This window comes from Taudactylus pleione, unplaced genomic scaffold, assembly GCF_031769625.1.
Source record: "Taudactylus pleione unplaced genomic scaffold, aTauple2 ptg000117l, whole genome shotgun sequence".
Classification (NCBI taxonomy): Eukaryota; Metazoa; Chordata; class Amphibia; order Anura; family Myobatrachidae; genus Taudactylus; species Taudactylus pleione.
Genome location: NW_028284519.1, coordinates 12,638,508 through 12,710,596, shown reverse-complemented (window position 1 = coordinate 12,710,596; position 72,089 = coordinate 12,638,508). Strand labels below are relative to the sequence as shown.

The 72,089-nt window shown below is 46.2% G+C and overlaps 1 protein-coding gene across 3 annotated transcripts; it reads right to left on the bottom strand.

Annotated features, from left to right (window-relative positions):
- Window positions 1-22,909: 22,909 nt before the first annotated feature.
- Window positions 22,910-51,570, bottom strand: SNX20 (sorting nexin 20). 3 transcript variants are annotated; one of them, XM_088471953.1, is made up of 5 exons: window positions 51,474-51,563; window positions 41,343-41,434; window positions 39,812-39,963; window positions 36,522-36,661; window positions 22,910-24,118 (listed from the first exon to the last, which is right to left on the bottom strand). In XM_088471953.1, the coding sequence occupies exons 3-5, from the start codon at window positions 39,954-39,956 to the stop codon at window positions 23,432-23,434; spliced, it is 972 nt and encodes a 323-aa protein (XP_088328079.1). In that variant the 5' UTR covers window positions 39,957-39,963; window positions 41,343-41,434; window positions 51,474-51,563; the 3' UTR covers window positions 22,910-23,431. The 3 variants fall into 3 exon arrangements, with proteins under 3 accessions (XP_088328079.1, XP_088328078.1, XP_088328080.1); XM_088471952.1 differs by lacking the exon at window positions 41,343-41,434 and having other exon boundaries at window positions 51,490-51,570; XM_088471954.1 differs by lacking the exon at window positions 41,343-41,434.
- Between the last annotated feature and the right edge of the window lie 20,519 nt (window positions 51,571-72,089).

Sequence of the window (72,089 nt, the reverse complement as noted above, 5' to 3'; positions counted from 1 at the left end):
TGGATTTTTTTGTCTTTTATCCCGGCATGACAACAATGGGCTTTGGCTTTTTCAATCCATGGGCAACAGCTGTTGCCTTACTTACACAAAGGACATCCTCGGCATCAGCATCCTCATCACCAACATCTTCATCATCAACATCCTCATCATCCTTAGCGCCTTCAGCTACCAAAATATCCTCCTCCTCCATGAGCAATTCTACAGAAGCATCCTCAATGACTACATCTGCAAGATGTTTACTGTCCTTCCACACATTTACAGAGGGCATACAAATGTTGGAACTTGGGGGATCCTCCAGTACACTAGTATTTAGGTTTCGCTCACACATGGCAATCGCGGACATACTTGCACTCTCCTCGGGATTTGGGATTTTGATTTCTCAGGGCACACAGTTGTTTTTTCCGAAGGGCTATCAGAATCAGCAGTCTTCCTAAAGAAAGTACAAGGCCTTATCCTTTCCTTGCCACTTCGTGTAGTGAAGAGCATATTGGCAATGTTTTGTTTATCGAAAGGCAACTTGCCTTTTGATTTTTTTTTCTTTACTTCTGTAAAAGTAGCTTTACCATATCGATGGCGTGACTTAAGCCCCGGAGCATGGGCCTTCATAGAGGATGAGGAAGTTGACGGCCTTGCACTGCTGGCAGCAGCTACAACATGTGGTTCTTTGCCTTGCTCTCCTGTCATGTGACAGCCCTCCATATTTTCTGCAGTCTTGAAGCAGTTGTGTTGCGTTGCCGACTTGATAGATCTTGTGCTGCTAAGCCTAACAAGCACAGACAATTATTAGAAAAAAAAGGCAAGTTATTTTTATTTTTAATTGTTTTGCTCCAGAACTTGCGGCCCAGAGCACAGTTGACCACTGGAGTCGGGCAGCACTAGCTTGCGTTGCCGATTTGATTGATCTTGTGCGGCTAAGACTAACACGCACACAGACCAATATATACATTTATTATTACACAAAAAAGACACTTTATTTGGGTCCAGAACTTGTGCCCAGATAGACGCAGCAGACACCAGCCCAGATGGATCAGCAACATCCCAGATGGACACAGCACAGCAGACAACACAGCACCATCCCTGAAGGATCAGCACTGCAGCAACTGCCCAGATGGACACAGCAGACAGCACAACACAAGTTACACAACAACACCAGCAATGGATCAGCTGCACCAGAACCTCTCATCAGCCCTACACTACCCACCCTCCCTGCTCCCTGTCCACAGCCAGAGTGAAAAATGGCGCCCGCCGCGTCCCTAATATATAAGAGACGAAAGCTCGCGATCTGTGAGATTTCATCTCATGCGTTTTGCCTCGATTTGGAGAGCCGAGTCGGCGGGAACATCGAGCCCGCTTGGATCCGACTCGGATTCCTTTAGTTCGTTTGGGTTCGGATCTGACAGATCCGAACTCGCTCATCTGTAAAAATAACCATACTGTACAATATCACTGCAAACATACAGTGCAGATTTCTTGAAGGTGAAAGCAGAAACTAGGCAGCGCTCATTTCCAATAGCATCAGGAGTAAGGTTAGGCTGTCTCCTCCACACTGCTATGAAACCTCTCACTTTATTCTCTGAAAATATGTTTATAATAAATGAACAACTCTAATATATGGATAATTTATAATGTACTATTATATATGTTAAATCAATGGGCAGCAAGAGTTTCCATTTGCAGATGGGCAAGCACTCGCATTACCTCTATGGAATGCCCCTTATTCAATGCCCCCAGTAGTAGTGCCCCTTATACAATGCACCTATAGTTGTGCCCATTAGGCAGTTCCCCCTGTAGTAGTGCCCCTTTATGCAATGCCCCCCTGTAGATGTGCCCAATATGCAATGCCACTGTATTAGAGCCCATTATGCAATGCCTCCTTTATTAGAGCCCCATATGCTGTACCCCAGTAGTGCCCCTTACACAGTTCCCCCAGTAGCGCCCCTTATACTTTACCACCAGTAGCGCTCCTTATGCAGTGCCCCAATAGTGCCCCTTATTCAGTGCGCCCAGCAATGCCCATTATGCAGTGCCCCAGTAATGCCCCTTATGTTGTGCCCCCAGTAGTGCCCATTATACAGTATCCCCAGTAGTGCATCTTATACAGTGCCCCTTATACAGTACCCCCAGAACTGCGCCTTATACAGTGCCCCCAGTAGCGCCTCTTATACAGTGCCCCCAGCAATGCCCCTTATGCTGTGCCCCAGTAGCGCCTCTTATGCAATGCCTCAGCAATGCCCCTTAAGCTATGCCCCCAGTAGTGCCCTTATACAGTGCCCCCAGTATTACATCTCTTATGCAGTGCCCCTAGCAATGCCCCTTAAGCTATGCTCCCAGTAGCGCCTCTTATGCAGTGCCCCTTAAACTGTGCCCCCAGTAGCGCCCCTTATGCAGTGGCCCCAGTATTGCCTCTCTTATGCAGTGCCTCCAGCAATGCCCCTTAAGCTGTGCCCCCAGCAGTGCCCCTTATGCAGTGGCCCAGCAATGCCCCTTAAGCTGTGCCCTTATACAGTGCCCCCAGTATTACCTCTCTTATGCAGTGCCCTCAGCAATGCCCCTTAACCTGTACCCCCAATAACACCTCTTATGCAGTGCCCCTTAATCTGTGCCTGGTGTGTCCCCAGTAGTGCCCTTATTATAATACAGTGCCCCCAGCAATTCCCCTTAAGCTGTGCTTCCAGCACCCCTTATGCAGTGGCCCAGGCCCCCTGCAATCCCCCTTAATCCCCCTGTGCAGTGAGTCAGTCAGTACTTACCGCTCCTCTCTCTTCACGACCTGCAGGCCAGCACTGGGTGTGTCTGGGTGGGGTATGCACTTAACTTGAGTCCTTCTTCTTGGCACGCAGCGCACTCACAGGCCCGTAGTCCCTCCTCTTTCTCCATCAGGCTGAGCGGCTCCCAGAAGTACAAGCAGAGCTGGCATGTGTGGTGACGTCATCGCGGCCGGCGTCCAGAACCACACACAGGCACAGAGAGTCTCTGTGCCTGTGTGTGGCTCTGGACGCTGGCCGAGGTGAGAGAATGCACAGCTGACCCCGGCGGTGGTGGGCAGAGCAGAGGAGGACCAGCGCGTGGCAGGACGGACCTGCAGATATACAGTAAAAGTGTCTCCAGACTCCGGCTCCAGCAGCTCATGGTTGGCGGTGGTGCTGTGGGTGTACGGCCCGCCGGTGTGATGTGCTGCTCTTCTTGGTGTCACCCCCTTGAAGGGTGACAACAGATGCGGGCCGCACTCCCCTAGTGATGCCACTGGTTCCAAGCCAGCTCTTCTTGCTTGGCGGCAGCTTGCTCCGTCCTGCAGTGGCGTGCAGCCTGACGTGACTGCTGAGACTAAGAGTAGCTTAGGGAGGCGGAGCTACCAGCTGCTCCGATTGTGAGGCTGCAGAGTGGTCAGGCCGGGGACCATCCCCTGCCTGCCAGTGCCACCCACAGCCATCCACAGTGCAGCCACAGGTGGCCCTGAATCGCTAAAGTTCTACCGGCCCGGGGGGACAGATGGCACCCTTCCCCCCAGCCCTGTCCGCCCTTGGGCGGGTGAAACCCAGGTACGGCCCGCACCCCCCTTGTGACACCACTGACAAAAGGCATTTAGAACTGCAACAATTGGAACCAAATTTGCTTCGGCCTACTATAGTATCCTCTATATTCTCCAAGATTTTGTGGAATTCTATAGATATGGCATATAACTGAATTTTTTTTCATTTTTATAGAGAAAATAGATTTCACTATTCTAGTTTGCACAAATACCTTTGTGCAAGTGGCCAAGATAGGGGCTGATATACATTTACATATTTAATAATAAAAAATAAATGTAAAACAAAACCTAAAAATGAGGCGTGTCTCTTAAACACACTGTATATCACTCCGGTTTCCTGTAAGAAGAGATACTATTAGGTTCATTTATCATTTGTGCTTCCAGCTATTACTTATTATTCACAGTTGTCTGTGCCACAAAATTGTTATGATAACCAAAATCACATGACACATGATCTAATGACCAGAGAGGTTTTGGAACGTCCATCTTCTCAATAGGCGCATTTCCCCTTCCCCATTCTTCTGCCATCATGTGACCGCCAGGCAGCTTTGTGATTGCTTCGCTCAGGAGGATCAGGTTACACTCTCCTGGGGTCATTTCGGTACCATACATCAGCGTAGAAATTTGTACAGATTTGTCCAAGTTTAGATTTTTGCATATCGTTAACTTGCTTCACCTTATACCTGGAGAGGAGGAACGAGGACAGACAATAGTAAGTTTAGGTGCATGCTCAGATATGACTTTTGAAGGCATATACTGTACCTCAGCTATACCTTTTGGTGGTACTAGAGGGCTGTAAGAGCAATACACAATAACACAATGATGATGGCGCTGACCATCATTAGTGTGGATTCTGTATTATATCAAATAAGCCCGTAGGTCAGGCATATAGGTGTCAGTGTGCTTCTTATCTTACCCGGCAAATGCATCCAACACTAGCTGAGTCCCTCCTGTGATAAACCAAAAAGCAAAGCCTTCTACCTTAGAGGTTTTTGGAGTGCCCACCATATTAGATCCATTTTACAAACAGAAAAATGATCAACAAACGTTTCATGTTTAAACAGTAAAAATAAAAAGTCTTTGTGGGATTGTTGATTGAATCTATTTCTGGAATCCTACTTAGTTTAATAAATGTAAAATAAACATGAGAATAGGCATAGTCAGACTTTATATTTCATAACAACAGACAGTAATAATAACATTACACAAATGCCATTTTGTATTGAATCAATGGAGAAAAGTGGAGAGGAGAAATCAAGGGTGCAGAGAGGATTGTGGGTACACCGGTGTTGCTCAGAGGAGTCATAGAGCTAAGTTCCGAAACAAATGAGAGAAGTGGCTCCATAGAGTAAGATTGGGGTCAATGCCTTGCTGAGAGTCAGCTACTAAAGTAGCAAGGGAGAGCTGAAGTGATCATGCCAAGACTTCTAGGTAATAGAGAAGTATTTTATTATCTTTTATGTATTAAGTCAGTGGTTCCCGAACTGGGAGCCATGGCCCCCATGGATTGCCTTGGGGTACTTGCAATGGATCATCGGATTGGTGGTCCAGAACCAAATCCAAATATTTATGGTCAATGTGATAGGAAAACACAGTGCTGGTGGCTGGCAATCATAAAATTTGTGGACAATCAGAGCACAACCCTGTCCACCACCATATAACGGAGCCTAAGAGTAACAGGTAAATACAGTTTATTTAACTGAATACTTTATCTAAATAAGGGCTCTATTTATTAACATTATTTTTACTAAAATAAAGTGAAAAGGGTGTTTTCACACCCTTTTCACATTATTTTAGTTTCACCTAAAGTTACTACAGGGCAATTGGAGTAGAATTCGTAAAATTCTACTCCAACCCCTAAGTATCACTTATTTTAAGTAAGCAGATCGCATTTCCCATAATTGTAATGGGAAATGTGATCTGGCCAAAGTTACTAAAAATAAATTGTGAAAGAATACCGGGGGAAGCCCTGTGATAATAATGCCACCTGGAGGTGGCGTTATCCAGGGTCTCCCCCAGTTACCGGACTCCTGCTCCGCTCTGATGGTGAGAGCAGAGCCCAGAGCCGGCCCCAGTGATAAGCTGTGTGGTCTAAACATACCATACGTTGATTCACTGTAAAAAAAAGTAAACAAAAAAAGTAAAAAAAAAACAAACTTACCTGACTCCAGGGACCGGAGTTCGGGGCTCCGGTGATGTCCTCTCTCCGGTCAGCTGGTCTCCCTTGCTGCACTGCGGCCCGGTCGTCACCTGACAGGGTCACAGTGCACTATGGGATGTCAGCTGACTGGAGGACATCACTGGAGCCCGGATCATGCAGGTAAGTGTAATTAAGGGAGAGGGGGGGTTGCTGGAGGGGGAGGTGGGGTCGCGGGGGTCCGCGTTCGCGGGGGCAAGGCTTGGCAATGGGGGCAGGGCTTAGCGCCAGGAGGGTAGCAGCGGCGGCATGTCTGCGCATGCGTGGGGCACTTGTCATGGTATTTTTTGCAAAAATACTGTGACTAGTGTGCGGAGGATTCGCAGGAAGAGCTTTTTCGCAAGCTCTGTCCCTGCAAGGGATTTGTAGTAAATCCCTGTGATATTGCCTGAATTTGCAATGCGAATTCAATCTGTAATATTACATTACAATTTGCATTAGCAATGCTGATTGTAGTAAATAGAGCCCTTAGAAACTTTGGCCTAGGAGTGCCGTGGAAAAAATACTGATACTCTGGGGCACCGTGATTCAAGAAAGTTTAGGAACCACTTTATTAAGCACTAAATTTTACACAGTGCTTTACAAATAAATAACCTGAATGACATGAAACTGAAGGTAAATGTGTCCTTGTTGGAATGATCTAAGTAGTGTAGAGAATATTTGATACATGAGGTAGTGAAATAGTTGTAGCTGCTGGTGGGGGAAGTGAATGTGGCTAACGTAAGGCAACAGCATTATCAGTCACCAATACCAGTTATTGTTGGCTGGCATGTTTGTGCAGCTACTGGTGGTGGGTATCAGTTTCAGGGTTACAGTTATGCAGAATGGACACACTTGCACAACTAATCGGAGGCATTAAGTGAATTCCCTAAAGTGGCTGCAACTGTAGACATGTTCAAAGCTGCAACTATCGCAAGATGCAAGCAAGTCTGCACCAGTAGTATATGAGCAAAGTTTGCACCAGGCAGGGCCATAACTAGGGTAGTGCGACCAGTGCCATGGCACAGGGCACCGAAGGGCAGGGGGCGCTGTTTGGGCCTGTCAATTTTCCCGTTTATCATTCTCACTTGTAGCTTCCTCTTCTTCAATAAAATGTAAACAAAAATATTTCTAATACATCCTATCTCATGTACAAAAGAAGTGTTAAAACACTGCTAGGACACACCAAAACATCATGTATGCACAGGCAACAAAGAAAGCAGAACCTATCAGTATCAACGGTAAATTCACAATTAGCCAATCACAAGCAATTTGCTAATGCTAGTGACTGTTTTTGTCATTATCATTATGTATTTGTACCTACCCAAAACCCCTTGCAGATATTATGGCTTTTACAGGCATATACAATGATGCTGAAAGGAGGGGGAAGTGGGTACAGAATACCCAAACTTGGACCTTAGTAAAGTCCCTGGATTGCAGGGAAGATGTAACCCATGCTTGCCTACTTTATTCTCTTCTCTCTGGGAGAAGCCCGAAGGAAAGATGCAAATGACCACACTGGAGGCGGGACCGTTCTCTTCACATAAGTAGCACAGTTAACTGCTGTGAATGGCTGGTCAGTAGGGAAGGAAGAAGCTAAAATTATGCAAATCATGTTATATTGGTCTTGCCCCCTCCCTGTGCACCCACAATTCCCAGTAGTGCCTCCCTATCCGGACCACTTTATTAGGAAGCAGACGTGATGTGGGAAATTCACCCACTCTTCTGTAGTTTTTGGGGACTACCCAAAAAATGCTTAGTCTCCTGCACCTTCCAGGAAAGTCGATAACTGTGATGTAATCATGCCACTTGTGATGCTGTGATCATGCCCTTGTTGTGGTAGCACACACCATTTTTATGGATGCAACTTGGGAGCAAAGCTATACCTCTCCAGTGGCCACACACACCAGCCCTTGTACTGCCCAATGTGTTGGTGTCGCTGACCCCAGGAAAGGTAATATCAAACATTATCCTTTAAGAAGGTGAGTGTCACAATCCTGGCTAGTTTTTCACCTTTTTCCCTTGAGATTTACCCCTGCCAACTGTCCCGTGGATCTGTGTGTGTGATTTGCCTGGGAGATCTGCTGTAAACATGCTGACTGCAACACTTCAGTGTATGCATTTGGACTGTGCTCTCCTTTCCACATTGATTATTCACCTGGGTCCTTTCCTGTCTGTGAATACTGCTAGTCTTGATTGGAATCGCAGGTGTACTTCTGAAGCTGCATACACACGTAAAGATTTTCTGTCCAACCATCCAACTACTGTAGTTAATTGGTTGGAATGAAAATCTGGTAATGTATGGGAGTAAACTGATGATCAGCAATTTGCTCCTAAATGCCAGAAAACAGATGAAAATGGTCATCAGACAAATTTATTAAATGTTTGATCTAAACAATTTGTTCAAACAACAGTTTTTGTCCATTTTCCTGCATTTGGGAGCAAATTGCTGATTGTCATTTGGTTTCATACCTTACCAGATTTTCATTCCAACCAATCAACTAGTTGGATGGTTGGACAGAAAATCTTTACGTGTGTATGCAGCTTTACTCTCAGTACTGCAGATATTGCTCTGGGAACTGTTGGACTAGGTCCACAATCTGTGGCAGCACCCAACAAAGAGGGTTCCACCTCTCTTAGACAATGGATTAATAGTATATATTGATATCAGGTGGTAAATACATGTGCGGGACACCTCCTAAAGTACGTAACACCCACCTATTCCCTTAACTCCCTGCCTTCACTGACATAGTAGTACCCTTGGGGGACGTATGATAAAAGCCCCTAAGCAGATATCATACGGTGAGAGCTATCCCTGAAGAAGAAGCTGACACCCCACAGTGAAACAAGGAGGGAGGTAAATGCTTTTCACTGATGACTGCATAGCAGTTCTCCTGGGGGACATATGATAAAAACCTCAAAGCATAGATCATATGGACAGCTATCCCTGAAGGAGGTGCTGACACCCCACAGTGAAACAAGGAGAGAAGTACCTAATATATACTGAATATTAGATTGTTTAATTAGTACTCACTGAAGACGGCTTAATAACCTTTTGGGGAATGTATGAGAGTTGCTTATAGCACAGATCATACGGAAAGTTGATCCCTGTAAGAGAAACTGACCCCCTGCAGTGAGCAAGGGAATAATAGGACACAGGTGTCAAACACACGTATCCTGTTTTTTATATATAGATTTAGATATTGTGCAAATTAATAAATCGTTTTTTGTTTTTACACTACAGTCTAAGGCTAGTTTTCTTTAACACAGATTCTAATCAGTTGAGCGCACCTGATATCTATATATACTATTAGTACTGCAGATATGTGTGCTCCTTCTGCATGCTGTGCCCTCCACCACTCAGAATGCTACTGCCAGACCACCTGACTGTATCCATCAATTCCTGCGAGACCCAGGGTATAAACATCCTCCTCTGATAGCATTCAGGGCCTGAACATCTCGTTACTTCCCGTGGTTTAGAGATTGTGCTATATTTGTCTCTGTGTGTACAAGTGTATCCCAGGCTCCTGCTGGCAGCAACCCCTGGTGCATCCGGAAATCATGCTGGTTCCCAGACCAGTTTATCCAGTAATCCTGCTGGCAGCAATACCTGGCATATCTAGAAATCCTGCTGGTTCCCAGACCAGTTCATCTATTAATCCTTCTAATAGCAATACCTGGCATATCCAGAAATCCTGCTGGTTCCCAGACCAGTTTATCTAGTAATCCTGCTAACAGCTATACCTGGTGTATCCAGAAATCCTGCTGGTTGTCAGACCAGTTCATTCAGCAATCCTGCTAATAGCTATACCTGGCGCATCTGGAAATACAGCTGGTTCACAGACCAGTTCAATCAGCAATCCTGCTAATAGCTATACCTGGCGCATCTGGAAATCCTACTGGTTCTCAGTCCAATTCTGCAAGCCCACCTACTGGTACCCCGTCCAGCTCAGCAAGCCTTCCTGCCGGTCCCAGTCCGGTTCCTCCAAGTTTTCTACTGGTTCGTTACAAGTTTCCTGTTCCTTTCATTTATCATCAAAGGCAATTCTCATTGCCATACAATTCATATGCAAATAGAGCTATTTACATCACCCATGGTTCCTGTCAAGCCGGTCTCCGCTGAATACAGGTCAACACCTGAGTCAGATAACTCTTAAGCACCACCCGTGACAGTGAGCATACCATTCTGTGCATTTCAAATCTACTGATCTGCCACTCTATCCTACCAAATATATAATAAAAACAGGCAGCAGATAAACAAAGAAAACAGGGGGTGGGTGGGGATGTCCAGTAGAAAAGAGGTCTCAGTCAGGGTCTATTTAGTTGATGAAAGCTCCTAAGGCCTACAACCTCCCTCCTGTCTCAACAAAGTCATGCCTCCGAGTTTAATTCCCTTAAGGCTTAGTGAGCTTTTGTCAACCTTTTGCAGCAACATTTGAATTGCACAAATATTGCTGCACCTTTACTCACCTTTAGTTGTGATGTATGAGGAATTTGTGAGTAAGAAGCAAAGTGCAGTGTACAATTCAACTGGGCAGGGGGATGCTATATTCAAGTGTTCCTTGTGCAATTCAAGGCTGATATCAAGATGAAACAGCAAAGTATTCCTGTTTAAGTTAAATGCTTATCAATTGCATAGTTCACCTAATACTTTAGTGGTTAACAAGGGAAAACATAATGGATCAAAGTAATACTTCTCATTATGGATGTTTGTGGAGAACTCTATAAATTTGTAACTTCTGGAACTAACTAGATAATGACCTATACAGCCCCCATAAGGAACCTATGGGGATGGTGTATCCCCCAAAGGAATCAATATACCACAATAATGTTCCCTATGTATACATGTCAAAATGTATACCATATATAATACATATAATGCCGTATCTCTTGTATGTTCCAGAAGAGTATGTTTAACCATTTCTAGAACTGTTCTGTACATATCAGAATACAAGCACACCTCTAGAAAAATGTGGGAAATGTGGGAACCTTTAGGAGCCAATCTGCTACAGAGGAATATACAGACCTTCCTTCCAGCATTAACCCAATCATCAGAATGTGTGTTTCATTTCTGTTTTAGAAATTGTTTTGAATTTACATGTCTTACTGTCAACTGATACTAGGTTCATCAGCCATCTTACTAAGGCAATGAAGCCTCCCCAGAGGATTCAATATGGAGTCTGTGCAGTAGCACTCGCCATCTTTAACAAATATGACAAAATGTCAAAATGCTTAGGAATTTGTATTCCTAAGAAGCATTTTGACATTTTGTCATATTTGTTAAAGATGGAGAGCGCTACTGCACAGACTCCATATTGAATCCTCTGGGGAGGCTTCATTGCCTTAGTAAGATGGCCGATGAACCTAGTACTGCGCATGAGCAGCACCATCTTAATCACTGCTATAGAGCTCCACAGTGGGAGATGTAAGTCTTCCATTTAGCTCAGAGAGACCTGTGATTACTGCCTAATGCAAAGTACCCTCCATTAGTTTGGTTCTGGTTTCACCGCTACTCGCATTCACAGGATGCATTCGGGAAGCCGTCGGACGGAATCCTGACCACCGGCTTCCCGACTGTCTAATCCCAGGAAGGGTTAACTGACAGGCGTCGAAATCTCGACACCTGACATTTTATCTAAGCCCGGAGCCCGACACCCAGCTTACCGATCGAAGGTAAGCCGAGTGCTGGGCACGGACAGCTGCGGGGAAGGATGGTTAGGTTTAGGGTACCCGGGGGGGACTTAGAGTTAGGCACCCCCCGGGAGGTTAGGGTTAGGCTAGGGGAAGGGAGGGTTAGGCATCCTCGGGGAGAGATTAGGGTTAGGCACCCCCCTCTGGGGGACTTAGGTTTAGGCTGCAGGGAAGGGGGGGTTGGGTTTAGGCACTTAGAGGGGGGATTAGGGTTAGGCACTTGGGGAGGAGGTAAGGGTTAGGCACCCCTAAGGGAGGGTTAGGGTTAGGGGGTAGAATAGGCTTAGGAAATACTTACCTTGGACGATCGTGATTTTCACCCCTGCTGGGCAGCCGCTAACCCTAACCTCCCCCCCAAGTGCCTAACTCCAATCCTCCCTCTAAGTGCCTAAACCTAACCCCCCCTTCCCCGCAGCCTTAACCTATGTCCCCTGGGGGGGCCTAACCCTAACCTCCCCCGGTTGCTGCCTAACCCTAACCCTCCCGTCTCCTAGTCCCCCCCCCGACATTTCAATGCCTGTCACTTAAACCTTGCTGGGATTAGACAGTCTGGAAGCTGTCTGCCGGCTTCCTGACTACATCCCATTTAAAGCACATCTATGAAACATTGCCACACAGTAGTGGCAGAAATGTTACGATCCTCTAGCTGGTGCTAGGACCGAGGTGCTGTGACAAAGGTACGAGGAACTAATGGAAGAAATTAAAGATAGGCTTAGTTCCACAGTAGAACAAATGTATACAGTTCAAAGAGTCTGGAAGCCAGGAAGGAGTGGCCAACAGAAGATGCAGCTAGAGCCCATACAGTCAAATGGGTTAGTAGGCAGGTGATGCAGCAGTAATGTTGTAAATGCAGCTAGTGAGCCTACTAGTTGAACGACCTTGAGGTGCAGCGGTTAAGCAATAGGTGCAGCAAGTGTGCCGGTAAATCGAACGGCCTTAAAGGCCAGAGATGCGGCATTAAAGCCGTAGGTGTGGCTAGTGAGCCATTTAATTCAATGACCTTGAGGGCCAAAGGTGTGGCGGTTAAGCCGTAGGTGTTGTAAATGAGTAGCCTTGCAGGCCAGCGGTACGGCGGTTTTCCATAGGTGCGGCTAGTGAGCTGGTAATTGAGAGTCAGTCCCAGAGGATAGGAGATCAGCTGGCTACAAGTTTAGAGTCTGTAGCTGAGGTCTAATTATAAGAAGTAGAAGCAGCGCTGATTAGAGGAGATCCGGAAAGGAAACACAGTGCATGTGGTAATTGATCAGCTGGCAGAATGAGGAGAGCCAGCCGCCGGACTACAGTACTGTACAGCGGAAGCTGAACTGAATAAACTGGAGCTGACAGCAGGTCCCGGCATCTCAGGCTGGTGGTCAGCAGATGAATTGAGGGGAGCCAGTAGCCGGACGTCTTTTCCTGTGCAGCTGCAGCTGGGCTGAGTGCACAGAGAGCAGACAATGGTCCCGGCGTCTGCAGTAACTGGGACAGCTGACAGAGTGAGAGAAGCCAGCCACCACACTCTTCTTTCCAGAGCAGCTCAGGCAGCACTGAGGCCCTCATTCAGAGGCGGTCAGAGGATTCAAGCGGTCGCTCAGAAACTGGGCGGCCGCTTGCATCCTGACCAGCCACCTCTGTTTCACTCGTTAGGCTGTGGGTTTGCCACTGCGCCCCTGTCCTTTCTGCACTAATCTTCAGAGGTTTTTTTTTGTATTTACCCCTGTGAAATCTAGATATTTTGATTTTAGATACCCTAATTTTTTAAAGCCTCTACGCCAGGGGTTCCCAACCACGGTCCTCAAGGCACACTAACAGTCCAGGTTTTGAGGATAGCCATACTGGAGCACAGGTGACTTAATTAGTACCTCAGTTATTTTGATTTAACCATCTGTGCTCAAGCCTGGATATCACCAAAACCAGGACTGTTAGTGTGCCTTGAGGACCGAGGTTGGGAACCACTGCTCTACGCCCTTGAGCATCAGCTTTGGATGATAGTGATGGACTTCCAGCAGCTGCAGTTCTAGCATTTGCTTGCTGCTTCTGCTCGCCTCTCAGTTTGTTGTCATGATCCATATTAACGAAATCACTAAATTGTACAAAAACTACTTAGTAATAGTATTATGTATTTATTTATAATATTTATTTATTACCACTCACTGTGAACTGGAGTCACGGACTTTGTATACACAGTGGGCTTCTGCCCGGTAAAGTCACAGACTTTGGATATACAGTGGGCTTATGCCCAGGAAAGTCACAGACTTTGTATACACAGTGGGCTTTTGCCCAGTAAAGTCACGGAGTTTGTATACACAGTGGGCTTATGCCCAGTCACAGAGCTTGTATACACAGTGGGCTGATGCCCAAGCAGTCACGGAGTTTGTATACACTATACACAGTGGGCTTATGCCCAAGCAGTCACTGAGTTTGTATAAACAGATGGCTTAGGCTTATGCCCAAGCAGTCACAGAGGTTGTATACACAGAGGGCTAATGCCCAAGAAAATAATGTCAAGAGGCACAAAATAAAAAGCCTCTGTAATCTAATACTACAGCAGAGCAGACTAAGCGGCGAGTGCACACATGCTGTGTGTGTCCGATCAACCCCGGTACTACTCCAGTCCGACCCCTAATTTCTAAATCCCTGTCTCTCCTAGTTCTCCTTCCTAACCCAACATGCAGAGCGTCCCGGGCACCGCGTCTTTTTGTAGAGGCCAAACGTCACCCGAATCTTGCGAGAATCCGACGTCGGCCGGGTCCAGCCTCGAGGTGGAATCCGAGTCAGGCGGGAACATCTGAAATTGTGTTAGGGTGGACTCGGATTTCACCTGTTCGGAGCAGTTCGGATTCCTCAGAATCCGAATTGCTTATCTCTACCACATATAACAGCATTCTGTCATTGTGTTATTAAAGGTTTCACATTTCAGACAGCTTTGGTGTCTATAACTTTATATCATGAATTGATTTGTTCACAGTTAAATTAGGTTGTGAGTGCATTTTGGGATACGTCAGAAAGTAACTGAAGCCTTCCTGAGTGTCACCTCTTGAAGTAAATGTTGGTGGTAGCAGGACTTTGTGCATATTATACATAGTATTGAGGAGATGTAGTAATTTTTAATCAGATCAGATGTTTTTTTGACAAGCAGAAAGGAGGGGGCCCAAGTGCAGTCTCTGTGTGAGCCACTCCTTTCTCACGGCGCATGTGCCGGTCCTTGGGAAAAGCACCATTTCCCCTGTGATTATTGCAGTGTTAAAACGGGAATCCAGAGAGGTGAGTATAATATATGGGTGCAGGGTTTGCAGTGTGGGCTCATACGACCCACACACCCTGCACCCATTATAGATCCACCACTGATAATAAACCTTTTCACACCCACATACAGTATCATGCATGCCCAGTTGATTCTACTGATTGAAGATGAAGATTACCTACAGTGTATTGTGCCCAAATGTAATAAAGAAAAAACTTTTCAGAAGGCTATAAGTACTTTGTCTCATCAGTGTAAGCTAGATGCCCAGAATCCTCTACTAGTTTCAATGTGCCTATATTGCAGTATTGTTATAAATGCAAATTGTACGCAGGGCCGGTGCAAGGTTTCATGGCACCCTAGGCATTTCGTCAGCCTTACCATCTCGCTCCCACCCTTGATAGCTACACAAGCCCTTATACAGTGCCCCAGTAGTGCCGGCAGTAGTGGTCCCCCCTTTGCAGTGCCCCCAATATAGTACCCCTTACGCAGTGCCCCCAGTAGTACTATGAAGTGCCCTTTATATAGTGCCCCCAGTAGTAACCCTTCCTTTGCAGTGTCCCCAGTAGTGGTCCCCCCGATGCAGTGCTCCTAGTAGTCTCCCCCCCAGCAGTGTCTCCATTAGTAATCCCCCAGTAGCATCCCTCCCCCAGCAGTGCCTCTAGTAGTAGTCCCCCCCAGCAGTGTCTCCAGCAGTATTCCCCCCTATGTAGTGCCCCCAGTAGTAGTCCCCCCAGAATCAGTCCCCCCCCAGCAGTACCTCTAGTAGTAATTCCCCTCTATGCAGTGTCCCCCAGTAGAGGTACCACCAGTGTGCAGTGCCCCTAGTAGTAACCCCAGCAGTGCCCCAAGTAGTAATCCCCCTCTATGCAGTGTCTCCCAGTAGTGGTACCACCAGCAGTGCCCCCTGTAGTACCCCCAGCAGTGCCCTTAGTAGTAGTCCACCCCCCCAGATGTGCCCTTAGTAGTACTCTCCCCCAGCAGTCCCCCCAAGCAGTGCCATTAGTAGTAGTAGTCCCCCCCAAGCAGTGCCCTTAGTAGTAGTAGTCCTCCCAGCAGTGCCCTTAGTAGTAGTAGTCCCCCCAAGCAGTTCCCTTAGTAGTAGTGGTCCATCCCCTTCTCCAGCAGTGCCCTTCGTAGTAGTCCCCCAGCTCCATCCCCTTCCCCAGCAGTGCCCTTAGTAGTAGTAGTCCCCCACCAGCATTGCCTTAGTAGTAGTCCCCCCCAGCAGTACCCTTAGTAGTAGTAGTCCCCACCAGCAGTGCCCTTAGTAGTAGTAATCCCCCCAGCAGTGCCCTTAGTAGTAGTAGTACATCCCACCCAGCAGTGCCCTTAGTAGTAGTAGTCCCCCATCAGTGCCCTTAGTAGTAGCCCCCCCAGCAGTGCCCTTAGTAGTAGTAGTCCATCCCCTTACCCAGCAGTGCCCATAGTAGTAGTAGTCACCCCCATCAGTGCCCGTAGTAATATTAGTCCATCCCCCCAGCAGTGTCCTTAGTAGTAGTAGTCCGTCCAGTCCCTCCAGCAGTGCCCTTAGTAGTAGTAGGCTGTCCCGTAGTAATAGTAGTCCATCCCCCCAGCAGTGCCCTTAGTAGTAGTAGTCTGTCCAGTCCCTCCAGCAGTGCCCTTAGTAGTAGTAGTCCATCCCGTCCCCCCCAGCAGTGCCCTTAGTAGTAGTAGTCATCCAGTACCCCCAGCAGTGCCCTTAGTAGTAGTAGTAGTCAGTCCCCTTACCCAGCAGTGCCCTTAGTAGTAGTAGTCACCCCCCCAGAAGTGCTCTTAGTAATAGTAGTCCACCCCCCAGCACTGGCCTTAGTAGTAGTAGTCCATCCAGCCCTCCCAGCAGTGCCCTTAGTAGTAGTAGTAGTCCGGTCAGTCATCCTAGCAGTGCCCTTAGTAGTAGTAGTCTGTCCCGTCCCCCCAGCAGTGCTCTTGGTAGTAGTAGTCCGTCCCGTCCCCCCAGCAGTGCCCTTAGTAGTAGTAGTCCATCCTGTCCCCCCAGCAGTGCCCTTAGTAGTAGTAGTCCATCCCCTTACCCAGCAGTGCCCTTAGTAGTAGTAGTCATCCCCCAGTAGTGCCATTAGTAATAGTAGTCCATCCCTCCCAGCAGTGCCCTTAGTAGTAGCAGCCCGTCTGTCTTCCCAGCAGTTCCCTTAGTAGCAGTAGTGCGTCCAGTCCCCCCAGCAGTGCCCTTAGTAGTAGTAGTCCATCCAATCCCTCCAGCAGTGCCCTTAGTAGTAGTAGTCCATCCCGTCCCCCCAGCAGTGCCCTTAGTAGTAGCAGTCCATCCAGTCCACCAAGCAGTGCCCTTAGCAGTAGTAGTCAGTCCAGTCCCCCCAGCAGTGCCCTCAGTAGTAGTAGTCCATCCCGTCCCTCCAGCAGTGCCATAGTAGTAGTAGTCCATCCCATCCCCCCAGCAGTGCCCTTAGTAGTAGTAGTCCATCCCGTCCCCCCAGCAGTGCCCTTAGTAGTAGTAGTCCCCACCAGCACCACCCTTAGTAGTAGTAGTCCCCCCGAGCAGTGCCCTTAGTAGTAGTAGTCCCCCACGAGCAGTGCCCTTAGTAGTAGTAGTCCCCCCCAAGCAGTGCCCTTAGTAGTAGCCCCCCCAGCAGTGCCCTTAGTAGTAGTAGTCCGTCCCCCCAGCAGTGCCCTTAGTAGTAGTCAACCCCCAGCAGTGCCCTTAGTAATTGCAGTCCGCCCATCCCAGCAGTGCCCTTAGTAGTGGCCCCCCCATCAGTGCCCTTAGTAGTAGTCCATCCCCCCAGCAGTGCCCTTAGTAGTAGTAGTCCGTCCCGTCCACCCAGCAGTGCCCTTAGCAGTAGTAGTCCGTCCAGTCCCCCCACCAGGGTCTTAAGTAGTAGTAGTCCGTCCCGTCCCTCCAGCAGTGCCCTTAGTAGTAGTAGTCCATCCTGTCCCCCCCAGCAGTGCCTTTAGTAATAGTAGTCCATTCCGTCCCCCCAGCAGTGCCCTTAGTAGTAGTAGTCCCCACCAGCACCACCCTTAGTAGTAGTAGTCCCCCCGAGCAGTGCCCTTAGTAGTAGTAGTCCCCCACCAGCAGTGCCCTTAGTAGTAGCCCCCCACCAGTGCCCTTAGTAGTAGCTTCCCCAGCAGTGCCCTTAGTAGTAGTCCGTCCCCCCCAGCAGTGCCCTTAGTAGTAGCACCCCCACCAGTGCCCTTAGTAGTAGTAGTCCATCCCCCCCAGCAGTGCCTTTAGTAGTAGTCACCCACCAGCAGTGCCCTTAGTAATTGTAGTCCGCCCGTCCCAGCAGTGCCCTTAGTAGTGGCCCCCCCATCAGTGCCCTTATTAGTAGTCCATCCCCCCAGCAGTGCCCCTAGTAGTAGTAGTCTGTCCCCTTCCCCAGCAGTGCCCTTAGTAGTAGTCACCCCCCAGCAGTGTCCTTAGTAATAGTATTTCGTCCATCCCAGCAGTTCTCTTAGTAGTAGTAGTCCATCCATCCCCCAAGCAGTGCCCTTAGTAGTAGTAGTCCATCCAGTCCCCCAAGCAGAGCCCTTAGTAGTAGTAGTCCGTCCCGCCCCCCCAGCAGTGCCCTTAGTAGTAGTAGTCCAACCCGTCCCCCCAGCAGTACCCTTAATAGTAGTAGTAGTCAGTCCCCTTACCCAGCAGTGCCCTCAGTAGTAGTAGTCACCACCCAGAAGTGCTCTAAGTAATAGTAGTCCCCCCCCCAGCAGTGGCCTTAGTAGTAGTAGTCCGTCCAGTCCTCCCAGCAGTGCCCTTAGTAGTAGTAGTAGTCCGTTCAGTCCCCCTAGCAGTGCCCTTAGTAGTAGTAGTCTGTCTCGTCCCCCCAGCCGTGCACTTGGTAGTAGTAGTCCGTTCCGTCGCCCCAGCAGTGCCCTTAGCAGTAGTAGTCACCCCCCAGCAGTGCGATTAGTAACAGTAGTCCATCCCTCCCAGCAGTGCCCTTAGTAGTAGCAGCCCGTCCGTCTTCCCAGCAGTGCCCTTAGTAGTAGCAGTCTGTCCTGTCCCCCCAGCAGTGCCCTTAGTAGTAGTCCATCCTGTCCCTCCAGCAGTGCCCATAGTAGTAGTCCATCCCGTCCCCCCAGCAGTGCCCTTAGTAGTAGTAGTCTGTCCCGTCCACACAGCAGGGTCCTTAGCAGTAGTAGTCCGTCCAGTCCCCCCCACCAGGGTCCTCAGTAGTAGTAGTCCGTCCCGTCCCTCCAGCAGTGCCCTTAGTAGTAGTAGTAGTCCCCACCAGCACCACCCTTAGTAGTAGTAGTCCCCCCGAGCAGTGCCCTTACTAGTAGTAGTCAACCCATCAGCAGTGCCCTTAGCAGTAGTAGTCCCCCCCAGCAGTGCCCTTAGTAGTATCCCCCCACCAGTACCCTTAGTAGTAGCTTCCCCAGCAGTGCACTTAGTAGTAGTCCGTCCCCCCCAGCAGTGCCCTTAGTAGTAGTCACCCCCCACCAGTGCCCTTAGTAATTGTAGTCCACCCATCCCAGCAGTGCCCTTAGTAGTAGTAGTCCATCTGTCCCCCCAGCAGTGCCCTTAGTAGTAGTAGTACGTACCATCCCCTCAGCAGTGCCCTTAGTAGTAGTAGTAGTCCGTCCATCCCTCCCGGCCAGACACACACGCACAAAGAATAAAAAAAACTCCACTTACCTTAATCCACGCTCTGGCATTTCTGCTCCTCCATCCCCCCCAGCAGTGCCCTTAGTAGTAGTAGCCCGTCCATATTCCCAGTTGTGCCCTTAGCAGTAGTTGTCCATCCAGTCCCCCCAGCAGTGCCTTAGTAGTAGTCCATCCCGTCCCTCCAGCAGTGCCCTTAGTAGTAGTAGTCCATCCCGTCCCCCCAGCAGTGCCCTTAGTAGTAGTAGTCCCGTCCACCCAGCAGTGCCCTTAGCAGTAGTAGTCCGTCCAGTCCCCCCACCAGTGTCCTCAGTAGTAGTCCGTCCCATCCCTTCAGCAGTGCCCTTAGTAGTAGTAGTCCATCCTGTCCCCCCAGCAGTGCCCTTAGTAATAGTAGTCCATCCCGTCCCCCCAGCAGTGCCCTTAGTAGTAGTAGTAGTCCCCACCAGCACCACCCTTAGTAGTAGTAGTCCCCCCGAGCAGTGCCCTTAGTAGTAGTAGTCCCCCACCAGCAGTGCCCTTAGTAGTAGTAGTCCCGCCCAGCAGTGCCCTTAGTAGTAGTCCGTCCCATCCACCCAGCAGTGCCATTAGCAGAAGTAGTCCATCCAGTCCCCCCACCAGTGTCCTCAGCAGTAGTAGTCCATCCAGTCCCCCAAGCAGTGCCCTTAGTAGTAGTAGTCCATCCCATCCCTCCAGCAGTGCCCTTAGAAGTAGAAGTCCATCCTGTCCCCCCCAGCAGTGCCCTTAGTAGTAGTAGTAGTCATCCAGTCCTCCCAGCAGTGCCCTTAGTAGTAGTAGTAGTCCGTTCAGTCCCCCTAGCAGTGCCCTTAGTAGTAGTAGTCTGTCCCGTCCCCCGAGCAGTGCCCTTGGTAGTAGTAGTCCGTTCCGTCCCCCCAGCAGTGCCCTTGGTAGTATTAGCCCATCCTGTCCCCCCAGCAATGCCCTTAGTAGTAGTAGTATTACGTCCCCTTACCCAGCAGTGCCCTTAGTAGTAGTAGTCACCCCCCCACAGTGCCATTAGTAATAGTAGTCCATCCCTCAAATCAGTGCCCTTAGTAGTAGCAGCCCATCCGTCTTCCCAGCAGTGCCCTTAGTAGTAGCAGTCTGTCCAGTCCCCCCAGCAGTGCCCTTAGAAGTAGTCCATCCCGTCCCTCCAGCTGTGCCCTTAGTAGTAGTAGTCCATCCCATCCCCCCAGCAGCGCCCTTAGTAGTAGTAGTCCATCCCGTCCACCCTGCAGTGCCCTTAGCAGTAGTAGTCTGTCCAGTCCCCCCACCAGTGTCCTCAGTAGTAGTAGTAGTCTGTCCCTCCAGCAGTGCCCTTAGTAGTAGTAGTCCATCCTGTCCCCCCAGCAGTGCCCTTAGTAATAGTAGTCCATCCCGTCCCCCCAGCAGTGCCCTTAGTAGTAGTAGTAGTCCCCACCAGCACCACCCTTAGTAGTAGTAGTCCCCCCGAGCAGTGCCCTTAGTAGTATTAGTCACCCACCAGCAGTGCCCTTAGTAGTAGTAGTCCCCCCCAGCAGTGCCCTTAGTAGTAGTATCCCCCCACCAGTGCCCTTAGTAGTAGCTTCCCCAGCAGTGCCCTTAGTAGTAGTCCGTTCCCCCCAGCAGTGCCCTTAGTAGTAGTCACCGCCCAGCAGTGCCCTTAGTAATTGTAGTCCGCCCATCCCAGCAGTGCCCTTAGTAGTATTAGTCCATCCCCCCAGCATTGCCCTTAGTAGTAGTAGTCCATACCATCCCCCCAGCAGTGCCCTTAGTAGTAGTAGTAGTCCGTCCATCCCTCCCAGCCAGACACACACGCACAAAGAATAAAAAAAACTCCACTTACCTTAATCCACGCTCTGGCATCTGCTCCTCCATCCCCCCCAGCAGTGCCCTTAGTAGTAGTAGCCCGTCCATCTTTCCAGCAATGCCCTTAGTAGTAGTTCATCCAGTCCCCCCAGCAGTGCCCTTAGTAGTAGTAGTCCATCCCATCCCTCCAGCAGTGCCCTTAGTAGTAGTAGTAGTCCCCACCAGCACCACCCTTAGTAGTAGTAGTCCCCCCGAGCAGTGCCCTTAGTAGTAGTAGTCACCCACCAGCAGTGCCCTTAGTAGTAGTCCCCCCCTAGCAGTGCCCTTAGTAGTAGCCCCACACCAGTGCCCTTAGTAGTAGCTTCCCCAGCAGTGCCCTTAGTAGTAGTCCATCCCCCCCAGCAGTGCCCTTAGTAGTAGTCACTCCCCAGCAGTGCCCTTAGTAATTGTAGTCCGCCCATCCCAGCAGTGCCCTTAGTAGTAGTAGTCCATCCCCCCAGCAGTGCCCTTAGTAGTAGTAGTCCATACCATCCCCCCAGCAGTGCCCTTAGTAGTAGTTGTAGTCCGTCCATCCCTCCCGGCCAGACACACACGCACAAAGAATAAAAAAAACTCCACTTACCTTAATCCACGCTCTGGCATCTGCTCCTCCTTCTCCCCCAGCAGTGCCCTTAGTACTAGTAGCCCGTCCATCTTCCCAGCAGTGCCCTTAGTAGTAGTAGTCCATCCAGTCCCCCCAGCAGTGCCCTTAGTAGTAGTAGTCCATCCCATCCCTCCAGCAGTGTCCTTAGTAGTAGTAGTCCGTCCAGTCCCCCCCAGCAGTGCCCTTAGTTGTAGTAGTCCATCCCGTCCCACCAGCAGTGCTCTTAGTAGTAATAGCCCGTCCACCCAGCAGTGACCTTAGTAGTAGTAGTAGTTACTCCCCAGCAGTGCCATTAGTAATAGCAGTCCATCCCCCCCAAGCAGTGCCCTTAGTAGTAGCAGCCCGTCCGTCTTCCCAGCAGTGCCCTTAGTAGTAGTAGTCTGTCCAGTCCCCCCAGCAGTGCCCTTAGTAGTGCTGTGTGTTTGTTATACTAATAGTGTAGTGAGGACTGCACTTATGACACCAGACAGCTGTGATTATATCAAGGTTTTTATACAGGTTGCATGAATCCAAAGAGACTTGCGATATCCATAATAAATTACAGTTGGGAATTAATTATTCCTTATAATACACCTACAACATTTCCTATTGAATTCTAAAGTGATGACAATTTTTGGTAAGAATATATTAAAAGCTAAACAGGTTGGGTACGGGATCCCGATGGTCACAATGCCAATGATCAGAATACTGACATTCCCAATGCATTTTGGTAAGTATTATATCCCCAAACCCTAACCCACCCATCCCACAGCCTAACCCTAACCGTCCCCTCCCCTCCCACAGCCTAACACTAACCGTCCCCTCCCACAGCCTAACGCTAACTGTCCCCTTCCACAGCCTAACCCTAACCAATCCCTCCAATAGCCTGACCCTAACCGTGCCCTCCTGCAGCTTAACCCTAACCGTTCCCTCCTATAGCCTAACCCTATCCATCCCCTCCCACAGCCTAACCCTAACCATCCTTCAGACAGCTTAACCCTAACCATCCCCTCAGACAGCATAACCCTAACCGTCCACTCCCACAGCCTAACCCTAGCCATCACCTCCCACATCCTAACCCTAACCATCCCCTCCCACAGCCTAACCCTAACCGTCCCCTCCCACAGCCTAACCCTAACCGTCCCCTCCCACAGCCTAACCCTAACCGTCCCCTCAGACAGCCTAACCTTAACCGTCCCCTCCGACAGCCTAACCATAACCATCCCCTCCGACAGCCTAACCCTAACAGTCCCCTCCCACAGCCTAACCCTAACCGTCCCCTTCCACAGCCTAACCCTAACCATCCTCTCCCATAGCCTAACCCTAACCGTGCCCTCCCGCAGTGTAACCCTAACTGTCCCCTCCTACAGCCTAACCCTAACTGTCCCCTTCCACAGCCTAACCCTAACCGTCCCCTCCCATAGCCTAACCCTAACCATACCGTCCCGCAGCCTAACCCTAACCGTCCCCTCCTACAGCCTAACCCTAACCATCCCATCTCATAGCCTAACCATACCATCCCACAGCCTAACACTAACCACCCCCTCCCACAGCCTAACCCTAACCCTCCCTTTAGTGCTTAACCCTAACCATAAACCTAGCCCTAATACTCAGCATCGGAATCTGATGGGATTGTGCCCGTTGGGATCCAGCTGTCGATATTGTGACCATAGGCATTCTGACCCTTGGGATCCTGACTACATCCCTTCTAAACATAACAATCAAATATTTCAGCAACCAAAAATGTATTTTAAAGTATTTTTTAAACTATATTAAATTCAAAACAGCACAACAGTTTCAGCAAACAAAAATGCAGTTTAAAGTCATTTTGCTCTGTGAACATATTCCTGTACTACAAGTTCTTTTAGAGTAAGCATATTATGCTCAAAACCTTTATTCAACTTTCTTTCAGCTTTCTGTAACTTTTCCTGTAAAGTAACAAAATCTTTGCCCTGTTTATAAGCCAAAGAAATCAATGTGTCTAGTAATGGGATATAATATTTGTGGCCGGTATGTTTCTCTAGAAGTTCCAGTGATCTTAGTCCAACTTCATAGGCCTTTTCTATTTGGTCCATATCTCTATGACACACAACCAGGGCACATAGAGATGGTACCATAATGCTGGGATAGTGTGCTGCCAGTTTTTCTTGTAGGTAGACAACCTTCTGAAATGTCTCTATGGCTTTGGAATACTGTCCTCCTCGGACACAGCTGTATCCATCTTCTAGCTCTGGCTGGATAAAAAAGTCAATAAATTTCCTTGATTTTCGTACACATCGTATAGCATACAACTCTTCAAGGTAATTTTTAAGGGCCAACATCCTCCTATTAATCATCTCCTGGATGAGGTTTCCCATTAGAACCTTCTTTGGAAACAACAAATCTTCCATTTCTTCTTGAAAGTCTTCTAATAAGTTCCTGTGAAACCTCTCAAAGTCAGAGTACCTTCGCTCAATGAGGACTTTAGTTCCATCAAAACTTCCAGTCTTTATGATTATGACCTGGTACACCTGTGAAATATAATTGTTACAGTTTACAGTAGCTATTAATAAATGGGTTTCCTCCAAGTGCTCTGGTTTCATCCCACACTCCAAGAATATACTGGTAGGCTAATTGACTTCTGACAAAAAAAATGAACCCTAGTGTGTTTGTGCGTACATATGGTAAGGAATATAGGGCCTGATTCAGACCCACTCGCGAGCGGCTGTCCGCTCGCAAGTGGGTCGATGGTCTGCACTGCGCATGCGCACGACGGAGGGAGCTCCGTCGTGCGCGAGACACGACGAGCGAAGGACTTTCCTTCGCTCGTAGCGTCTGATCAAAGGGGGCGTGCTGTCGATGTTGATTGACAGCACGCCCCCTTTGGTGGGCGTGCCGGGGGCATGCCTCCCGGACGGAGGTGTTCCCAAGGGAACGCCTACCGTCAGAAGCCGGCCCCACTGACACCACTAGTGATGTCAGTGGGAGTGATTTTGGCTCTGATAGAGCCAAAATCACTCCGGGCCTTGCGGTTGAAAAACTCCATCGCGACCATCATCCTGCACGCTCGTATATGCTGTGGGTGGTGACCCACAGCTATACGAGAGTCCAGGAGGACGCTCCATATTTATGGAGGTGGGCCCTGATTCAGAGCGAGCGCTCTGGTCAGAGCGTCCGGCTCTGAATCAGGCCCATAGATTGCTAGCTCCACTTGGCAGGGACTGGTGTGAATGACTAAATATTATCTGCCCAGCACTGCAGAATGTGTGTATAAATTACTGATACTACTAGTACCACCACTAATACTACTACTACTGCTAATAATAATAATAATAATAATAATAATACACATTAGTACAGGGAAAAACAAAGCAGGAATATTCTTTATTACTCTAAAAGGATAATTGATTGATTGATTTTAGTTTTGTGCTATAGTCTTTTTTTTTTTTTTTTACAATATGTTTAGTTTACAGGAATTGGATATAATACTGAAAAAAAAAACCAGCAGAACAGATTTCAAAATGTTACATATTACCATTTTCTTTTTTAACCATAAGTCATGTAATGATAAAATAGGCTTTATATTTTCAAGATGTTTGTTGTTGTATTTGTTTTTTCTTGAATTAAATTATTTGTTTTTCAAAACATCAAGGGCTGGATAATAGCCTTTACTTTCAATGAATGTAAAAATTGCAGTTAAATGTTTAACACCTTTAATAAATTAAATAAGCATTAGTGGTTATCTATGAAGACAAGGGAAAAAATAATTTTACGACAGTATGAGAAAACCATTTATCGTCTTTTTCTGTTCCAATTTTGAAAATAAAAACCATAAAAAATTAATTGCGATGGGGGCAACAATTGTTATTGTATGACTCTATAAATGGTGCCCACAATATAAAATAAGAATTGTTTTCATGTCATAGATACATTTTTATAGCCCCCAATTAATGATGAATTAATATTGCCCTTTTAAAATAATAAATATTACTCTCTTAAAGAAATAAAAAAATAGTTTTGCCTTCTAAAATATTAATAAAATAAAATTGATCAAATAAGAGATTTATTAATGTTATTTGCTTCCTTAATTAATTAACACATACTGTAATGATTGAACTCATTTTGGGAGATTTATCAAATCTTGGAGAAATAAGGTGGAGAAATATAAGTACCAACCAATCAGCTCCTGTCACTTTACAGGCTGTGTTTGAAAAATGACAGCTAGGATCTGATTGGTCAGTACTTTGGGTACATTTTGCATGCGATGTATCCCACCACTCATGCATGAAGAAAATCGCAAGGACAGCTCTGCCGATAAGAGATGTCCTTTACAAGAGAGAGACTTCATCCAGGTTTATGACCCAGAAGTTCCTCTGCGCATGCGCAGAACACTGCTCGCACCACCGTGGGTGCTGGGAGGGAACCAATTGGATCCCTCTCACAGCACTTTGTGGAAAAAAGCCCACACAGCTAAAGATGGCATTACCCATTGGGTCCAAGCTGTGGAAAGCTTTACTTACCAAAGCTTGGTGCATATCAGAAATGCGGTCACACACCCGCACTGCATTTTTGGTGGTTTGACAGCATTTTTGACGAGAGTGCATCCCACCCTTTATCTCTCTCCACTATATCTCTCTCCAAAGCTAATTAGTACTATAGTACTATACATCTACTCCAAAGTACCAACCAATCAGCTTCTAACTGTCATATTACTGGCTGTGCTAGAAAAACAACAATTGAATACTGTGCAAGACCGCCTTTTAGTAAATTTTCCCTAAGGTATCAACCATTGATATACAGTAATTGTTATCTTGCCACAAATTACCCTAAAAAGCTTAGCAAGTGGATGTGGCATTTGGGTTTTTACTCACTAAGATGGGACTTATGGTGATATGTTCAGTTCTCCTATAGCTGCCCATTGGGCTGTAATGGGCACAATTCAGTAGCAATCAAAACTGGACAAGCAGCATGCAGAAAAACCAGTAGTTTTCACTGCACTGCACCCTGCCCTGGAGCAGACATAACAGTGTGCCCCCTGGATGAAGTTCACTGTGCAGTGTACCTATCATAAGGGAGGTTTATTAGGATGTCATTTTATGGAATAATTAGGCTGATTCTTTTATTTTTTATTTTATCGCAGTGAAAATAATCAATGATCACTACAATTTAACAATAAAATATCTACAGGGCACCTGAGTGATACTCGGCCTGGGATTTCAGTTCCACTAATATGGAAAAACATACAACATAAAAAAGTACAAAAATGGATAACATTTATTGGAAAAACTATAAATATTCAAAAAATGTTATTCATTAAAAGAATTCAAAGAATACATTTTTTTAAATGATTTTAATGTTATTGCCGCCCTGAGAGGTATTGGAACATACGGCCTTCGATGATGAATAGGCCCCCATGTCCCTACTATGCACCTTGGACTATGGAGGAACAATTATCATGCCTCAAGTTGGACTATTGGAGAGGACCGTCCATTCCCTAATATAAATCGTAGCCTGTTGGTGAGGTCTGTTCACGCTCCTTATATACCTTTTGGACTATGAGTGAGGGCAGACCAAACCCCTTGTGTAGCACCTGAACTTTGGACAATGGCTCCCCAATACCTAATCTACATTTTACATCTTAATGGGCCTGGAATATACACAATAGTGTTATGAATGCAAAACTCTGATTTATTAATAATATAATATTGTTTCCTTTTTTTTACAAATTGGATATTGTTTTCATATCAGCTTATGTACTGATAAATGTTGACAAAACTGAATAAAAACCATTCAAATTAGTTTTCTGCACTAGGACATAATCCTGTCCCCGTGCCTTGATAAGTATAAAATCTATTGATTTTTTGCAACAGAAATTTCAGTGTTCTATTTTTTATTTATTTAGGGTAAGAATTAAAATGCATTACAACTGATGTCAAGTGAACTTGTTGGGGTATAAAATAAATGTTTAGGCATTTAGGTACCTGTCAAACAAAAAAAAAGATACAACTGCCAATGGGTTTTTCATACATTCACTTTAATTTTGAGAAAAGTATAACAAATTTCTATAGCACTTCTTCACTTACTAGATCTCTCACTTAATAGACCTCTCACATATTAGGTCATTGAAAGAACCAATATTTTTAATTAGAGATGAGTGCTTCGGTTCTGCTCGGTTCTTTTCGCCAAATTAGCGCAAGTTCAGATCTATCTTATTGGTTATCTGAAACATGTGAGAGCCAGATAGCCAATAAGATACCTTTTTTCAGATCCGAACCTAACCGAGTAGAACCCAACCGCTCATTTCTATTTTCAATGTAAATGTTCCAGGGCAGATCTTTTATATGACATAAGGCAAGTTACAGTAGGTTCTACTGCAGGGTCCATAGGGCTCCACAGGAGACCTTTGGGGTATAGGTTGATGATGCAGTCGTCGGGCACCTCAATAGTTAAATCTGTGCTCCCAGGATGCACCGGGCCCCTCTCCTATACCCCGCCCCAAAGCCAAGGCACCTCAGTTTCGTAGGTGTCCGGCCGGAGATCGGGTCACTTCAAGAGGGGCTGTGTATCAGCCCCAGAAAATTGTTTTTCTGCAGAGTGGTCAGCAGGGGCTGTCCAGCGGAAGCCCATGCTGCCACTCCGACACCCTGCCAGTGCTGAGACGCTGGCATCGATCTAGGGATCGCAGCGGGTGTCTGGGGGTTTTGGCTAGCAAAGACCCCAAGATGCCCAGGTCTGTGGCCAGACTACACGGGGGACATTCAGGTAAGCATCGGGCGTCCACGGTGGGCGCCCGCTGACCTCACAGTCCATTTTTACTTCCCAGGGATAGGGACCCCCTGGGAATCGGCTGCGTGTGGCACCAGGCATGGCGCATGCACTGCCACTAGACCACCAGGGATAGGGGGGCACAACGTGCGGATGTTGTGGCATCCCAGAGGTTCCCTGTAAGGCACAGCCGGCCCCTCCCCCACTGCACTGTGTGCCTTTCCACAGCAGTCTGGCGGTTGCAGGCAGCTCTCCTCCCTCAGGCACGCCCCCTATGAGTCCTCTGGTGGCCATTTTATGAGCATAAGACGCTGGTCTCGGCGGGAGCTGCGGAGCCTGGGTCCCTCTACATACCTCTCCTCCAGTATGTCGGTGTATGTAGCACTGTTCCTACTAGACTAGGTCTAGTAGTTGATTAAGGTGCAAAATAGTGCAGGTGTTATTCTTGCATTGTATGTGTCTGATTCTAGCGCTGTCTGACTGATTTTCACTCTGTCTGTCAGCCATTTTATTATCCCTGTACTCTCTATTCTCACTAGCCCCAGCAGTGACAAATACAGTTTATTGATCTGCGTAGTGTGACACAAACTTTCATTATGTCTGGAAGTGATTCTGGACAGGCCGATATCCACCTCACACAGTCCTGCACTAGGTGTTTTGCATGACCAAAGGAAGGGGAGATTATTGTGGGAGGATTGGGTACCCTGTGTGCCAGGAATGCAGGATTACCTGCTGGGCTCAGCTTTTCTCAAGAGCCGCCCTGGGCTTGTTTGGCACAAGCATTAACTACCCTGATGGGTCGGCTTGCTGCACCTCCAGTGTCCCCACAATTGGGGTATGCTCCGCAGGTGGCTATGCCATCTGCTTCACAGGGGACTCTTCGGCAGCTGGTTGAGTCTCATAATATGCCTTTACAACCTACCCCCTACCAGGCGTCACCTGAACCTGTTTGGGTTAATACTCTCTCCAACACGGTGCAGAACCTAACAGAGATTTTACAGTGTCTTTCCGGCGTCCAGCTAGGAAGGAAGTGCTGTCTTCTCAGTCCACTTGCTATCAAGGTGATATGTCGACTGAAGATGGGGAAATTCAGGACTTATCTGATTCAGAGCTCCCTCAAAAAGAGGCTGAGCCTAAGTCCAAAATTTATGTGCATGGCCTCATTTGTGCGGTCCGTATGGCCATGGATATTGGGGATGAGGATACCCCGGCAGCCAGCGATGGCTTTTCCTCTGTCGGATCAGCTGGTTGAACAATTGGAAGAAGCATGGAAAACTCCAAGCAGGAGTTTTCAACCGCAGAAATGGTTGGAGGCCACTTATCCATTTGAGGAGAATTATTTCTCTAAATGGGAAACTCCTCCTCAGGTGGATTCTCATATTACGCGCCTTGTCAAAAGTGCGACCCTTCCTATGCTGTCCATGTCATCATTAAAGGATGTTACCGACAGAAAAGTGGAGGTGTGCCTAAAGTCTATTTATTCCCTCTCTGGAGTGATCGTTAGGCCAGCTATGGCTATATGCTGAGTGGCCAGGACCATGGAACATTGGGCAAATGCCTTGGAAGCGTCCTTGCCTTTGGAAGCTACCAGTGAACAAATTGAACTGGTAGGTTACCTCAGAGACTCGGCTACATATGTGAATGAGGCTGCTTTGGATGTTAGGTTCTTAACATCTCGCATTTCATTGGCTGTGGTGTCAGCCAGGTGCTCTCTTTGATGCAATCTTGGAGAGCTGATGCAGAGTCGAAGAAAGAGTTAGATTACCCTTTAATGGCCAGATCTTGTTTGGGCCAGATTTTGACAAAATTGTAAACACTTTGGCGGCTGCCAAGTCTGCCTGTTTACCCTCGGCCCCAGTGCCGTCGAGATCTGGAACGTCCTTTTGGACTTTCCATCCTCAGTGTAAGTCTTAGTTCCAGTCTTATCCAAAACCATCAGGAACTAAGAAGGTCACAAACCCCAAGAAGCAGGCTTGGAGTACCAGACGTCCAGCTGCCAAGCCCGACGCTAAACCCTCAGCCTGACGGGGTGGGCCTCTCCTTGGGGGACCCAAGGGGGGAGGCCGACTTCTTCAGTTTGCCCAGTGCTGGTGTCACACCACCACAGACACTTGGGTAAGGGAGGTGGTATCTCAAGGGTACGCCCTCTACTTCCGCAGCAGACCTCCTCATAAATTCTTCCCTATGGGACTTCAGATGGATCAGGAATAGGCATTGGAACTTCAGAAAGTTATACATTCTATGCTCCTGGAGGGAGTTATAGTTCTCTGGTACCTACTTCCCAGAGGGGAATGGGGTATTATTCCAACCTATTTTTGGTTCCAAAACCAAATGGTTCATACAGGTCTATCCTAAACCTCAAGTTCCTGAACAAGTTTCTCCAAGTGCCTCGGTTCAAGATGGAAACCCTGCATTCTATTATACTGGCTATGGAACCTGGGGATTTTATGGTGTCTCTGGACATTCAGGATGCATACCTCCATGTCCTGATAGTTTCGGCTCCCCCGAAGTACCTCAGGTTTGCAGTGTTACAACAACACTTCCAGTTTCAGGCCCTGCCGTTTGGGCTGTCCACGGTACCCAGGGTGTTCACCAAACTTATGGCGGTGATGGCGGCCCAACTACGGCTGCAGGGGGTCCGTCTGTTGCCTTTCCTGGATGACCTGCTGTTGTTAGCCAGATCCCCAGAATTGCTTCTTCAGCATCTACAGCTGACAATCACAGTGTTACAAAGCTACAGGTGGTTGATCAACTAGAAGTCCTCTCTGATACCCTCACGAGAAGATGCTTCATCTTGGGGCATTGTTGGATTCTCAACAACAGAGGATTTTCTTAACCAGGCACATAATATCCACCCTGCAGTAGCAGATTCGCAGCTGCCTGCACAGTCGCCGGGTGTCAATTCACTCGGCAATGCAGTTACTGGGCTCCATGGCTACATTCAACATGGTGGAGTATGGCCAGTTTCCTCCTGACAATGGACGCCTGTCCCTGGAGTTGGGGTGCAGTGACAGGTCCACACTTCTTCCAGGGAAGGTGGACAATAGAGGAGTCCATTCTTCCAATAAACATATTGGAACTCAGGGCGGTTCTAAGAGCTCTTCAGCAAGCAAGGCTCATGCTTCATGGAAAACCCATGCAAGTCCAGTCAGACAGCGCCACCACAGTGGCCTACATAGACCGCCAAGGAGGCACTTGAAGTCAGGCAGCACTAATGGAAGTGTCTCGCATCCTGAATTGGGTGGAGGGCAATCTCCCAGCCATATCGGCGGTGTTCATTCCGGGAGTACTCAACTGGGAAGCGGACTTCCTCAGCCGTCAAGATGTGCACCCAGGGGAATGGTCTCTTCACCAAGAAGTGTTCCAACTCCTAGTGAACAGGTGGGGCCTTCCTGAAATAGACCTCATGGCATCCAGACACAACCACAAGTTGCCAGTGTATGGATCAAGGACAAGAGACGTGGGGGCTCTTCTGGTAGACGCTCTGTTGGTCAGTTGGACTTTCCAGTTTGTATACCTGTTCCTTCCATTCTCCCTTCTTCCTCAGGGAATTTGAAAATTCAAAGGAGGCATGCTGCTGCTGGTGGCTCCAGCATGGCCCAGACGTCACTGGTACTCAGATCTTCAGAGTCTCTCCATAGACACTCTGATGTTGTTGCCTCAACGTCCGGACCTGTTGTCCTAAGGTCCTTCCCATTACCCAGACCTGAGTCATCTGTCTTTGACGGCATGGCTCTTGAGACTGCTCTCTTAAGGTCCAGGGGTTTTTCCAGCTTTATTGGTTAACACCATGCTCAGAGCTTGCAAGCCTGCTTCTGCGAGAATTTATCACAGAGTGTGGCAAACCTTCTTTGAATGGTGTCACCCGAGAGGTTACGAATCTCTGGTATTTGGAATATCCAGGGTTTTGGCTTTCCTACAGCAAGGCTTAGATCACGGCCTACGCCTTGCTTCTCTGAAGGTGCAGGTTTCTGCCCTGTCAGTATTGTTTCAGCGTAGGATTGCTACTCTTCCTGATGTACACACCTTTATGCAAGGTGTGCTTCACATCCAGCCTCCCTTTGTCCCACCTGTGGCTCTGTGGGATTTGGCTGTGGTCCTTAGGGCTCTCCAAGGACCGCCATTTGAACCACTGGGCTCAGTGGATTTATAATGGCTTACAGCTAAGACTGTTTTTCTTCTGGCCATTGCTTCGGCCAGAAGGGTGTCAGATTTGGGGGCTCTGTCTTGTCGCCCTCCCTTTCTGATTTTTCATACAGACAGGGCGGTGCTTCAGACTCACCCAGATTTTCTAACTAAGGTGGTATCTAGTTTCCACATTAATGAGGAAATTATAGTGCCAGCCTTTAATTTCCCAGACCTCTCAGCTGGTGAGGCCTCCTTGGATGTGGTACGTGCTCTAAGGACTTATGTTGACCGTACCAATTCATTTCAGAAGTCGGACTCGTAGTTTGTCCTTTATGGTTTCTGTAAGAAGGGATGACCTGCCAATAAGCAGACTTTGGCAGGCTGGATTTGCTTGGCAATTTCAGAGGCTTACATTCATGATGGCCTTCCTGTTCCGTCCTCTGTTAAGGCACATTCTACTCGGTCTGTGGGTCCTTCGTGGGCAGCTGTGTAAGGCAGCCACATAGTCTTCTGTCTGTACCTTTTTACGGTATTATGCATTTGATACCTTTGCCTCTCCGGATGCTTCCTTCGGGTGGCGGATTGTCCTTTCTGCACAGGAGCGTCCCCAACCTTAAGGAGACTGCTTTGGGACATCCGCAAGGTCTCCTGTGGAGCCCTATGGACCCTGCAGTAGAAAATAAGAGATATGGTAAGACCTTACCTTTGTTATCTCTATTTCTACGAAGTCCATAGGGATCCACAGGACTCCCACCCTGTTGCACCTGTGCTGCATATGGGCTGTGTTCTGGTCACTGGTTTTTCCATATCCTTCTGAATGTGAGAATGTGATACTTGTGTGTTCCAGAATTTCTTTCTTCTCTCTTCTCCTGCTCCGGCCATTGGCTTGTTACGTAACTGAGGTGCCTTGGCCTGGGAGCGGGGTATAAGAAAGGGGTCCGGTGCATCCTGGGAGCACAGATTTAACTATTGAGGTGCCCGACGACTGCGTCATCAACCTATACCCCCAAGGTCTCCTGTGGATCCCTATGGACTTTGTAGAAATAGAGATAACAAAGGTAAAGTCTTACCATATCTCTTATTTTTTGTAAAATCCTTGGCGATGATGGTGGGAACATAGAAGCAATAATCAGAAAATAATTTGGAACTAAACTACTTCTTAAGGGAGGAGTAAAGCACTCCCGCTCCTTCGTGAGTAGTGAAATGAAGGAATGCATCCCATGCAGTAGTTCTCTCCTGGACTGGGATACTGGTAACTGGTAATAAGGTTGGGAATTCCATATATTGTATATGATGGGTCTATCGGCTGCCTGTGTCTTATGTGGTGGTGTAAAGATTTGGATTACTAATCTTGTTCTGTGATGGGCGAGAAGCTTTAGGGTACGTGATGGCTTGGAAATTCCCCAAAATCAGATATTGTCAGTGGTTAGCATACCACAAATAATAACCAGATGAGGAGGTATAGTCTAGAACAGATATTAAGGAACAGACATGTTAGTTTCTTGGTTCTTCTGCATTTATACTAAATCTGGTTCATTAACTTGGCTGATTGAAGAAAGTACAAGAGCTAGGGCTGGATTTGTGGAAGGGCCACATAGATTTAGTAAATTTCCAGTGACTGCACTCTGTTTACTTTTTAATTTTGTATAATAATTATTTAATATTACATATTATGTATTATACAAAGATGTATATGCAATATCAGATGCGGCCGCATACGTGCCTGACTCAGGCCCTATATCTGTAACTGCATGCACTTAGGGCTGGAGCATTTCTGTGATGTAGATGGAATATAGTGAGGAGCAGAAGGTTATGGCAATAGTGGGCTGGTGATGGTGGTATTAGGAGGAGGCTTGAACAGAGTGGCTTCTGGGGGCAAAAGGTGTAAATCTGTCCTGCAATTTAAACTGTAAAATGGGGTCTCTGTATTGTGTACAGACATACATTGGGCCCGATGCAGAGTTGAACGCAAACCGACCATGAATGCTCCCATTTTGTGTGCACGTTGTATACATGCTGCCAGGCCCTGTATAGCTACCATCTATGCTGCTCTAGGTCCTGCACCCCCTCCCATCTTCTCTCTGTTACAGTGGCATTCTGTCCGCGGTCACCAGGAAGCTGTGTGACTGACAATGCAAGGCACTTTAATCCCTAGAAGGCTATTTGCATGAGCCGGTGTTCTAGAACTACAATGTTGAAAATTCCTCTCTGGGCAGGAAGGTGCAGTGGAGTAGTGTACAGCGAGAGGAGCTGGGTACCTGGTAAGATAAGGGAAGGGATGGATTATGTGCTACAGGGCTGACAAATTTCCAGTTTGTTACTATACGTCCCTGGCTAACGGTTGTGCATTGCAGACCCCAATTGGGAAATGGAAATTATGCTAATTACATCATCCGTTTCGAGGTTAAATATAAAGTCATTTACAATGAGTTTCTAAAATAAATACTTTTAAGATTCAGGCAAAGTGTAAGCAGTCCTGTACCTGGGCATTCCAGCGCCCCTGAGCTGCTCCCCTCCCATCATAATATCGCGTACACCAGGGATGGGGAACCTCAGGCCCGGGGGCCGTATAAGGCCCGCGGAGTCATTTGGTCTGGCCCTCTGAGCATTTTTCATCTAGCCTCATCTGGCTAGCAGGGTACCTAGAATAGCACCCTGCAACCAGAATCTTTGTAGAAGCGCCGCCAGGAGCGTCCTTAGGACGCTTCAGACAGTCACACCGCTGCCCTTACAGCTCCCTGGAGCATCCTCAGGATGCTCCGGGCATTGCTGTAAGCACCGGCGATTGTGGCCCCGCCTCGTGTGATGGCACATGGAGGGAACATGGCCTGCACCGGGCCCGGGAATAATGTTATATATATCAAAATGGCCCTCGGCAGAAAAAAGGTTCCCCACCCTTGGCCTACACTCTAAAGACGAGGCCAATAGCAGTTTACTTCCCGCTGCCTCGCAATGCACCCCAGAAGACAGACACAGGTGCCGCCTGTGCATCATCCGTGACTTCCCCTTCGCATTGCACCCTGGGCAGTGGCACTAGTCACTCTGCCCTTGGTCCAACCTAGGTGTAGAGCATACTTGCCAACTCTCCCTCATTGTCAGGGAGACTCCCTGAAATAGCAGCAATCTCCCTGTCTCCCTGAAGAGTGTAGCAATCTCCCTCATTTTACCTTACCCCCATTATGACACTGTTATATAAAAGAAAAAACAGAGATATATACATTCAAATGGGATCATTAGTATAATTTCCCTGCATTGGTTATAAGGCACAATTATCCCTATGGCTACATGCATTTTTTGAGAAGTATCAGTGTGTTTTCTTCAACAAATAGATCTTACTGACTGCTTTGGGGCTCATTTACATGTGGATGTAAATCAATTTTATGACACGCCTCTCAGATGTAGCAGTACACGCCCACTTTACCGCCGTGCTCATAGGTGTTGCTTTCACAATCTCCCTGAAATGCTTTTTCAAAAGTAGGCAAGTATGGTGTAGAGATAAATTAACTGGTATTTGAAGAGACAGATAAAAAACATTTATTCTAGAGTTTTTAGAAATGGAGATGTTGCCCATAGCAACCAATAAGATTCTACTTAACAAATAACTAACAACTTCTGGAAGATAATAGCTAGAATCTGATTGGTTGCCATGGGCAACATCTGCATTTTTAAAACTCTCACTTTAGTAAATAAGTATACCCCTAAAAGTCTGGATATAATTTGTACAGAAATGAAATGATTAGTAAATAAAGGATTGAGTTTCTAAGTGTTACACGTGTATAGATCATGAATGAAAAAGGAAAGGTTAGCATGGATTACTTTATATAATAGAGGCTTGCTGGAAAGCGGGAGCATACAAGGAAACTTTGGAGGAAAGTGCAGACTGTGCATTGCCTGTTACACAGCCATTGGCTTGCTTTTACAACAGCACTTACTTGCATGCATAACCTCATTCATGTGCACTGATCCAACAAAATTACTTTTGTCATGTGCTGTTATGTGAAATAGCTCCATAGTTCTTATCGTTTCATTATAAAGCCTTACCACAAACTTGGAAAGAAAGTCCTCAGCAATGCGGGTGGACTGTATCTCAAAAAGAAGTTTGACAGGTTTCCCTTCATGCTTCACCTGTTTCCAGTATAGCTGGAGCTCCTGCGTAGTCATGAGGTGGTGGTCATGTGGACCTAGAAATAAATTACTTCAAATAAGTGACATTAAGTTTGGTTTAGTAAAAAAAAATGAAATATATGATTTATAAGATAGTGGGCTTCTGCAACAGATAGAAGTTCTGAAGAGAATGCACCCCGCCAGGGCCGTATTATGTGGGAGGCCTGAGTGAAGTATCTGTAGAGGCCTCCTACTCTGTAGCTGACAGCACAAGTGAGTAGACTCTGGTGCTATGCTGGAGTTTACTGTGCATGCAAAGATGTACGGGAAAATGGCTGCCATGCCATTTTCCCGAAGATTTATGCAGCACTGCCACTGTGGGACTATGGAGCAGTAAGTACAACAGAGCATGGGTGCAGGGTGTGCGGTGAACCCTGGGGCCTGTGCTGTGTGCACCACACCCCCTGCACTGCATTATCAGCAGATCACACACTGCTCTGCACCATGCACAGACAACATGATGGAGGATACGAGAGCAGATAGTTTGCCCGCTTCTCCCTGTCCATTATATGGGTGTTTCTATTTCTGTTAGGCAGCTGGGCGGTCACCACGCAGATGGACAAATTCAATCTGTCTCGGAGTGTCATAGTCGACTTGTAAGCACATAGCCCGACTTCCGTGATTGTGGCGTGCGGATGGTGATGAGATGCCTGTTTCAAAAGGATCTTTTGCACTCTGGGGTGGGCGCAATTGCCATTACTAATGATGACGTCTGCGGATGGAAAAACAGTGGGCGCAGCATTGCATAAACATGACGCTGCAAGGAGACCCGCATAGAAGGACAGATACTCGCATTAGTATAATGTAGTGAGTCTGGCAGCCACAGACATTAGCACATGTCATCACATTGCGTCCGACTCAGAATCAGGCTACGTATATTTAGGGAATATTACTGTTGATGACTCTGCATAAATGACACTAACACAGCATGAGACATAGAGAAGGATATTTTGTCTGTCTGTCTTGTAAATATGAGGCAAAACTACAATGTAAAGGGGTTGCACACATCCTTTATCATCTAGGAGACATTTTTTAAAAAGGAGTAATGCAGTGCCAGGGATGTAGTCATTAGGTTGACATTGACAATGTTGAAACCACAATGTTGGCATGGATGATGTTATGATGTTAAAATGTAGACAGGCAATGTGTCGATATTCACAGTACGTTGACATGTGAAATGTCAATATTGTCAGAATGGCGACATTAGGTTTAGGCTACGGGCGGCAGGGTGAGGGTTACATTATAGAAGGAAGATAGGGTTAGGCTGTGGGGGGGGGAGGTTAGGGCTAGGCTGCAGAGGGAGGTTACGGTTAGGCTGTAGGCTGAGGTTAGAATTTGGCTGCTGGGGAGTTTTAGGGTATGGCTGCGGGGGGAGGTTAGTGTTAGGCTTCTGGGGGGGAGATTAGTGTTAGGCTTCTGTGGAGGACTTAGTGTTAGGCTGCGGGGGAGATTAGTGTTAGGCTGCTGGGGGGAGTTAGTGTTAGGCTGCTGGGGGGAGATTAGTGTTAGGCTGCTGGGGGTGAGTTAGTGTTAGGCTGCGGGGGGAGATTAGTGTTAGGCTGCTGGGGGGAGTTAGTGTTAGGCTCCTGGGGGGGAGATTAGTGTTAGGCTGCTGGGGGGGAGATTAGTGTTAGGCTGCTGGGGGGGAGATTAGTGTTAGGCTGCTGGGGGGGAGTTAGTGTTAGGCTGCTGGGGGGGAGATTAGTGTTAGGCTGCTGGGGGGGAGATTAGTGTTAGGCTGCTGGGGGGGAGGTTAGTGTTAGGCTGCTGGGGGGGGAGATTAGTGTTAGGCTGCTGGGGGGAGGTTAGTGTTAGGCTGCTGGGGGGGAGATTAGTGTTAGGCTGCTGGGGGGAGGTTAGTGTTAGGCTGCTGGAGGGAGATTAGTGTTAGGCTGCTGGGGGGGAGATTAGTGTTAGGCTGCTGGGGGGGGAGTTAGTGTTAGACACAGAGGAACGGTTAGGGAAAACTACAATGTAAAGGGGTTGCACACATCCTTTATCATCTAGTAGACATTTTTTAAAAAGGAGTAATGCAGTGCCAGGGATGTAGTCATTAGGTTGACATTGACAATGTTGAAACCACAATGTTGGCATGGATGATGTTATGATGTTAAAATGTAGACAGGCAATGTGTCGATATTCACAGTACGTTGACATGTGAAATATGAATATTGTCAGAATGGCGACATTAGGTTTAGGCTACGGGCGGCAAGGTTAGGGTTACATTATAGGAGGAAGATAGGGTTAGGCTGTGGGGGGGGGAGGTTAGGGCTAGGCTGCAGAGGGAGGTTACGGTTAGGCTGTAGGGTGAGGTTAGAATTTGGCTGCTGGGGAGTTTTAGGGTATGGCTGCGGGGGGAGGTTAGTGTTAGGCTTCTGGGGGGGAGATTAGTGTTAGGCTTCTGTGGAGGACTTAGTGTTAGGCTGCGGGGGGAGATTAGTGTTAGGCTGCTGGGGGGAGTTAGTGTTAGGCTGCTGGGGGGGAGTTAGTGTTAGGCTTCTGGGGGGAGGTTAGTGTTAGGCTGCTGTGGGGGAGATTAGTGAGGCTGCTGGGGGGGAGTTAGTGTTAGGCTGCTGGGGGGAGTTAGTGTTAGGCTGCTGGGGGGGAGGTTAGTGTTAGGCTGCTGGGGGGAGATTAGTGTTAGGCTGCTGGGGGGGAGATTAGTGTTAGGCTGCTGGGGGGGGAGTTAGTGTTAGACACAGAGGAACGGTTAAGGATAGGGGTTAGGGACAGGAGAAGAATACTTACTGGAATGCTGCAGGATCAAAAGTCCATCCCAGAAGTGACAGTCACATTACCCTCAGGTGAGGAAGCAGCGCTGTAGACACTACAACTGTTAGGAGCATTTAAGTCACTGCTGGGCCACCAGGGAATGATATGTTGACATTTTCTCACGGCCTACATGATGAATGTCGACATATACCACACCCATAGTGCCATATAGCCGCTCACAGCCAGTCAATCACCTATTGCCTATCCTAAGGGCCTTATGTATAACCTACAAGATGCATACACAAGCAGGATTCTGGTGAGTTTCTTTAAATAAATGTAATGTAGCGAAGACCAACCCATGATACTGTAAGCTATTATTGTTACTATTATTATTATTTAATTATTATTATTTAAGAAGTATGTGAAACGTTAGGATGAATTTAGTAAACAGAAACCTGAGTGTCTGTCATTTTTTTTAATCTGATCCATTGATCCATCTGCATCTTCATTTGTTATATTCCCGGAATGCTCTGCTTCTTTAGCTAATGTTGGTGAATCTTGTATTAGTTGTCCATCATCGTTAGAGCTTTCAGCATTCATGCTGACCCTGTATGAAAGACAAAGTGGTACCTTATATTATAGACAGTGATAATAGGATTTTTGCTGTGATTTGTCTATACTAATATAATAAGAATATTAGATCTGTCTGTCTGTTTGAAGTTGGCTCAAAAACTACTAAATTGATTTTCATGAAAACTGCATCATTTTGTAATGGAAACTCCTAGAAATAACCTGCACTTTGTTTCATCTTGATCCATCAAGTTAAAGCTGAGCAATAATAAAAACTACATTTATTGACATCATCAATGCAAGAGATAGGTGTAACATCATGCGCGCGGGCAGTAAGTGAGAGAGGTGCTTTGGGCCCACGTTCACTTGAATAGGATGGGCTACATAGCAGTCTGTGCACGGGTCACACAGTGACATTGGTGTCAGTGGTGGGTGAGGCACTGCTGCCACAAGACTGTATAGCGCTGCTGGTCATTCCCACGCCAGGGCCTTTATGCAAACCAATACAACTAGAACACCTCAAATAAAAAAATGTTGCCAGAAGTAATTTCATTGTGGTCGATGCCGCGGGCAACTGCTAGTTATCAATGTAGTTAGCATATTACAGCATTTATAATAATATGCCACCAAAGAATCATCCCCTTAGATAATTCTGGAAGCAGGATCATGACACAACTTGCTTAATTCTTCTGCAAGGAAATCTGTCTATAGGTGCGTACACACGGTATGATCAGTCAGCGATAACGATATCGCTGACTGATCGTCCTACACCTTTCCGGTGTGCTGGATGATCGTTATCGTTCATCCAGCACACCGCCAACCCACCAACGACAGGCCAGGTCATTCATATTGTGTATTTTTATCGTACCGTGTGTACGTACCATATGGGCTAGATTCACTAAAGCCTCTGATACAGACAAATGTGGCAACCAATCAGCTTATGTCTATAATTTTCTAGGATGCAATAGAGAATTGATAGCTAGAAGCTGATTGGTTGCTATAGGCAATTCCAACACTTTTCGTTCAAACGGACAGGCACGCCTGCGTTTCTCCAACCAGTCCCCCATCACCACCCCCAAACTCTGACTACCCCAAACGCTCACCACTCCCAAATGCTCACTCTGCGATGGCTTACCGTGCTCTGCGTGAAAGCAGTGTAGCTGTCATGCATGTGCCCTGCGATGCACACACATGCGCAGTACACAACAATCGGCCGACTACGTATGCTGTTACAGTTGTGATCCATAATGAATCAGGCTCTCTGCCTATATCCATCTTCTGCCCTCCCAGTAGAGTTTGTTTTGCAACCCAATAGCACCTTCCCAAGCATTGAATACAGTGGTATCTGTTTCACAGACCAGTTATCATCAGGATATACTACCAACTAATAATGAGCATTTAACAGTGAGTACTCACTTAAAGCTTATTAGCTGGACTCCAAGTGGATATATTTTCCATTTTTGGTCAAATATTTTTTAAGTGGCCAAAATATTCTTTTCCGAGATTAACTATTTTTTAGAAAGAAAAGAAAAGAAAAAGACAATTCGAAGCATATATTGCTGTAAAGAATAATAAGATTCTGTACTTACCACTATACTGTATTTACGTACAGATTTTTTTATTTTTATCTTCTAATGTGTTGCATGCACGTGTGTTTTTATCTAATTAAACTTGATACAATTTTCTTAGCCCTGTTGTCATTTTATCAGTTGGTACTTAGCGCTGCTACACAATATGTTTAAGTCACCTATAGGTTTTATTATTCACACTTCACTTACTAAACTAAATAAAATAACGACACAGGCAAACTTAAACATTTATTAATTACAATTTACTCTTCTAACCCATATAAAATAATGACATGGACAACTGAATAAGTTTGCAAAAAGGGAGGTCTCAACCAAAGTTATTAATCAAATTGAATTAGTGATTGAATTAATGATTAACCAATTAACAATGGTGGCAAAAGGCAGTGCACCCCAGTCACAGCTCCAGGAATAAATTATTGAATAACAGCTTGGGGCGGAATTCCCCCCCTTGCGCATAACTGCCTTGGGTAGAACCAGTTCCCCCTACATGGCCCAGTACTGGTCCTTCCATGAGATGGTGACCTGGTCCCCCCTTTAAGGTAGTGACCGACTCACCATTACTATAGGGGAAACGCTAGTTAAGCCCTGTTGTGCAAAATTTTAGCTGCCGAGGAGCACAGCCTTCCGCCACGTATGGGTCAAAGACCAAGTACCGCCACCAGAAGCTAACCAAACCTCTCCGACTAACTAAATGAGGTAAGAGCCATGGCAAATAATTCCAAACCTTTGCCTGTCAAATGCACACCATCCGGCAAGTAAAAATCCACCTCCTGAAAGCGAATGCTGGGATGCTTGATAACACACCCACCAATGCTCACAACAAACCTGGAAACCGCTGCATTAAGCTACCTTCTGACCCTATCCAAAGCATGCCCTCCTTGCTCACCCCTCCAAAACCTACGTGGTATCATCTCTGACCAAACCAACAATACTTGTGGCCAGCGATCTGTAATTACCTGAAAATCCTTCCTGGTAGCATTTATCAACTCAATGCCCTTACAAGTTCCCAGGTAATTTCCCCCTAAGTGGACTACTAAACAATCTGGGGCACCCCACTGTTCCTCAGACTGCCACAGCAAGTCCAACAAACCACTCCAACGCATACCTCTCACTCCAATCCATCGAGCATCAAAAGATGCCTGAGCAGCCAAAATGTGCCTACTGGACCAAATAACATAAGAATGACCAATAAACCACACCCAACAAGATTCCCCAAGAACAACTGTAAGAAAAAATATCTAAACATTAGTATGTGTAAGCAGAAAATAATGTAACTGGCCAAGGAAGAGGTAACAAGCTGTTTGGGTCACCCAAATGAAGCTGAAAAACACAAAAACCTCCTATATATCTACTTAATTATGAGGAAAAAATTTAAAAGCACTTCACTTCCCCTCGTTATACGGCAGGAAGCTTAAGGCGTTGGGTTTCCCAAAAAGCAACTCGCAGGGAGCACTAAGCGCTATGTAACTCCTCTCCCCTAATGTATCCCTTATAAGTAGAAGATCGCCAAAGACCTAATCATTTTATATCCTCAATAGAAGATCCAGATGCAGCTGAACATGTCGCTGCCCCTAAAAGAATGTGTCCCATAATGCTCTAACGGCAAATTCAGCGCAACCAAACATTTTTGAAAACCGCTAGTAAATTAAAACCGAGATAAAGGGGACAAGTTGTCATGCACCAACCACTGCACACCTCCTTTTGGACGTTGTAACAAGAAACTCCTAGCTAAGGTCACTGGACAGATGCTACGATCCTGATGTGAAGCGACAGAGATCCAGCCACCTTTCCCCAATTGATCAGTTTTTGACTTTTGAATTTTAACCAAAACCAGATCAGACTGTACTATGACATTGGCGGCGAGAAGCCCGGAATCAGCCGAACCCTTACTAGATGCTGTCAGCTCACCCACCCTGAACACAATGAACAATGACAAAGAAACAGCTAAACTAAATAAAACAGCCTCATATGGCCACAAAGCAATACCTGACACCGCCACGACTAAATGTCTTAGTAATTTGATATCTATTGGCCTGCACGAATCACCAGCCTGTACTTGTTCCCTTGCCCAGCCCTTCATAGCTTTACCAAGGATGAATATTTGGTCGGATCGCTGAATCCTAAAATTTTCGGAAGGCTCTCAACCATCCCGGGAGAGTAGGCAAGTATGATTATAACCCTGCCTCCCTCTGTAAAAGAATATGATGAGGCAGCGCGGTGCATACGCATGCACAATGGCAAACAATTGCTCAATCTGCGAGAAAATTGCATTAGCGTCCATCTCTGAATCAGGCCCATTGTCACAAAGGTCCCCAGCAGGCTAACAACTGTAATTGTCTAGAGCCCGGGTTCAGTGGCTGGGAAGCAATTCAGATGGACAATAGTAGAACCAATAATTACCAGTGGCACCCCGATTTGGCAGAGTTGAGCAGATAACTACAATAGGGTTCAGGCAGAGGCAAAGTAGAGAATAAGTCAGTGTCGGCATATGAGTTGAGGATGGCAGAAAGCAGCAGTAAACAGCAGCAACTAAATCACTGGCAGAAGCACAATAACATACTTCCCAACATTTCAGTTGTAGGATCCGGAACATATAGCGTGTGCCTGAAAAGGGGCAGAGCTTTTCTGTATGTGGGCGTGGACTCTCTGAAATGGGGAGGAACCTCTCTGAAACAGGGTGGAGCCTCGCGGCACCCTCATTCACGTGGGGCGAACAGTGATGCTGGGCTGCCCCCAGGTTTCCCCTCCACTGTGAATAGATGCAGTGACAGGGCCTGGTTTTTATTGGAAGACAGGAAGCAGAGGTTGAACATGATTGCAATTCAGATAAGCAGTCTCAAACAGTGAAAAGAGTTGATAAGTTATCCATAGCAAACCAATCAGCTTCAAAATAGCATTTATCAAGTGCATTCTATAAAATGACAGGTAGAAGCTGAATGGTTCATATGGGCAATTTCTCCACTGTTTTCATTGCTTGATACATTAACATGTCTTTCGGATGATTCAGGGGATGGCTTATTGGCATACTTGTGAAACATACTGGCCTACCCTCCCAGAACAGCCAGGAGGCTGTTGCTCCCAGCTGCCCAGGAAAGATAGCAAATCTCCCAGAGGCTGGAGCCATGCGGCCGCACAAAGTGAAGTGGGTAGTACAGGCAGCCGATTATGAAATTCGCATTGAATTGGGTCATTGTGGCTCTGCCCGCTACACAATGCCAGTAATCGCGGCATTGTATAGTGAGGGGCAAGGCTACAATGATGCGATCATGTCATCACGCCACCAGATCCACCCACGTCCGCTGCGCCCAGCCTCTCGCATTGCCGACTCCAGGAGAGGGCAGCCAAAGGGTTGGCAAGTATGAGGTGAAATTCTCTAGTCAATCTAGTAGCATGAATATTTTTTGCAGGCTCTGTGTGCTCAAGGTTCCATGCTTGAGCACAGGTGTCTTAATTGCTACCTCAGTCAATTTGGTTTAAGTTTAACCATCTGTGCTCAAGCATGGATATCCTTAAAAACTGGATTGTTATGGTCCCTTTAAGACCGGGATGGGAACCACTGCCTGAGACTATAAACTAAACTTAAAAATGTCCAAAAATGTAATAATATTCCAATCTTATTCTTTTAATTAGATATCGTACAGACAAGCTTTGTGCATAACACCTACTTTTGACTTAATTGTATTTTATATTTACAGTAAAACAAATTGACAACAGAAAAGTGTCTGTTGCTGGCTTATAGTGGCTTATTCTTGTGCTTTGTTCTGGAAGCAAGCATTTGGAAACCCCCAGCTAGAAATTCTTTATTTTCCCCAGGTTCCATTTACAGTATAACCAGTACTATTTTTGTAGAAAAATGGGTTCAGGAATGCCTGGGGGGAAGGAGAACTATTAATGCATGCAACAATGGTCCATTCAGTGGGCGTGTTATGGGAGTATAATGGACATGTCAATGCAAGCAGCTGCTTTCATAGACACATCCGCAGGCATAGGAGGATATGGTCATGTCAATCTATCATATAAGTATATATAACTATACAAATACAGAAATATATGAAAGAAAACTGCTGTAAATTCACATACACATCCACAGAAAACCAGAATCCATACGAAATATATAGGGAAAGCCACATCAAGCTACAACAATACATATATAAGAAAAGCAGGATCCATATTAATATTGAAAAAGCCAGATCCACATAAAATACATTGAAAAAGCCAGATCCACATAAATACATTGAAAAACAGAACCACATAAAATACATAGACTAAGCCAGAACCACATACAATCCATTGAAAAAGCCTGATCCACATATACAACATTGAAAAAGCCAGATCCACCTAAAATACATTGAAAAAGCCAGATCCACATGAAATAAGTATTATGGTGATACAAGTACCATCATAACACATGTGCAGTTCATATGGGGAAGCCTTCACTGGCAAAAACTGGAAAGTCTTACTGCCATCACAGGGTTTTCACTAGTGATAGCAATGTTAGAGCGAAAAATCATTAAAATCAGAAGATTGTACTTCCATTTCCAGGTATAACTCCATCACTTTCAGCAGAAGAGGAGGATGGTAAGGGATGAAGAAGGGAAAAGTGGAAGATGAAAGGGGGTGGCGGGAAGAGGAAATGTGGTTTATGAAGGGCACAGGGGAAAGGTGGGTGTTGGGGGCACAGGGGAGAGGTGGGTGTTGGGGGCACAGGGGAAAGGTATGTGGTGGGGGAATATATAGACTGCCAGTGATGTCTGGATATGGCAGGGCAGGGAGAGCTGCAACTAGAGGGGATGCAGGGCAGGGAGGGCTTGACTTGGAGGCACAGTGTAGGAAGGGCTAGACTACACAGGGCAGGGAAGGCTGGATCAAGGAAGAATGCAGGGCAGGGAAAGCTGGACCTGGGGGCACAGGAATGGGATTTCTAGACTAAGGGGAAGTTAAGGCCAAGAGGGCTGGACCTGGGGGCACAGGAAAAGGAGCACTAGACTAAGGGGAAGTGCAGGACAGGGAGGGTTGGGCCTAATGAGAGCACTTGGTTGGCTAGACATGGTGCGGGTGGCACAGGGCAGGGAAGGCTGAACATTAAATGGGGGCATAGGGCAGGGAAGGGTGGGGGGGCATAGGGCAGGGAAGGGTGGGGGGGGGCACAGGGCAGGAAATGCTGGACCTGGTTGGGGGAGGGAACGCTGGACTAGGGAGGCACATGGCAGGGAACGGTGACCTTTCATGAGGGGATTGGCACCAGGCCTCAAGCTAGTTGCATAATGCAGACCAGCAGCTATCCAGACATCAAGACAGTGATGACATTTAGAATTTGGTGCGGGCGCGAGCCAATCGCACCTCACCAGAATTCCGTTCCTGATTATGTAATTTTTCCACCTCAAAAATAGCCCTGTTTATAACCCACTAGAGCAATGTTTCCCAACTCCGTCCTCAGGGACCCCTGACAGTGCATGTTTTACAGATCTCCCTAGTGGGTGCACAGATTTATTCTTTACTGCCAGACACATTTTAAAAGATCCACAGGAGGAGCTAATTATTTAACTTGTGGTAGTGAGGAGTAGGGCTGCCATGAGAGATTGTGGGGCCCGGGATTGACAAAATAGATAGGGCCTCTTCCCTTGGGTGATGGTGGGGGCAGTTTGTTAGAGATGGGCATTGCTGTGAATAATGTGGGTGGAGCTACAGCAGAGGTGGGACATCAATTGGTGCGTAAACCAGGATGTGAGTGTGAGAGCAGGATGAAAGTGTGAGAGTGGGGTGAAAGTGTGAGAGCAGGGTGAAAGTGTGTGAGCTGGGAGAAGGTGGGAGAGCAGGGAGAGGGTGTGAGAGCAGGGTGATGGTTATGGTGTGAGAGCAGGGAGAAGGTGGTAGGCAAGGGAGATGGTGTAAGAGCAGGGTGATGGTGTGAGAGCAGGGATAAGTTGGGAGAGCAGGAAGAGGGTGTGAGAGCAGGGTGATGGTGTGAGAGCAGGGAGAAGGTGGGAGGCAAAGGAGAGGGTGTGAGAGCAGGGTGATGGTGTGAGAGCAGGGATAAGTTGGGAGCACAGGTAGAGTGTCTGACAGCACGTAGAGGGTGTGAGAGCAGGAGTCTCTGTACCTGGTCTGTCTCCACCACAGCAATATCTAGATGGGAGGTGGAACCCCCCGCAGCCTCTCCTGCTCCTGCAGTCTGAGCACTTCTTCCTCACCATTGCACAGCTTTGCTTGTAGGTAGCTTCACTCCCGCCACTGCTGATTCTCACTCCTTCCTCAGCTGCTCTTTTCTCAGACGGGCACTCCTCGCTGACTGGTGGTTGCCGGACTGCGGCTCCTGCTCCAGGCAAGCCACTGCCACTCACACTCACCGCGGACAGAGAGAGGGGCCCGGTTGGCAGTGGCATTTTGAATTTGGTGGCCAATCGGAGATGCGAACCCAGTAGCAAATCAGGAGCCGCTGATGTGGCCGCCTGTCAGTGAGATCCGATTGGCTTGTGGCCGGCGCCACTTTCAAAATGCCACAGATGCTTATTCACTCAGCTGCCACCCAGGCCCTCTTTCTGTCTGGACTCTAGTCCCAGCAATCCCCCCGTGATGGTGGCCCTGGTGAGGAGCAGGTGCATAACACTCAGTTCTAGAGATGGCTACTGAGTGAGTGTCTCAACACAATGACTCAAATCATTCAGATGTTCAAATGATTCGAGTCACTCAACGATTGGTGTGTCGAGACACCCACCTCTCTAGCCTCTCTGTCGGTGGCCGCCCCCTACACTGCTGATCCGACCTGATCATACTTCTGCACTGAGTCGGATCAGCAGTGTAGGGGGCGGAGCTGTGAGCGACTCACTTTGAGTCGCGCTGCTACTGCCAGGGTTCAGGGGTGTGCACTGACTCAGGAGAGTCAGTGCAGAAGCTTGATCTGCACTGCTGGGCTGCGAGGGGCGGAGCTGTCAGTGACTCACTCAGAGTCGCCAGCACCCCTATTTCCTACAGATCTAAAGAGCCGTGTGGTTCAACTCAGTACGCTGAATCGCTCTGCCCAACCCTACTCAGTTGACCTACTGCATACCATTTTGGAAACAGGACCTTGAGCTGCTCTGGAGTCCCCCACTCTGCTCTTCTGCATAGGGAACAGCTCAAGTGTATTTAAGTCCATTTAGGTCTTTCAGTTCTGGAATTGAACCCTCAAACACATTTCACTGCACATGTGCTGGCCCTTAAATGTTCAGAAGAGGGGTGAGGAGGATCTCAGTAGTGGACTGACAAGCATGGCTGGCCCCTCTCACCTCCCACACAGGCTGTAATGCCGTTACATTTACATTCCATTGATCTAGTTTAAAACTTACCTTCTTGTAAAAAACACATCAGGTTTATATAGAATATCATGAATATACAGAATATCAAGGTACACCTTTATTTTGAACTGTGATGGAACTGTAAATACTCATTTTCTAATTCAAATGTTTCTTGTTTTGTTTTTTAAACTAATGATATACCATGGGGCAGATTAAATTACAGATGTGTCCTCATATATCTTTTCTGCAGTCACGCCAAACATCCTCGGCTAGCGACAGGTGTCTTTTTTGTATATTTTTTTGCTGAAAATGTGTCTTAGATACAATGCGATGTGACTAGGACCAGCAGACTGTGCTGTTTAATTTGATATGTGACACTTTACTGTATATCTGTGAGCAACTGAGTCTGTATATGAAGCATTTATCGTGGAAAAAATGCAGCCGATACATCATAGCATTTCTTATATAGATTCAGAGACTCAGCCGCACACAGATATACAAGTGTGGCATATCATATTAATCAGCACAGTCTCCAGGTGCGTCTTAGTACATCGTATATTGTGCATTGTGGCTAAGACACATTTTCAGCAACAAAAGACGCTAAACAGATTCCCGGCACTAGCAAAGTCACAAAGGCCCTGGTAGCTCACTCGTGCCAGGTATTTCACACCATGTGGTGTATTGAGGCTAGATATAGGAGGACACATCTGTAGCCACAGGGCCTCAGGAGCTGTGAGCAAAATATCAGCATTAAAAATGCACCCTGAGGTTCCTCTACGGGGCAACCCATAAACTCTGGGCACTTAATCTGGAATCTATGGGTTAACATGCGATTGCTGAGCGGTTTATCATGCAAGGATTTAACTGCCTAATAATAAAATAAACGTGAGCTTTAGCCGCAAGGTAAACACTGCTGCTAATTAAATCTGCCTCCATACTGTAAGTCTGATTTAGAGTTGAATGTATGTTTGCATTGTAAAAAGGTATACTTTTTAGCTATCTATCCTTTTTTAGTTCACATGATCCTTCTCTTGTTGATGTTTCTGAAACATTGCCATTGACTGCAGTATGCAAATAAAAGAGTAATCAAATTCAGTAGCACTGGATTATTATGCCCTCCTATTGGCAGTGGCGTAACAAAGGCCCCGGCAGACCACGCAGTGGCTTGGGGGCGTGAGGGAAGGGTGTTGATTTGGAGTTGCACTGTCATACTGGCAGTCAGCCGCCAGCAGCACCTATTGATACTATAGACACAGCACTGTCTTCTAAAGTGGCATTCGTCACGAGCCTATCGAAGCTTGCGGACCGGCAACCAATCAGCAGCGGCTGCCGGTCAGCAAGCTCCGATTGGCTTGCAACCAAGCCAGAATGACCATGGCGCTGTGTCTCTAGTTTCAAGGGTTGCTGCTACTGCGACAGTGCCAGTGTGACTCCAAATCAACACCCTCGACATTCCAATCCTCACGGGAGGGAGGGTAAGAAGACACTTGAGGGTGAGAGAGTGAGGGTAAGAGGCTGGTGGAGGGTGAGGGGCCTAATGTATAAAAAGGGCATTACTTTGTGACATAAAGTGTTATAATGGGCATTACTTTGTGACATAAAGTGTTATAATGGGCATTACTGTGTGGCATAATGTGCTATAAGGGGTATTATTGTGGCATAATATGTTATAAAGGGCATTACTGTGTGGCATAATGTGTTATTAGGGGCATTATTGTAAAATGCAATGGAATATGCTGCGCTGTATAAGAAACTGTTAATAAATAAATAAATTATTGTGTGGCATAATGTGTAAGGGGCATTACTGTGTGGTATAAGTTGTTATAAGAGACATTACTGTGTGGTTTAATGTGTTGTAAGGGGTATTATAGTGTGCCATAATGTGTTGTAAGGGGCATTACGGTGTGGCACAATATGTAATGAGCTGCATTACTTAGTGTGGCATAATGTGTAAGGGGCATTACTGTATCATGAAAACCATACACCTTTTTTGGGAGTGCATGTGCTGGAGTCGCACGCAGAGAAAACTTCTTTGGATTTTTATAGGGGGGCGCAGGTGGTCGCTAGAAACCTTTTTGACAGGAGGGAGCAAAATTTATAGTTATGCCACTGCCTATTGTGTCCACCCATAGTCCCTATAGACAGTAAACTCACATGAGAAGGGCCGTCTTCTTGTCTTTTCTACATAATGATGCTAATTGCATATTGTAATTCTGTATGTATGTTATATTGCATACTTGTCTGCATTAATATGTACTTATGTAACGCGTTGTCAGTTTTATCCACCTTGCGTAGCTATATGAAACCTTTGTGGCACCTTATAAATAAAATAAAATATCTGTTATACCAGGCAAGATGGCCCCTGATGCAGCAGGTAGCTCTCTTGCATAAAAGAATAGAGTCACAAACAAAAACACATTAGTGAGTTTGGTAATAAATTAAGAAAAATCTCACAAACATATTTATTATTAAATAATGTTTACACTTAAACTACAAACAGCATGAAACACACATAAAATAAGCTACCAAAAGACCTTGCACTATGCTGAATGGTTTAGCTACAGTACACAACTTTCACTGTGCTTAGGGGTTTATGAAATCAAAGAAATAGAAAGGGAAAGACTACCTGTTAAAAGGCCCAACCTACAGTATATGATTCTGTATTATGTTCATAGAATACTAACCTTTTGCTGGGCTTACATCAGATTTCAGAGAGAATGTTAATTTTACCTCCGGCACAAGGCAGCTTACTCGGAATGTATGCAAACGGCAAACCTGTTTCTGTGCAAAAACAAGGAAGTGTTGGTTTGTGTTTCCTTTTATTTACATAAGGGTGGTTACAAAGCAGTTACAGTTCTCTAAGTTCCAGAGATTGTTCTGCTTAGATAAAGCATAAGTGGTAGACAGAGTCCAGTAGGGTATCTAGTTTAATGGACACAATACTGAAGAAGAAACATTTTAAGTGATAACAAATCTATTTTTTTACTCTAAATACAAACAAACATGTTCAGGGACATTGCTACAATTTACTGTTCTGAGAAAGGGCTTTAAACTGGGTACACACTAAACGACATGTGTACCCAGCGATATGACCGGCGACAACCCCCCCTGCCGACATATCGGTTGGCCGGTACACACTAGACGATCTGGTGCCCAACCGCCAGATATGTCAGCCCCTGCTGCATCCCGCTGCATGGGGTAATCAGCCTGCATGTAGTGCCAACCTGACAATGCGGCTGATGATCCCACGGGAGCGCATACCGCACGACATAGAAGGTACACACTTAACGATTTTAACAATTTGTCGTTCCAATCCATCGACAAATCGTTTGAGAAAATAGCTAAGTGTGTATGCACCTTTAGAGTTGGACACATTTAGGTAGTAATCAAGCAAAGATGAATACAATAAAAATAGCATTTATGTGTGTTTTGATTATGTTATGGATCACAAGATATTAGGCAGCAGGTAACCCCTTATGTTTATTAAGTGTATTTTTTTAAATTATCTGCATGGTGACTTACGATTGATCCTTGAGATGTAATTTCCATCTGCAAGGTTAATTATTTGTGAGAGAAGATGCCACAAGTAAATATGTGTATTTACTGAGTCACATTTCAATTTTATTGTTTTTCTCCTTTGACCTGCTTGGAGATATAGGGTCAGAAGATGTAGCGAGCTGCTCAGATCAGGGAATAGAGAACGTTTTATTGGAAGGTCATACAGTGTGACAGACGCAGCAGCAGCTGGCAGCAGCAAACTCAACTCAGCAGAATCTGCAGGGAGAGCGCCTCTCCAGCCTGGCGTCTCCCTGCAGTGCAGGATCTGCTGGGTGGGTTGTGCCGGCCCTGACCACACACCTAAATGTATCACAAATTGCTTGGTCAACACAAGCAATATATTAGTAACTCTGAAATACATGTTACATCTGACCTGGCTGGGAGATCTATTATGATATTAGGCAAATTACTCCAGTTCATCCCAACTCTGATTTTGACCCAAACATCAGCAGAATACTTTTAAACTCTGTTACCAAAAATAACATAAGATGCTCAGGGTCAGGGTCTTAAGCAGAGGCATCACTAGGGTTGATGTCACCCAGCGCTGTAACTCATGGTGTCACCCCAACACCACCAATAAAAAGAAATCAAATACAGGGGTGGATTTTTATGGGGGGGTTACACACACACACAAATAAATATGTAATATATATATATTGTGACAGGGTCAGCATAATTCCACATGAAGTGAATGTGGAGTATCTTAGGTTTCACACAGCAAAGGCAGTAGGATTGAAGGGTCCAGTTCAGGTGTTGCCTCAATCAGAGTCTGTAAAGGCAGCTGATTACAGACACCTGTGTGAGGCTGGTAAAAGAGCTGCAGAGACACGGGGAAACTGATCCTGATGGAGAAATAGTCGCCCAGGTTATAGGCCCGGGGGTGACTAGTGTTAGGGATACTGGACCTGCGATTCCACTAAAAGAACTGTATTGCTGTTTGGAAGTTTCTGTGTACCAGCCTGTAACATCTTGCCTGTGAAAACTGCACTGTCCTATATACCTGCTTGTGGTGAGGAAATAATGGATTTTACCTGGTCTATTTGATTCTTGTCACAATATATAAACACAAAGTGCTAAAAGTGGTCCTAGAGATGTCGTAGTGCCCCCCCTGTCCTTGCCCCACCCTGCAGAGTATAAATATATAAATTTGCGCCCTCCCTTTTATCAATAAAGGGACAGCGCGCACTGTAAAAGGGGTGTGGTCTCAAAAGAAAGGGACGTGGTTACACAATAGTATCCACAATTCAAATTATGACACACAGTCGCACAAGCTTATTCTCATTACACCGCACATGGGCTTCATTTAGTACGGATCATTTTTGCGATTGCAGCAGTCTAACTGCAAAAATATGGTAATGATTGCAATCAAAAAGGCCGTCACATCCTCACATAACGATGTCCACTTTACTTTATACACATCCGTAATACTTAGCAAGTCTGCAAAACAATTGGTAGCATCGAGTGCAATCGGAGCCTCATGCACACTTGCACAATGTCTGACCTTACTCAGGAATTGCTAACATCATCGCACGCTGTGAAAGACTAAGCTGCGTATGGCATCGCAGTGGCTAATTTATGCACACCCCTGTAATGGCGTTTAAACGTACTGGCACGCCTGTGTTTCGCCGACCACCTCCCCGTCACCACCCCCAAATGCTCACTTCCTTTCAATCACTCTGCGATGGGTCTGCGTAGTCACTGCAATCGCAGTCACAATCGCAGTGGAGTCTTGGCGCACGCACACTGCGATGCATGCATAGAATGCAACAATCGGGCAATTGCGTGCATAATTACAGTTGCAATGGTAATGAATCAGGCCTATAGTCCCATTACACCATGTAGTAGTGTCCCTTATTCATGTTATAACACACAGTAATGCCCCTTATACACCTTGTCCACAGTAGTGCCCCTTATAAACAATGCCATTCATGTCAATGTATGGAAAACATGATCTTTGGCAGTGTATTCCTGGGCACACATGCATGTCAGTATATATGGATGGCAGTCGATTCCCTGGTATTTGTCAGTATATGCAGGGCTTTTGAGAGCCCAGCTGGGCCCAGGTAACTAAATAAATCACTCTACGCGGTGCTGTGCACTGGGGAGGGGGGTGCTGTAAGCCCCCAGCCCGGCGCTAAGCAGGGGGGACGCGATTAGTGTGATCGCCCCCCCCCCCCCACAGCCACAGGAGACTGCTCCGGCTGCTGCAGCAGCTGCAAGCAGTCTCACACTGCAGCCCAGTACAAGCTGTGTGCTGAGCTGCTGTGAGGGAGGGGGGGGATGCAACGCCAGACCCGGGCCCCGCTGGGCCCCTGTAGAAAGCCCGGGTCCGTGTAAACTGTAGCCACCTCCCCCCCTCTCGGCGCACATGAGTATATGGAGGGCACAGATGAAGTGTATGGAAGGCAGATTATTCCTGGGCACACACTAGTGTATGAAAGGACATGTGTTCCCATGCAAACATGAAGTATGTTGGTAGCAGCATGTTCCTAGGAACAATTCAAGCTATGAGGCACCATGTTCTTGGGGCACATTTGTCAGTATATTTGGGGCAGCATTTTACCGGGTTCATGCCAGTATATGGGGGCCAATGTGTTACTGGGGCACACTTCAGTGTATGGGGCAGCGTGTTCCCGGGCACACGTTAGTGTATGTGAGGCAACCTATTTCCAGGGCACAAGTCAGTGTGTTCCCTCAGTGCCAGCAGCATATTCAGTCAATGTAGAATATAATGAGTGTGTGTGCAGTGATAGATCTGCGGCCGCTACTCCCATGTGACCTGAAATAGCTTCAGCTCCATCCTGCAACCTCACCTAAGTCAAGTGTGGCATGGAGTGGAACTCTCTTAGTAGGTGCAGCGTAGAGCTCCTTCAGAGTGATAGCCGCAGCTGCCAGTTTTGAGGCCAGGAAAGGTGGGCAGATGAAGGCGGAACTGGTTCCGACTCCAAATAGAACTGATGGAATGCAGTTCCGCCCCGTTCCGGCCCACTTTAACCCCTGACACATGCATATAGGGGATGTAGTTAGCAGACCGGCGGACAGGATGCCGCCAGTCTAAATCCCGATGGTGCAACCCTGACACGGGATTTAAGATAGGCATCAAAATACCAACGCCCATCTTAATCCCAAAGCCGGAATCTACACAGACGCCATCCAGAACAAGGTAAGCCGGGACGTCTTAGCTGTTAGCCGCGGGGGGGGGGGGGGGAGGAGGTGTTAGGTTTAGGCAGCATAGCGGGGTTAGGGATAGGTTTATTTGCTGGGGAGGTTAGGGTTAGGCACCTCTCAGAGAGAGGCAAGGCCCCACTGGTGGGAGACTTAGGTTTAGGCACTAACAGGGAGGGTTAGGGTGTGGGGTGGGGAGGGTTAGGGTTAAGCTACAAGAAGGGAGGGTTAGGGGGAGAAGGGGGGGTTAGTATACTTACCCAACTCCTGTTGGGATGCCGCTTTCGGCAGGACCGGTGCTACCACTAGGCACCTTTAGGCAGCTGCCTAGAGAGCCAGCACCTGGAGGGCATCACTAAGGCTGCCTAATAAAACAATAAAGGATGTCTTTCAAAGAGAGACACATCTCATGAGACTAGGCAAGAATGACACACATATTCATGTCACACATGCCTTACACACACACACACACACATATATCTTGGCATGCAGCACCGAGCGACAGTTCTACCCAGCCTTGCCAAATTTCAGCTCAGTACCTCCAACAGCTTTTGAGGTGTAGCCCCCTTAAACACCATGCGCCCCCCCTCCAGAATTCTCTATCGAGATTTCCTTTGTTTTAGATGCAGACTTAATGTATATATATATATATATATGTATACACAAATATGTCACACATATAGTACAAACAAACCTATCTGATGGAGGCAGGGCCTGGCAGGCTGGCACCACCATATAATTAGGTCCCTCCCCTTCATGAACAAATGCTGCAATTCGCGTGTCTATTGGGAAGTTTGGGGGCCAAATGACACGGTTATTATAGAAATGCATCATAATGGCTCCACCTCCTCCATATTGACCCGTGAATTGTGGCAATTTGACTTGAGGGAGGCAGGGTTTAAGAATATGGTGTTGCCCTGCACTCCAGTCTGTCTTTGCGGGCATGAGTGTGCAGCTTTTGGGGTCATCCCCTTGTAGTGTGACACAACTGGTGCGGCCCGTACCCCACTAGTGACTCTACTGGTCTTAAGTGAAGAAGTTATTGTGGTCTTGTCCTGAGCAACTCACCACAAAATCAGTAGAAGGAAAGTATTCTGGTTTGATAGTATTCTATCCAGGTTAGGGTTACGGAGATAATTCATATATACAATTGAAAGAGGTATATATTTTCATTCATCTATTTACAGCAAAATGCCATTTATGAGGTAAATGTTAAATATACTGTAGGGATAGATGTGATGTGATGTAAATATGTGGAAATGTATGTACCCTGTGCATGTTAGATATCTATGAGGTCAGTGGACTTTAGTGCTTCATGCTGCAGATATACATTTCACAGACATTGGTGATAGTTGCAGAAGGGGGCGGAGTAATATAGATGGGAGTGAATTGGTTCCTGTCAGGAAAATAGGATCCGGTGAGAGGGAGGACATATAACAGCTGTTAGCAGCAGTTGAGAGGCAGTCTCCTGATCCCTCCCTCCAGTGCCTGCCCTCCTGTGACCCGGGCAGCCAGTGAGCAGCTATGAGCTGCCGGGCGCAGGGGGGCAGAGCCGGAGAGGGAGCCCAGCCGGAGCTGGGGAAGAAGGTGGGACAGTGGCACCCACCCTGTCTTGCCGATGATGCCAGAGAGGCGGCGTCACGGAAGGTGGACCCGCACCGATCTGGGTGATCCCTGGTGAGAGGAGGCGGCTGGCTCAGACAGCAGGCCAATGGTCGCAGTGGGACTGCCGGCGTCATGGAGCAGGCGCCGGCTACAGTTGGCCAGGAGGTGGCTGTCGGGAGTCCCCCTGTGATGAAAGTCTGAGAGGCGGGTCCTGGGCAGGCAAATCAGCCTGAATTCAGGCTGACTGCAGAGGCTGAAGCAAGCAGCAGCTCCCACTACAAAGGACAGCCCAGAGGCTGTATCTTTATACCGCAGGGGTGTGAGTACAAATACAAGCACCACACTCACAATAATCACCAGCTGCCCTTCAAACATTACTCTAAGGCTTAATTTCTGCCTAATCATATAACCGACTTACTAGCAAGCTGAGGCAGCAAAGAGGAGGGACCAAAAGGGATAGATAACTCAATATCTATAAGAGACTGGGACTTAGGAAAACAGCTATTCACTCAGGGAATACAGGAAGAATTCGCAGCCTGAGGCAGATATAAGTCAGGGGGAGTTGGTGTATGCATCTACTGTACTATCTAAAATAGTGCCAGTTACACTTATAATCCACAGCACACAGCACCAAACTCGGGTTTTTGCATTGGCAGGACTGCTTTATAAATAGAATTATTTTGGAGTATGAATAGTTATGTTCATTGTGACTGTGATGGAATAACCCCACAGGACTATATTTGTTGATATTGCAAGGCTTATATACTTACCAAGGTACCAGCATAAGCACATTATATGGACTTAGATATATTGTGGAGGGGAGTCCAGTTATACTAATCTATGGCATGACAAAGTCTATAATACGACCAAGGAAAAGTGAAGGCTTGCTAGAGGAAAAGCCCCATAAGGATAATTAACAAAGACAATATCTACACTTCAGAAACTGAACCGGGACTATAAACTCTGGATTGGAACTATTTATAAATATAGGCCCTCATTCAGAGCCGTTCGCTATTTGCGGTCGCTCGTTTAAAAACAAGGGGTGGCTATTCAAATGATCCGTACGCACATTGCAGTCTGTTCACACCTCTAAGTCTGAACGAACGAGCAAAACATACGCTCGTTTATTTGTTAAAAACGCCCCCTGGCCGCTCGCATCCTACGTCATGTCCGCTATTTATTAGATTAATCGAGTACATCGACAAGGGTATGAACTGCTCGCTATTCTTGTGGTTGGTGTTTGCTACCACAAATTTGCGAGCAGTTCTGGCTCTAAAATAACCCAGTGACGTGATCAATGACGCTGCTGTTTTAAATATACACACCCATAAAACGCCCGTTTTGACCTTTAAGCACGCCTGCGTTCGGATCTCCACTCCCCATTTTCAAGCACCTTCCCCTGTTACCACCCACATACGCCTCATTCTGTCACTCAAAATAGCAGGCACTCGCTATATAGCGTACAAACGATTTTCGGCCGCACTGACTGGTTCGCGCATGCGTACTAAAAAGCGTACGCATGCGCAGATGTGCAAACATCGCTCGGAACGAGCGTACTGCCGCTAACGAGCGGCTCTGAATGAGGGCCATAGTCTCCTAACTAATGTTATAACATTGTTTAAGTTTAAGGGTTTTGTATATTAAGCAATGTATTGATGTAATACATGGAGTTGTGTTTATCCTCTGTATATTAACAGCAGTTTATGTGCAAAGTACAAGTGAAGATCCTTTACTTATATTCCTTATAAAAGTAACTTTAATGTTTTTTAACTACTGTGTGTTTACTTACCTGGAGTGATTACGGTGGGAGATCCATTACTGCAGAATCTGTGGAAGGAGAATACATTGGTGGTAAATGTGAAGTGAAATGATACAGTATTGTATGTGATTACACATTATCTATACACCACACTATATATTCTATCACTGGGTTTTCCCAGGTGAGCCCTTTTGACATTCAAAATAATTAACCTGGGTGGAGGCACTGACAATGGGGACGTACACCACCAATAGAGGGTAAGGGTGGGTACATTAGGAGTAACAAAGGTGGTAGTAACCTGGTGACCCTTTAGTGGTAAAAAGGGGGGTTACATGAAGTTCAACCTATTGCTCAAATTGCATAGCTTATACATCATCTACTAAGTCCCAGCACCCCAATCCAATACACCTGGAAGCTTAACGTCTCCCTTGGATCTTAGGCATCAAAACACGATTAACTGACTACTTTGAACTCAGTTTAATACAGGAGACTTTGGGGGAAATTTAATAGCCTGCGTGATGCAGTGAGTCTTCCAGATGTTTTAAAGTGGCAACAGTTTGAAAACCGAAACCAAACTGAATTTGACATTTAAATTTTGCCACTTTAAAACATCTGGGGGTAGATGTACTAAGCCGTGGAGAAAGATGAAGTGATAAAGCTCCTAACTGTCATTTTTCAAACACATCCTGTATGGTAGCATTTAGGAGCGGATTTGTTGGTACTTTATCTCTCTCCACTGCTTAGTACATTCCCCCCCCCTCCCGGTATGCTCGCCACAATTGCCCAGAAAGCCACAATACATACTTGCCTACTCTCCCAATTTTTTGGATAACCCCTCACACCACCAGAAGAGTAGATGCTATTCCCGCATCCCACCCACTTCCTAGTGAAGTGGGCAGAATGCGGAGAATTTTTCCTAGAGATCGCCGTCCACGAGTTGAGGGTGAATACTAACGAAGCGATTCTGAGAATAGTGACATTTGGACTTGCCCCTTATTTAAATATGCAGAATTAGCAGCAGGGGCATTGCGGAGCATCACTCTGAAGACTGCGGAAGGGTAAGTATAAACCAAATATGGGTGCAAGACTTGGGGGCCCGTGTGCACCGCACACCCTGTACCCATTATAAATACGCCCCTGATTAGCTGCATTTTACCATGAGGAGATGGGGCCTAATCTGGTCCCACCCACCTGCATCTCCTCTCTGGGCTTCTCCCGGAGAGGAAAATGAAAAAGTAGGTAAGTATACCAAAATATGGGATAAAAACTTAAGTTTACCAAATAAACTAAACAAATACAAACAATTCATAGAAAACTTAGAGGGACAGGTCAATTGCTAACAACACATGAGCTAGGACTATAAATTATTTGGATGCATTACTTATGAAAAGTCAGAACAAGATTTTGTTAGGAAAACCTGGCAACATTTTATAGTGGTTGCCAAAAAAAATAATGCAACAAAGCTGACACTCAATTGGCAGTGAAACTAAGAAATAATCATATAAGAAGTGTAGTCAATTTATATCAAAAGATAAAAAAAGGGGAACCTTGTGTGGCATAACCTGAATGGGGTCTGTTTGGCATAACATAAATGGGCTCTGTGTGGGGGTAAATGTATGTGTTTTTTTTCCCTCTGGGAGAAACACTTTTAAGATCTTGCTATGTGGCCCATAAAGTTATAGTTACACCCTTACATGCAAACACAGGGTCTCTGGATTGAATATGAATTTGCATGAGTCATCAAGTTTGCTCAAACTTTAAGGTTAAAATTATACTTTTGTAGCTTTCAAACAGGTTTTTGTCAGACTGCCAATTATAATTATATACCTCTTTTCCACTGCCTAAAATCCCAGTTAATTGCCATGTTTACCCAAGACGTGGCTCAGTGGAAATGGCTCCAAGGAAATAAACCTGGGTCCACTGATCCAGGATTTCTTACCGGGTATCAAGCAGGTTTTTTAGTGGGTAAAACCGAGTAACACTGCAGTGGAAATAGCTCTTACCCGTGTTTTTTGACCCAGGCAATTCCAAAAGCCGCTGATTGGTCTTTCCAGGGCGCTGGCTGCTGATGTAATCACCCAGAGACCAGAAGAGATGCATCAACACTGGAAGAGGCTGTTTAGAGAGGGCCTGGAAGGAGAGCTGAGCATTTGGCACACAGGTCAAGAGAGAAAGGAGAGGGCTTGAAAGGGGAGCTGAGCACTGGGCACACACAGGTCTGTAGAGCCATTGGAGAGCTGGGTGCTGGTCACACAGGTCTGGAGAGAGAAGGCGCAGGGCACAGGTCTGGAGAGGGTTTAGAGAGGTTTGGCAGCATGTGGTCTGATGAGGACATCCGGGAGCTCCTAAGCATCAGCAGTGAGGAGATCATGCGTCAAATTACGGGCACTGTAAGGGATGTCACTGTGTATCATAACTAGAGATGTGCGCCGACCCCGTCTTTTGGTTTGGGATCTTGATCTCCCCTGGTTTTGAATCTGGATTGGTTTTACCAAAACCTCACCTCCATGTTTTGTTTGCATGTTTTGGTTTTGGATCTGGATTTTTTCTTAAAAAATAAAAAAACAGCAAAAATCACATAAAATGGGCCTTTTTTGGTACTACAGTATGAATAACCTCAATAACATTTATTTCCACTCGTTTCCAGTCAATTTTGACCACCTCACAGCTCACAATATTGATTTTTTCATCTAGTTATAGGGCCACAAGGTTGCATCCAGCTTGCTGGCTCTAAACTGATTGATATAATTATTAATAGAGTTGAAGACTGTGCAAAGATGATGGTTGGGATACCCTTGAGGATTGAAGAATTGATAGTTGATAGTTGGTGCTGCCCTGGCTGTAAAATTGATAATAAATTAATTAAAAAAATATTCATTGGTGCAGCCCATGGCTGTAAAATTGATAATAAATTAATTTAAAAACAAATCATTGGTTCCTAAACCAACCAAAATATTCATTTAAAATGTCAGGCAGCAATGCCCCAACCAGAACAAAATGGAATGGAAAAAGGTGCAAGATGGAATAGTCCTTGGACCCTTCCACCCACCCTTATGTTTTATACGAAACAGGATCGTTTAACACACCAATTATTTCAGTGACAAGAACTGCCAATTGTGGCTGAAATGATTGGTTTGTTTCGACCCACATAAAACAAGCTGCCAATGTGATATGGACATGGAAATGAAAATGATCCCATACACAAACTGGCTTTACATTACTAGTTGTTGTCATCCTCGTCCTGGTCATCCCCATCAGTGTGTACATCCTCTTCTTCACAAAATATGAATTAGTTCCTGCTGGAATCCACCATAGGCGCCTCTGTAATTTTTTCATGTAATTGTTGGTAGAGGTCTTACTCGTGGAATTTGTAATTCATTTTAATGAACATCATCTTTTCCACATTTTGAGGAAGTAACCTCCTATCACTGCCGATCACTGACAAGGTTGCGAGCTGCACTAAAACTCTTTTGGAGTACACACTGGAGGGTGGGCAACTTAAGAAATACAAAGCCAGTTTGTGTATGGGACTCCAAATTGCCTCTTTTTCCTGCCAGTACTGAAAGGGACCATCTGACATGCCTAGTAGGATTTTAATATCTGAAATAGTACTCTACTATTCTGTGAATGGAGACCATATCACACATAGTCACGGTAGAAGACATGTCACTAGTAGGCAGTTCTCTGCATGACAAGCAGGCATTGTGTAAGGAAAATTGAGTCTTTTCCTGGCAGCTGCAGAAACTGAAGGAGGAGATGATGGCGTTTCACGTGCAGCTGCAGCTGACAATTTTTTTACCAACATCTCTTTGCACAGTTTTAGATTTTGGTCTGTTAGAAAAAAACTCACAAGGTAGGACTTAAACTTAGGATCCAGAATGGTCACCAAAATATATTTTTCAGATATCTATAGATTGACGAATCTTGGATCCTGGTGAAGTGAATCAAGGGCTTGATCCACCCGTCTGAAATACTTTGCACAATCGCTCCATTTCACCTCCTCCTTCAGTTTATCCAGCTGTTTTTGCAAAAGTCTGATGAGGGGAATGGCCTGACTCAAGCTGGCAGTGCGCTTGAGTAAGGATCATTCCCCCTCCACGGCCTATGTCATAGGCAGTTGTATAGCCTTGGATGGCCTTTTGCTGTCCCTCCATCCGCTGAAGCATGTAGAGGGTAAAATTCCACCGAGTTACTACCTCTTGATTCAGCTGATGGCAGGGCAAATTTAACTGTACCTGCTGGTCATGCAATCTTCGACAAGCGTTTGCCGAATGTCTAAAATGTCCAGATATTTTGTGGACCACGGAGAACATCTCCTGCATGCCCCTGTCATTTTTTAAAAATGTTGCATCACCAAATTAATTGTGTGAGCAAAGCATGGGACGTGTTGGAATTTGCCCAGATGTAATGCTTTCACAATATTGGTGGCATCATCCAAAATCACAAATCCCAAGGAGAGTCCAAGTGGGGTAAGCCATTTAGGAATGATTTCCCTAAATTTTTCTAAGAGGCTTTCAGCGATATGCCTCTTAGTGAAACCAGTTATACAAAGAGTAGCCTGCCTCTGTATCAGCTGTCTTTTGGTAGATGTTGCTGCTGCTGTTGTAGGCAATACACCTACCCAGTGGGCTGTCACAGTCATGTAATCCTTAGTTTGCCCTGTCCCACTTGTCCACATATCTGTGGTCAAGTGGACAGTGGGTAGAACTGCATTTCTGAGGACATTAATAAGTTGTTTTTTTAATGTCCTTGTATAGATTTGGAATTGCTGTTCTAGCGAAGTGGATCTAGAAGGGATCTGGTAGCGAGGACACATGACCTCAATCAACTGTTGAAACCCCACTGCGGTAATGGCGGATACTGGACGCACATCTAATACCAGCATAGCTGTTATGGCATCAGTAATCTACTGTACAACTGTGTGATTGCTGTCATACTTGTTTGCCCTTGCAAACGATTGTTTGACAGTTAATTGTTTTTTGGAGGATACACTACAAGTAGTCTTCCTCCTGGTCCCCTTCTGGGATGAAGATCCACTCACAGCAACAGCAGCAGCAACAGGCATAGTCATCCAGGATCCTTCTGAAGAATCACGGATAGGAGAGGAGTCAATCATGCTTTGAATACCAACATTGGATGCAGCAGGACTACTCCCGATGACAAATGAGGATGTTGATGATGCAGGTGTTGGTATTGGAGATCGAAGGCACTTGGATCTCACAGAGAGGGAGCAGGTAGGTGACACTGGACTTGTTACGTTTTGAGTTTTGGAACTTGGCGACGTACACTTTGATATTTGATGTATGCGCTCCAAGTGATGTAACAAGGAGGAGGTTCCTAGGTGGTTTAGGTCCCTCCCTCTACACACTCTTGCATGGCAATGGTCACATATGGCTTGAAAACTGTTGTCCGGATCAGGGTGGAAATAATTCCACACGTGAGAAGTAGATTTTTTTGTCTTTTGTCCCGGCATGACAACAATGGTCTTTGGCTTTTTCAATCCATGGGCAACAGCTGTTGCCTTACTTACACAAAGGACATCCTCGGCATCAACTCCTCATCACCAACATCTTCATCATCAACATCATCCTTAGTGCCTTCAACTACCAAAATATCCTCCTCCATGTGCAATTCCACAGAAGCATCCCCAATGACTACATCTGCAAGATGTTGACTGCCCTTCCCCACATTTACAGAGGGCACACAAATGTTGGAACTTGGAGGATCCTCCAGTACACTAGTATTTAGGTCTGGCTCACACATGGCAACTGCGGACACACTTGCAGACAAATCCTCAGGGATTTGTGATTTCGATTTCTCAGGGCACACAGTTGTTTTTTCCGAAGGGCTATCAGAATCAGCAGTCATCATAAAGAAAGGCCAAGGCCTTATCCTTTCCTTGCCACTTCGTGTAGTGAAGGGCATATTGCCAATTTTTAGTTTATCTAAAGGCAAATTTCCTTCCAATTTTTTTTCTTAACTTCAGTAAAAGTAGCTTTACCATATGGATGGCGTGACTTATGCCCTGGGGCATGGGCCTTCATAGAGGATGAGGAAGTTGACGGCCTTGCACTGCTGGCAGCAGCTACAACATGTGGTTCTTGGCCTTGCTCTCCTGTCATGTGACAGCCCTCCATATTTTCTGTGGTCTTAGAGCAATGTCACAAGCACCAATAGTGTAGCCAAGGTTCAGTTACAAAATTCACACACGTGCACACACACAAAAATATTAGACAAAAAAAGACAATTGATTTTCATTTTATTTCAGCTCCAGAACTTGAGCCCAGAGCACCGATTGATCACGACTGGAGTCAGGCAGCACTAGGTTGCAACTTGCATTGCTGGCTGCATCTGGTGCGGTTAAGCCTAACACACACGCACACACACAGACAGTAAAAGATCAAAAAAAAGACAATTGATTTTATTTTTTTCAGCTCCAGAACTTGAGCCCAGAACACCGATTGATCACGACTGGAGTCGGGCAGCACTAGGTTGCAACTTGCGTTGCTGGCTGCCTCTTGTGTGGTTAACACGCTCGCACACACAGATATTACACAAAATGACACTTTAATTGTTTGGGGTTTTTTTACTATTTTTTTTTTTCTGTAGTCCAAAACTTGGGCCCAGTTGGATGCAGCAGAGCCCAAATGTATTCTGCACCAGCCCAGATGGACACAGCAGACAGCACAGTCCAGAATGGATCAGCAGCACCAGCCCAGGACACAGCAGCCAGCACCAGCCAAGAATGGATCAGCAGTGCACTAGCCCAGGACACAGCAGACAGCACAACACCAAACAATACCAGCAACTCTCCCAGCCCTACACTACCCACCCTCCCTGTTCAGTCTCCACAGTCGGAGTGAAATGACGTCCGCCGCATGGTCCCTGTATACTACATTGATCATAAAGACGTAAGCTCGTGAACCACAAATTTCTGACTCTATGGTTTTGCCTCAGTTTGAGATCCGAGTCAGGCAGAAAACCTCAAGCCTGCTTGGATCCGACTCGGATCTGCTAAATTCGGGTGGGTTCGGATCTCTGAAATCTGAACCCGCTCATCTCTAATCATAACATCACCAAGATACTGGCAAGTCATGGAATGAAAAGGTCACAGTAGCAAGTGATAAACAAGTTGAAGTCTATGTACAAGATGTTATCAAAGTCTATTACCATCATCACAACAAAAGCAGTGCTAAAAGGATGGAATAGAGGTACTATGATGCATGTTACTCAATTTTTTGGCAACTCTGAGGTAAGAAATTCGGTCAGCCTGTCATCTTCTTTATCCTGCACCACCAGCAGCACCAGTCAAAAATTGGAGAGGGAATACAATCAGTCAAGTCAGAAAAGTATGCCCAGCAGTCTAGTCTGCCCTGAATCACCGCTGCTGATTTCCGATTAACATGACACAAGCGAGCATGATTCCTCCACTGAGATGCCCACCATTGACGTGGAGGAAACACAGACTAGCATGTCGCAGAGTACCCTGTCACAGGCCCCCCTGTCCTGAACCGAGAAACCTAAAAATCGCAAGTATAATCCTTTTTTTAACTAAAAACACTACATTCGTCTTAAAAAAAAATCACATTTTAATTAAGACAAAAGAAACTCATATATAATTAATCACTTAAAGTGGTATAAAAAAACACATCAAATTTGTTTACAAAAAATAAAATTGTATCTGTTGCAGCAAGCGTGCATTTGGGAATAGGTCAAAAACACATGTACACTACCTTTGCTATGTTAATTTAATATATGCTACAGTCTTCTGTTCATTGAAACTTATATTAACCCTTGTACACATATGTACCTACGGTGAATGCAAAGGTCCCAGCAGCAAGTACTAAACAGTGTCAAAGACCTGCGCAAGATGTTAACTATGGTTCACACACAACCCACAATTTATTTTAAAAAATAAATTTCTATAAAAAAAAATAAACAATATCTCTTGCAGTGGGTAGCTTTTGTGGAGGTGGCAGAATGCCACAAATACATGTATGCTTACACATCTGCTATGTCTATATATGCTAAGTGCAGATTCTAATATATTTATTTTGTTTAACCCCTTTTCAGTGTTCACCTTTTCTAGTCACGAGAAAAAAATTTACAAATTAGAGGAAATGTTGAAAGCTATGTCTACCCTACTGGTGGACCAGCTCTGTGAGATGGACTCTGCCATGTAGGCTCATGAGGATACCCGCTAATTACACTTCCTTGAAGCAGAAAAAGAAATGCAGCAAACCTTCATCTCACAGATCTTGACTACGCAAGAAGAAGGCCTGACTAGGGAATCCCATAACATACATATGGCGCGCTTAGTAAATAAGAACCCCACACAACCACTATACCAAGCCCCACCATAGGATCACCCTTATCCCCAATATAATAGAGGGCAAAGTTTTTATGACCCTGCTGCAATACCATCAAACCCACAAAACTCAGATTACTCAATCTACAGCCAACTGCCTTAACCCTGCCTGAATAGGTTTGGCTAAAATTATAATAGTTGAAAGTTGTAAAATACAATAATTAAAAATTTTGTATTATAAAGTTTTAATATTGACCTTATTTTATATAAGGGCTATTTTTTGTGCACGTAAAAAAGAAAATATAAGCACCACTCAATATAATGGACCACCTGAGTGGTAATACTACAATAATGTTTATGTGTGTTTTAACATTTTTTGCCAAATATTCTCATTAAAACTAGGGGTGTGCACCGGCCACTTTTCGTGTTTTGTGCTTTGGTTTTGGATCTGGATCTTTCTTCGTGTTTTGGATCTGGATTGGTTTTGCCAAAACCACCCTTCCATGTTTTGGGTTCTGGGTTTTGTGTTTTGGATCTGTATTTTTTTTTAAAAAAGCATAAAAACAGCTAAAATCACAGAATTTGTGGGTTTTTCTGCTCCTATGCTATTATTAACCTCAATAACCTTAATTTCCACTCATTTCCAGTCTATTCTGAACACCTCACACCTCACAATAGTGTTTTTATATCCAAAATGCTAAGAGATACGAGTGGGCAGTACAAACACGTGGTCCATCTAGGAGTGACACTGCAGTGGCAGACAGGATGGCAGTTTGAAAAACTAGGCCCCAAACAGTACATAATTCAAAGAAAAAAAAGAGGTGCAAGATGGAATTGTCCTTGGGCCCTCCCACCCATCCTTATGTTGTATAAACAGGACATGCACACTTTAACAAACCAAACATTTCAGCGCCAGGGTCTGCCACACGACTGTGGCTGAAATGATTGGTTCGTTTGGGCCCCCACAAAACAAGCTAGCAATTAATATGTCCCTGCACAAACTGGCTCTACGGAGGCAAGATGTCGTCCTCATCCTCCTCATCCACCGATTCCTCACCCTCTTCAGTGTTGTGTACATCCTCATCCTCACAGAGTATTAATTCGTTCCCGCTGGAATCCACAACCACAGGTCCCTCTGTACGTTCTGGAGGCTGGTCTCCCTGGAAGAGTTGATAATTCATTTTATGAACATCATCTTCTCCACATTTTGTGGAAGCAACTTCCTACGCCTTTCGCTGACAAGGTTCCCGGCTGCACTAAACACTCTTTCGGAGTACACACTGGAGGGGGGGCAACTCAGGTAAAATAGAGCCAGCTTGTACAGGGACCTCCAAATTGCTTCTTTTTCCTGCCAGTACAGGTACGGACTGTCTGACATGCCTACTTGGATGCTGTCACCGATGTAATCCTTTAACAGACAGACGCATGCTTGTCGCTGCTGCTTTGAGGATGCAAGTGCGGCTACAGCCCACACAATTCACAAAGACAGAAAAAAATATTATTTTTTTATTGTTTGTGGAGCGCACTTTGAGGGTTACACCACCCTTTAACAGACAGACGCACGCTTGTCGCTGCTGCTTTAAGGATGCAGGTGCGGCTACAGCCCACACATTTCACAAAGACAGAAAAAAAAAGAAGAATATTTTTATTGTTTGTAGAGCACACTTTGAGGGTGTCACCACCCTTTAACAGACAGATGCACGCTTGTCGCTGCTGCTTTAAGGATGCAGGTGCGGCTACAGCCCACACATTTCACAAAGACAGAAAAAAAAAGAAGAATATTTTTATTGTTTGTGGAGCACACTTTGAGGGTGTCACCACCCTTTAACAGACAGACGCAAGCTTGTCGCTGCTGCTTTAAGGATGCAGGTGCGGCTACAGCCCACACATTTCACAAAGACAGAAAAAAAAAGAAGAATATTTTTATTGTTTGTGGAGCGCACTTTGAGGGTTACACCACCCTTAAACAGAAAGACGCACGCTTGTCGCTGCTGCTTTGAGGACAGTATCATATGCAGTGACAGTAGACTTGTCAGAAATTGTTGGCACGTCCTTCAGTCCGGACCAGATGTCCAAACCGGCCCTTGACTTATGACACAGGCGCACGCTTGGCGCTGCTACTGTGTTGATGCACGTGCGGCTACATCGCACACAAGTCACAAACATATAACAAAAATAGTTTTTTATTTTTTGGAGCACTTTGAGGGTTACACCACCCTTTAACAGACAGACGCACGCTTGTTGCTGCTGCTTTAAGGATGCAGGTGCGGCTACAGCCCACACATTTCACAAAGAGAAAAAAAAAGAAGAATTTTTCTATTGTTTGTGGAGCGCACTTTGAGGGTTACACCACCCTTTAACAGACAGACGCACGCTTGTCGCTGCTGCTTTAAGGATGCAGGTGGAATCTAGACGGGATTTGGAACCGGGGACACACTACCTCCATCAATTGTCTAAATCTCACTGCACTAATGGCGGATACCGGATGCATGTCTAGCACCAACATAGCAGTCAAGGCCTCAGTTATACGTTTTGCTTCAGGATGACTGCTGTCGTACTTCATCCTCATCGCTAGGGACTGTTGGAGGGTCAATTGTTTAGTAAAAGTAGTGGTGTTCCTACTTCCTCTCTGGGATGATGAACAACTCCCAGCAGCAACAACAGCACTAGGAGGAAGTGGTTCTTGATCTTTCCCTATTTTATATTTATCGGAGAAAGTTTGGTCCTCCATTTATGTTATATTGATATATACATGCGGCTAAAGCGCACACAAACACAGAAAATATTTTTTTATTTTTGCTGGAGAGTAGTGCACTTTGTGGGTTACACCACCCTTTAAGAAATGAGCCAGCCGGCTCTTTACTTATGGGACACAGGCGCACGCTTGGCGCTGCTCCTTTGTTGATGCACGTGCAGCCACAGTGCACACAATTCACAAACACAGAAAATATTTTTTTATTTGGTTTGGAGTGTACTTTGGGGGTTACAGCACCCTTTAACGGTCAAGCCAGCCGGCCCTTTACTTATGACACAGGCGCACGCTTGGCACTACTTTGTTGATGCACGTGCGGCTACTGCACACACAATTCACAAACAGAAAATATTTTTTTATTTGGTTTGGAGTGTACTTTGGGGGTTACAGCACCCTTTAACGGTCAAGCCAGCCGGCCCTTTACTTATGACACAGGCGCACGCTTGGCACTACTTTGTTGATGCACGTGCGGCTACTGCGCACACAATTCACAAACACAGAAAAAATATTTATTTTTTTTGCACTTGGGGGGAGCACCGCTGATGGACAGAGCACCCCCTGGACAACACTACAGCACCCCTTTAGGACTGGGACACTGCACAGGAGTTTGGAGTGGACACAGCCCCTATGGACAACTGACTGCACAACACAGTCCAGCCAGCCCCTATGGACTTTGAAGTAGTGGACAGCCCCTATGGACAACAGCAGCACAGCACAACACAGCCAGCCCCTATGGACTTTGAAGTAGTGGACACAGCCCCTATGGACAACAGCAGCACAGCGCAGCACAGCACAGCACAACACTACTCTGCACTACACTACACTACACTACACAGCCCAACCAGCCCTAACTCCCACCCTCCCTCTTCACTGTCCACAGCCGAGTGAGAAAATGGCGCCGACGCGGGTACCTTATATAGGATCCAAAACCCGTGAGACCCGGAAGGCGGGATGATGACGTTTTGCCTCGATTTCAGATCTGAGGCAGGCGGGAAAAGTTGAGCCTGACTCGGATCGGCCTCGGATTGGGGGGGGCTCGGGGGGGGGTTCGGATTTCAGAAATCCGAACCCGCTCACCCCTAATTAAAACCAAAAGTTTTATTGTGAAAAATAAAATAAATTTTTTTGAACAAGAAGTTGTTCGTGCCCTCTATACCATTGAAGGAAGGTTTGCCACCAGGGTTTCACGTATTCTGTCCCCATAATAGACCGCAGAATCAGGTGCAGTGTTGTGTTCTAGAGTGTCCTGTACAGTTCACTCAGGGAGAAAATGCTCCTTCTGTATCTCAGATGTTAAACTTCTATCGTCAGATGATAGATGTGACCCATAAACTTAAACTAAACTTAACTAAAATAAACACAGGAGACCAAGTTATGCCGTTTAAATTAATTGGTCAGCTTTATTTGGTTACAAGGTAGACATGGTGGCAGGAGAAAGAACGGCAACTAACCAGCGTCCACTTGTCTTAGGCCAGAAGTAAATCACAACTTGTGAGGGCCAACTATCCCAGACAAGGGTAGGGTGATCTTAAAAACTTGCAAGGGCCAACTATCCCTTTCAGAGCAAGTGATGCAGCCCCAACACCCATGCCAATGCACCATTCATCCTGCTCGGTCGAGAGGTGCCGCTGACCCCAATAGGGTGAAATCAGCCTATCAGTGCATTGAAGGGGTGCGCACCGCTATTACTGCTGCAAGATGGACACTTCAATATTGCCGGTCTTTCCCGCCACAGCGGCTCTCAGGAGAGAAGCAGCCCGCCACCATGCTAAACAACCAAACCCTTAAAAACTGCAAAAATATCTTCTAGAAACAAAAAATTTCCCTCCTCAGTAAGATGAACTCCATCCCTGCGGAAAAGGTGGGCATCCTGAATCCGAATTAAAGGATGGTGCACCACCAACCCTCCCAATTCCAGCACGTGCCTAGCCACCCATTTGTTAACCTTCCTCCTGGACCTGTCCAAAGCCACACTATTATAGCAATATCGCCATGAAAGCCTGGCAATGATAGGGGACCACACCAAAAGGCAGTTAGGCAATAACCGAACCACCTCTGTCAAGTCACGAACAATCGCATGGCGCAACTCTAAGGAAGTTTGTTGGCCCAAATCATTGCCCCCGAGATGTATAATTAGCACTAAAGGGGAACCA

Coding starts and splice junctions, on each gene's coding strand:
- SNX20 (XM_088471952.1), bottom strand. Junction 36,662..39,811: donor AAAAAATGACAGACACTCAG/GTTTCTGTTTAC, acceptor ATTTATTTCTAG/GTCCACATGACCACCACCTC. Junction 24,119..36,521: donor ACTTTCTTTCCAAGTTTGTG/GTAAGGCTTTAT, acceptor TATATTTCACAG/GTGTACCAGGTCATAATCAT.